Source organism: Neovison vison, chromosome 3 (genome assembly GCF_020171115.1).
Source record: "Neovison vison isolate M4711 chromosome 3, ASM_NN_V1, whole genome shotgun sequence".
NCBI classification, from domain to species: Eukaryota; Metazoa; Chordata; class Mammalia; order Carnivora; family Mustelidae; genus Neogale; species Neogale vison.
The window spans coordinates 18,416,102-18,488,190 of NC_058093.1; the positions used below are offsets into that span (position 1 = coordinate 18,416,102).

A 72,089-nucleotide genomic window follows, 5' to 3' on the forward strand; every position below is an offset into this window, starting at 1 on the left:
TGAAATAGGTGATGGGGATTAAAGAGCACACTTACCATGATGAGCGCTGAGTAATGTGTAGAATTGCTGAATCTCTATATTGCACACCTGAAACTCATGTAACACTGTATGTTAACTATACTGGAAGTAAAATTTAAAAGTTCATAAAAAATGATGACTATCATGCTGTTTTCTTTTTTAAAAAATATTTTCTCCCATTTTATTGTTTATATTCTTAATATTTTCAGTGTTCCAAGATTCATTGTTTATGCACCACACCCAGTGCTCCATGTAGTACATGCTCTCCTTGATACCTAACTTTTGTATCATATGTTTCTCCCCCTTTGTGTTTTCTTTAATTTCTCTCAGCAATCTTTTGTAATTTACTATGTGTAGTCTTGCCTATATTTCACTAGCTTAATTTTCAGATACTTGATTTTTTAGATAATATTACAAATAACATTTTAAATTTAATGTAATTTTCCAATTGTTTATGGCTAGAATGTAGAAATATGATGGGTTTGCAAATTGTGTATCATGCTAACTCTAGTTCTAGCAGTTTTTGGAAAATTTCAAAGAGTGTTGTAGCATAAGTCATGCTTATAAATAGTGACAATTTTATTTTTTCCTCTTCAATATTTATGCTTTTTATTTCTTTTGTTTTCTTATTGCTCTAGACTAGACTTCAATACAATGTTTAATAGAAGTGGTAACAGTATACACCCTTGCCTTGTTCTGGATCAGAGGAAAAAAAGGTGTTTGTGGTTTCATGATATATGATATTACCTATAGGTTTTCCATATATAACCTTTGTCACATTGAAAAAGTTCACTTTATTCCTTTGTTGAGAATTTCTATTTTAAATAGGCATTGGATTTTGTCAAATGCTTTTTGTATATATTAAGATAATTGTGTTTTTTATTCTTTTTTCTGTTAGTATCAATCGTTGATTTTTCAAATAATAAACTAACTTTATATTCCTGGAATAAAATCCACTTTGGCATGTTTTTATGTATTGATAGATTGAATCTGCTAATATTTTCTTAAGTTTATCCAAATCTATATTCATGCAAGATATTGGTCTGTAACTTTAAAAAACATTTTTATCAAATATTGTTGGGGTAATGTTAGCATCATAAAAATGGTAAGTGCTCACTTCTATTTTCTGAAAGAGTTTCCCTCTTAAAATCTTCAATAGAAAAACTGATAAAACTTGGAATTTCTTTGTGGAAACATTTCGATTGTAACTTCTATTTATTAGATATAGAGTTATTTAATATTGTATGTCTTTTTGTATCAGTTTTTGCAAGTTGTAATTTTCAAGGAATTTTTCCAAGTTCATCTAGTGTTGGGAGATAATTCTCCATGGATTTGTCAAATTTCTGTATGTTTTGTGAGCTGAAGCACTGACAGCATTTGTCCCAGACTGTCTTTTTGAAGTTATTTGTATGGCAAGTCACCTTGGAAAATAGAAATGATTTCTCTGTCTGGAATAGAGGGCGGGTTTGTTGGTTGTCTGGTATTATAAAGATAATGTCTTTCTCTGGGGCAAATGTCAGGCGGGTTTGCTTGCAGTTCCTTTTCAAAGACTGGAGTTTTTCAACCTCAGGGTTCCTCAGCCATGACACAAAACAACTGTGTGTGCAGCATCCTCGAGAATTACTGTGTCTCCTGATGGAACTTAGGATTGAGGGAGAATCTGCTCAAACATGAAGCTCATGAGACTTGCTGTGAGTAATAAAATCCTTTGTCTCTGATCCAGGAGTCTTGTGTCTTCTGCTGGCACACACAAAACTGGCAGGCTAGTTTAGCTTGCAAATATACTGATATCTTTACAGTTCTTGACAATTCAGCATATTTTGTATTTCTTGAAAATTGGCATAAATTACGTATAGTACCCCTTCATTATCATTTGGGTGTAGATTAGTAAAAAGAAAAAACAACAACAACAAAAAACCCCTGCCTTTTTCACTTAATTTATTGTTCTTTCTCTCTGTTTCTCTCTGTGTGTGTGTTTGTGTGTGTTTGTGGTGTTTATTTTGCTAGGGGTTTATCAATGTTATTAATTTTTTTTTTACCATTTTAGGTACAAAATCTTTTACAATGTTATTAATTTTTAATGATAACTTCTGACTTCATTTATTTGCTCAATTTTGTCTTTTTTATATCATTAATTTCTGCTTTAATATATTACCTTTATTGTACTTATTTTGGGTTTAATTTTCTCTTCTTTTGTTAGTTCCTTATGAGGAAACTTAGATAATCAATTCTTATATCATTTTTATTTTCTAATAAAGGCATTTAATGTAACAAATTGCCTTCTAAGATTGCTTTAATGTACCTCACAAATTTTAATATGTGGTATTTTCATTACCATGCATTTTCAAGTACTTTCTAATTTCTCTTGTGATTTCTTCTTTGACCCATGGGTTATTTAGATGTGTGTAGCTAACTTTCCAAATATTTGAAGATTTTCTAGATGTCTTATAATGATCAATTTCTAATTTAATATTATAGTGGTCAGAGAGCATACTCTGTATGTCTACCTTGGTGAATGCTCCATGTGCATTTGAAAAGAATATTGGGTATTATTGGGTATTGTTCTAAAATATCAACTAGTTTTGGGATTGATGGCAGTTTTCACACTTTCTATATCATTACTGATTTTGTCTATTTGTTTTATCAATTGGATTTTAAAATTTCCAATTTCTACCTTTTCATTTTTCATTATGTATTTTTTAAAGATTTTTAACTTTTATTTATTTGACAGAGATCACAAGTAGGCAGAGAGGCAGGCAGGAGGTGGGGGAGGGAGCAGGCTCCCTGCTGAGTAGAAAACCCAATGCGAGACTTGATCCCAGGACCCTGAGATCATGACCTGAGCTGAAGGCAGAGGCTTAACCCACTGAGCCACCCAGGCTCCCCTTTTCTACCTTTTTAAAAAAAGGTAAATTTACATATTTTGCCTTTCCTTCTCTTGGATTTTTGTCCGTGCATTTTGAGATGTTTTTATTAGGAGCACGAATATTTAGATGATTACCATGTTTCCTTGATGACTCAACTTTTTAAAATCACTAAGTATTGTCTCTTTTAAACCCTGGTAATACCCTTGATTTTTTTTTTTTTAAGATTTTATTTATTTATTTGCCATAGAGAGAGAGATCACAAGTAGGCAGAGAGACAGGGAGAAGCAGGCTCCCCGCTGAGCAGAGAACCCCATGTGGGGCTTGATCCCAGGACCCTGGGACCATGACCTGAGCCGAAGACAGAGGCTTAACCCACTGAGCCACCCAGGTGCCCCAATACCCTTGATTTTGACATTGACTTTGTATTATTATAGCGGTACAACCCATCTTAGAAATGGTGCTTGCATATTTTGTCTTACAGCACACATTTACTTTTCACCTATCTGTGTCTTTGTATTTAAAGTAGGTTTCTTGCATGGCTTCTTTGCCATGGCTGGCTCAGTTGGTAAAGTATGCAACTGTTGATCTCTGGGTTGTGAGTTTGAGCCCCATGTTGGGTGTAGAGATTACTTAAGGAAATTTTTTAAAAAAGTTATTAAAGTGGGTTTCTTGCAAACAGCATAGTTATGTCTTGTATTTTTAATCTGTTTTTTAGTGGGAGTTTTAGTTAATTTAAAATTAATATAATATTTGGTATGGTTGGATCTGAGTCTATCATACTGCTATTTGTTCTGATAGTTCCATTTACTCTTTGTTTTTCTGTCATTTTTTGATGACTTCTCTTGGGTAAATTGAATATGATTTTTTACTTATACATACCCCCTCGACTGACTTTTTAGCTGTACTTTTTTAAGTGTTTGCTCTAGATACTAACACATGCATCTTTAACGAAACATAGTGTATCTTCAAAAAATATGTAATCATATCACACAGTGGAAAGAATCCTACGATGGTATAAAGAAGCTTACCCCCTCCCTCAATCCTTTGTGTTCTTGTGGTTATAAGTTTTACTTATACAAATGCTATGAAATCAAAGTATACATTGCTCTTATTTTTGTTTTAGACAATAAATAATTATCTCAACGTACCATTTCTGCTGTTCCTCATTCCTCCCTGCAGATACTCAGAGGTGAATTCTCTCAATTCTCCTGCCATGCCTCTAGTCTTCTGAGTACTAGCCCCATGAACTTAGTGAAGGACTGTGGGAAAGAGCTGTTGAATACACACTTGCTCTGTGACTGGGGAACCGTGGGGTACAAATCTGCTGTGCCAGTATACATGTATGAAACCTCCACAAACACCCGAAAGGACAGTGTTCGGAGAACTTCTGGGTTGGTAACCATGTGACGATGTGGAAAGGTGGCACATCTGGAGAGGGCATGTAAGCTCTGTGCCTTTTTCCCACACCTTGCCCTAGGCATTGCTTCCATCTGGTTGTTCCTGAGCTACATCCTTTTGTATCCTTATGGTAATCTAGTAATTAAAATGTTCCCCTGAGTTCCATGAGCTGCTCTAGCAAATTAGCTGAACCCGAGGAGGGAGTTATTGAGACAGGAGCACAACATCTTGACACTGCAGCTTCCAAGACTTTGAGGATGACACATCAAGAGTCACAAGGGCAGGTGCAGAGCATGCACTCTCCTCTTCCCTCTCTGCCCCAGGGTATGCACAGACTTATTATAATACATTTGCATTCTGGGTACAGACCCCATGGAGAAAGACTGCCAGGACTATTCAGGTACAAACCTTGAAGGGTCAAAATCTCCCCACCCAGCCTGTAGGAGGAGTCCCTGAAAGGATTGGAAGCTGCCTCCTTTAGAGACCACCGCGCTAGGAGTCACAGCACTTCCCAGCCCAGAGAACGGCCGCAAATATCCAATCCCAAAACAATCTAGGGCTTGTTCCATCTCATGAAACCTGCTTCTCCCCACCTTGAGCCCCTCCCCCACCATGAGAGTGTACTTCTGCTATAATAAACTGCTTTGGGCTTGCTACTTTTCTTCTGGCTATCTTTAGTCTGAGAGCGGATCCTCATGTAAATCTTCTCATGGGAATCCAAGGACCAGGACCTCCCACACAGCACAAATAGTCGTACTGATAACAAGGTCTCTAATCTATAGCCTATCAGTCAGAAGCACAGGTGGTCACCTAGGCTTGCAATTGGCATCTGTAGTGGCAGAGGAGGCAGTCTTTTAGGATTGAATACTTAACCCGTAGAATCTGATTCCATCTCCAGGTAGAGAGGATGAGAATTGAGTTGAATTGTAGGACACCCAGATAGTGTGCAGAAAATTGTTGGATATAAGGGGAAGAAGACCACTCATTAGAAATTGGTCTCAGAACATCCCTTGTAGGCCAATGAAAGTACATTTCAATTTTGTCTTTTTTTTTTCCTTCACCCTATCAGATACTGTATCAGATTTTCCACTCTGCCAGGGATAAAGGTGACCATTGTTCTTTTCCCCCCTAAGAACGTCTGGTCACTTTATGGAATGTAGTTCATTTAGATATCTTGGGTTTCTTATCTCTCTGACAGATGAAGACAAAAACGCCCACAGCTATGATTTAGTAACTTCTCTGGAGTGCTCTTGCTGCGGAATAAAAGCAACAGTTTCTCGTGACTTTTTACATCCTTATAGGAAGTGGCAGTCACCCGCTGTCACTTCAGATTTATTTGTGGAACTCAATCCCTCAGTGAAAATTGGTATAAACCTATGACTTTTGTGATCATTTTCAGTTAATAAAAATGTCTTACTTACAGTCAGCAATTCAAACATTTAGTCCAAATTAATAATAAATACTTAAAATTTCATTGAAATTTCCCCTTTCTCGGGTGCAGCTTACTGCAAGCTGGATACCAGTAGTGGAAGAGGGGACATCATTGGCTTTCTCTTACCTGCCCTGTGCTTCTGCCCTTCCTAATAAATGTAATTATTAATTCCTGTCTTTGTAACCTGCTTTCAGACCCCTGCCAGGTGGAGTCAGTGGGAAGAGGGAAGAGTGAGGAAGCAGAAATGCCTCACTTTACCAACACCAATTTCTGGCTGGGGGGGGATTTTTTTTTTTTTTTTTTTAACTCAGCTCTTTCTTGAGATCTTTCATGGATTCTTGGAGACCTGTGTCTGTCTCCCTCATTATCAGGGAATCTCCCACCTGACTTATCCTCCATGAAGTTAGATCCATCTCTATTGCAATGGGTCTTTAACACTTTCCTCTGCTTATCACTCTGGCTTCAGTTTGGCTGTGACTTTTGCTTCCAGGTGTTCCTGGTGAACAAAACTTGAGACTTTCCATGCTGTCCTTGCCCTGAGGAAACACATTCTTTGACCAGCTTTAGGAGAGCAGCTTCCCCTGTAGCTGTCTTTGTTTCCTAAGCAGCGAATCACACAACACTTACCTTTAGGTTTTCTAGATGGACTGAATGGCCATGTATCAAACTCTCTCGGCAACCATCTTGAAACATCTTTCTTTGTCACAATGTGTAGTAAGGATCCCCAGGACTCACCCCTTGGGGACTAGAATTCACAACCCAAGACTATAGTCTCCAAAATACTCGCTAATCTCCAAATCCCAATCTCTTTGTAACCTTTCTGTGGGTGAGAAGCCTAATAGTTACAAGCCTGATTTTTCACCTCCCTTAGAAATTATATGATCTTCTACTTCACTTTGGGATTGTGAAAAACTAGATAATAAGCCAACATAGACTTGCTTATGCTAAGCCCCTTGTTACTAAACCAAGACTTTACTTAATTACAGTCTTGGCTCTCCCACAAATGGAATCTTAAGCCAGCCAGTCAGGAATTGCCTGGTCAGCACTAGCGAGGTAATATGCCGGACAGACCCCAGTTATCCCCTAAAGGAAAGTAACCTTGTGATAACCAACCTACTTTTGTCTAGAATAACTTCCTTATTCCTGTTCCCTTCTGCCTATAAAAGTCTTTCATTTTGTACAGCTTTTTGGAGCTTCTTTCTGTCTGCTAGATTAGAAGCTGCATGATTCATAAATCATTAAATAAAGCCAATAAGATCTTCAAAATTTATTCCACTGAATTTTGTTTTTTAACAAAATATATCGTGGTGCCTCAGTGGAAACTTGCATTTTTTTAAAAAAAATCCTGTTCTACTTGAAGTCATGATAAATTGAAAACAACCACAGTCTAGCAATTAAAGGATACTAGGGTATAACTATTCAAAATAATATTCTGTAGCACCCTCCAAAAAAGAATGAGGACATTCTTTATTTGTTGATTTGAAATGATCCCTAAAATACAGTGTTAAGCAAAAAAAAAAAAAAAAAAAAAAAAAGAAAGAAAGAAAGGAAAAAAAAAGGAACAGTATGTAGATACAGGATGCGATTGCTATTTTTAAAAAAGTGGAAATAGATATGTTTTTGCTTGTGTTTAATAAAATATCTCTGATAGGATACACAGGAAACCGGTTGCCTCTAGAGAGGGATATTTGGTAGCCAGGGATAGCTTTTTTTGTTGTTTTTCTTTTTGAAATTTAAACCAAGTGAATATATAATTATGTTTAAAAAGAAGATAATGTTAAATTGGAAAAAAAAAGCATGTACAATGAGGAAGTGAAGATTACAACTGATTTCTTTCCAGAGCTTGGGTGTGAAGGAAAGGAAAGAGCATAAGCCAGAACTGGGTGCAGGGTTAAGGAGTGATGTTTTATTTTTTGTAGCAGAGTCATGGCTATTCCATGACTTGTGTAAGACTGTGACAAGATTTTGGAAACGGCACTCTAAATTATGGCTTCTAGGAATATTGAATATTTTAGGCTAAAAGAGTTTGAGAAAACAGTAGAAGCAGGAAGGTTGCTCTGACCTCCCCCCACACTGGTCTGCCCTGCTAGAGGTCATAAGATCCCATATGAGAGGTGCCCTCTCTATATCTGGAGGGAGGGAACATCCTTATCTGCAAAAACAGAGACTAGAATATTCTGCCAAGAAGAATCCTAACAAACAGGTCTTAGTAATTCTCCCCAGTTTATTGCACTTTCTTCAAACTCTCTGCCCTATCATAGTTCTACATGACTGCCTACTCTTCAACCCAAGCATAAAAATACTCAGATGCAACTGTTTCCTCAGGTCTTCATTCCTTACGAAGGCTCCATGTCACATAAAACTTGTATGCAAGAAATCTGGATGGTTTTCTTTTGTTAACCTTTCTTTTTGTCAGTTTCATATTCAGATTGAGCCAGGGACCCCAACAGGGTCAAGGAAAACTGGCTCATTCTCTACAGCAATTATATTGACCCATGACATCCTTCTCCCACCCAGGCATTTATTGACACCCACTGATTTATGAGAGACTTAGGGTTCTCCTGAGAAATCTTGAGCTGTATCCACCATGGGGATTCAGACGTATATTGTACGTCTCCCAAATGGTGTTTGATTGGAGAAGTGAGAGCAGAGACTAGAATATTTGATAGGACTAACGTCAAGAGAACTCTAAGAAGCCATGTTCTGAGTTTGTCATTCACGAAGAAAATAGTGTGCAAGGAGTTGTACAAAGTTGTGCAAAGCTTCAGGTCTGTTAGGGACATGCTTGCCATTAGGCTTCTTAAAAAACATTAAGGCAGAGGTTTGGGAGCCATAACCTTCTCTTCTGTCTGCACACACAGTTGTGCAGGCACCATGCAATGTACTGCTGCTAGTGTCCACATTGAAAACATTGGCTGGCAGAATGGTCAGCAGGACTCTGCACCCCAGCATGGAACCCTAGCTCAGCAGAGGTGAGGCCAGCAATTAGACATATTGCAGATTCAGCTGGAATCTTCAGAGGCTGCTGAGCTGGAGACAACTGTGCCAATACTCTCCAGCAGTGGATGATAGAACCTCAACACAGGGACAGGGAGAGGGCTAGGAGAGGTAGGTCTCTGGCAAGACAGCAGTCACAAACACAGCTTTCTCATGAATATATGTAAGATCTCCCTTCCTTTTGGGGATCTCACACATACTGGAGACAGAGGTAGGTGGAGGTTGCGGTTAGATTACTTGGCAAGGTGGAGGAAAACATTTGTAAACTACTTTCTTTTTTTAATCTGGTGCAATTTGAGTTCAATCTGGAAGCTGATGAAACCTGAGAGCATTTGGGTTACATAATATTTTTTATTTATAATTTACTTTTTGTGTAATAGAGACTTGTATATGTTCATTAGCTGTGCTTGAGTAATTAAGAGGAAGAGCTTGAACATAAAAGAATATAAGTGAGGGAGGAAATAAACCAATTTGTCAAGGTCCCTGGTCCTAGAATTGGGGCTAATGGTGGAGAGATAGGATCCAAAAAAAGACACCTTTTCTACAGAATCAAAAGGGGAACTGAGGAGGAGCTATTGTGGAAATAGATTTTTAAACATGGATTGGATTTCCTTAGTGTAGTCAAGGGCTGTCTCATCTGCTGAGAGATGAGTAAGAGAGATGAGTGGACTGGGGGTCTTGAGGAGAGCCATGAAGTTTTAGCTACTCCTTTTGGGGAATTCTGGCTGACTAGACAACTATAAAATAAGTGTTGAGTGGTGCCAAGGGCCCCACTGGAGTTGAAGACCATGAATTTTAAGTGAGATAGCTTTCCTGACCCCATAAGTCTCTAGGTTAGGTACATTCCTGTGGGCTTCCACAGGTGCATAATTTCCATATGATAATTACATATCACACTACCGTGTAGATGTTGAGCTTCCCCCCTCAAGAAGGAGGAGATGCTCTCTTATTCACTGTTTTATTCTTTTCTGAGTCTAGTATAATTTTTTCTACTGTTTTTAGTGCATAGCAGATGCTCAACAAATATTGGCTGAATAAACATCAACAATATGGCAGTTGTGAGATTGCTCCCATCACTCTCAGATGCCAGGGTAGAGAAGCAAAAGAGGTGGATGGTGTAAATGGTCCAGAGTAATTAGAAGATTTTCAGGTGGGTGTAGCAGGGGTTGAAGGAGCTGGCAAGAGCCTTGTTGACACATGCTCCATAAGGATTGGGTTGGACAGGATTTGAGAGGTGGTGCATGCCAAAACCAGGGAAAGGTCTGGGGCAAAACCATGGGAATGGTATGTTCATGGGAATCATTAGAGCTAGAGCAGGGCTGGGATGTGACCTTGGCAGGTCCAGACGTGCTCCTGGCCTTAACATTCTGCTTCTCAGTGCATTCCTCCCAACCTAGTAGGAACCTCCCACGACCAAGGATAAGGAGGGGAAAAAAGTTTAAACAACAAATAGATCCTACTTGAAAAACAGATTTGTGAGTGAGAAATGAAAACAGACATTGGAACTTGATTTTTAAATGACAATCTTGACATTAAATTCTTACAGAGAACTTTTCTTTCAAGTAGTTGACATGAGATTTACAAAATCATGTCATTATACTTTGAAATTCTCCTAGCCTTGGGTCAGTATTATTATATTGGCTTTGAAAGCAGGGACCATACCTGAGTCATCCTTGTAGGCCTTGGGCCTAGCATATGGGGATGTTGTCCAGTATGCTGGCATTGACCTAAAGTCTATCCCCGGGTCTTGCACCCAATTACTGTATTAATAATTATCATCTATTTCCACTGATATCCCAATCAGTTAAATTTACATGACTGTTTTTTGAGCTATCCAAGAGTATCCTCTAGCTTACAGATATTCTATTTAAGCAATACAAGTCAGAGCAACAAGACAAGCTTTGTACAGATTTCAGAATTGTAGGAGTAAGGAACCCTCACAGGTTCTCAAAGACTGCATTAAAAATAAATGTCTGCTGGATAAGAAATGTCACATCACTCTAACAAATAGGTTCTGGACATCCTCTTTTGGAAAACCCTCAATAAAGGGAAAATATGTACTCTTCCCAGTCTCAAGAAGTTTACAGTCAGGTGGAGAATGGTGAGAATGACACAAATAACTATAAAGGGAGCAGAATTGTGAAAGAGACAGAAGGAAGAAAAAAGACCATGGAAATTAACAAAGAGAAACAGCACTCTGCGGTACATAAAGGGCCTTCATTAATTGTACTATTATAAACAAACAACTTTTATAAGTTGCATATTACTAATATATTTTATATTGATGAATAGTAAAATTGTAATAAAATTATGATATTAAATTATAAAAAGAAAAGTTAGTTCATAGAATGCCATAGCAATTCCAAGGAATATAACTAATACATTATACGAAATTAATACTTGAAGATCAAGAAGCAATACAGAAGTTGAGAAAGGAGTTATTAAATGATAAAGGATGTCAAAATTGAATATTAATGTGGAGGAAAATAATTTAAATCCATGCCTCATCACTAAAATTTCATTAAGTTCCAAATGAGTTAGTGGGTTAAATTGTATCACAATCAGAAGAAAATAAAAGAGTCTATTTCTCCCACCTATGAAGAAGAGATATGTGTCTGTTAAGTTATAAATTTTATATCATTTAACAGAATAAATCTAGGAAATATGACACCTTTCTCTTAGAATGGGAAAATGATAAGACCAACATATAATACAAACTTACTATTAAAAGTAAAGAAATTTTACATATATATATATATATATCTCCAAAATGTAGCAGCTTAAAATGATAACCATTTATTTAGTGCCTGAGTCCATGGGTTGGTAACTTGGACTGACTCGCTGCTGCTCCTGCTGGTCTCTGCTGGCTTATTCAGGCATCTGGGGTCAGTTAGGTGGTCTGGCCTCTAAGGGTTGGCTAGCTGTCTGCTGACATGATGGGGCACCTGCTCTCATCATCTGAAAGTCTCATCAAGGTTTGTTCATGTGTGGCAGATGGGTTCCAAGTGCAGCCAGAGGGTAAATCCCAATGTACAAGTGCCTTACATGTCTCTGCCTGCATCACATTTGCTATTGTTCAATGAACTAAAACAATCACAAGGTCGGTTCCAGAGTCCATGTGGGAGGCCACTGCCATATGCAAAGGGGCATATTTGTGGCCATTTTGTCATCTACCCTACATCATAATTGGCAAAGGAGTCTGGCAGCTGTACCAGAGAGAACAGCAGATCATGGTATGGAAACTTCACTTACTAGTGATTAAAGAAATGCACGTTAATGTTGGCTTCTAGCTTTTTTTTGTAGAGCCGGAGACTGAGGCCCAAAGCTTTGTTAGGGTGGTGCAGAAGATGACTTCCCAGCCTGCCAGCCAAGCAAGGTCTTTGATGCCAAGTCCAGCAATAAAGGGTAAACCTGGGTTCCAACTCAGCTCGAGCATTTTCTAGTGGTATCACTTGTATAATATCACGAAGCCTCAGTTTCATTTCTATAAAATTGGAAAATAATACCTATTACATAGGTTATGAGGCTCAAATGAAATCATGTGATAATACTCTGCAAGTGTCCTGGTATCTGCTCAGTTCATGCCTCCTCCTTCCCTTTTCTATGATGTGATCTTATAAAACCAGCAACAAAGGAAAGTAAAACAAGAAAAACTCAAAGGAAATGCAGGAGCAAAATAAATAGATAAGCCTTAGGGACTAAAAAGAAACCAGTAACCCTTTATACTGGTTTTATATAATATATACCCTTTATTAATTCATTAATTATTGAGTGCCCTTTCTGGGCCTGGCCCCATGCTATGGAAATATGTCCCCTGCCCTCATGGATAGTCTAATGGCAGAGACGGACAATAAACAAATCAGTAAGTATGAAATTGTGACCTTAATTATGCTAGAAAGGACTCTTGATTAGTGCTAATAGGACAGCATATAATAGGAAGAGATAACCCAGTCAGAAGTGGGAGCTGGGCAGGGAAGACGTCCCTGAGAAATGAATGGGATGGAGTATGAAAGGGATGGGGAAGGTTATCTAAACTAGTGTAGGGCCATCAGAGTGGTCAAATCGCATGGCCCGAGCAAATGACAAGTAATTGTTTTACTCCTTAAAGCAATGTGAAGTCAGGGAAAGATATAGAGAAATTTGGGATTTGAAAAGCTTCTTCTGGAATCAGAGTAGAGAACAGATTAGAGGAGAGAATGAGTGACTGTAGGCAGGTGAATTAGGAAACTATAGACGGAGTCTTGTAATTTCTAATTTAGTTCAATTTTCCATAAAGCATTGCAAACCTATTCATTCTACTTTGATAAGTCCTAAGGAAATATACCCCAAATACTTGTACATTCATCAAAAATGATCAGTGATTAACATTAGATTAATAATGTCTAATGAATAAAGTTAACTAAATGGTTTAGGCAGTCAAGTCAGTATTAAAGTCTTTTATCGACCAACAGGTCATAATTCTTTTTTTGTCATTATCAGTTTAAAAAATTACCTTTCCTTCCTAGCTTGGCCAGCTTAATGATAACAACTTTCTAAGCAATATTGCAAGTTTGAATTCCTTATTCGTAGTAAAATTTGTACAGACATCTCAAAAGTCTGGGTTACTCCAGATAAAGTTTGGGTTTGGGCTTTACCTTGGCTGCAGTTTTATGAAGACACCATGAGTCGAATTAATCTCACACAAATTCCTCATTAAGTGAAGTTTTTCTTCCTGATCTTCAACTAACCTTTTTAACTGCCCCCAAAAGGAATAGACCTTAAAAATATGGAGCATTGTCAGGAAAAGTTGTTAAAAGCTATGTAATGGACCACAAAGATTATGGGGCATCTACAATGGTAAAATTAGACACTGTCTAGAGCACTATTTGTGATTATTGGTTTTTCATTGTTTTTGATGTATTTTATGATTCTGTACATCATAAAAAGTAAATAACAATCCAAATGATTCTTGTTTGTAGACATACCATTGAATAGTGTTCAGTGAAAAGAAGTGACAAACTTTGCATCTTTTGTAAATTTATTCCAGCATTCCTGCTGCTAATTTATATTTGTCAGACATTTCCTTTGAACAGGTTTAACTTCTTATTGACTCTCTCATTAATTCATGCAGTAAATAAAATCTTTGACTTGCATTCATTTTAAATGAAACTCTTGATTTTACGTTTTTTAAAAAATTATCCTTTTTCAGTGTCTAGTGTGTCCTCAGCATTAAGCTGGGGGCCTGCGAGACTCGCAATTTGACACACATGAAATAGTTGCAATCTACCCTGAACGGAGCGGGGCAAGCAAGTAGATTTTATAATAGAGACTTCAGGTTGCTACTGGATTTGAGAAAAGAGGGAGATTAGATCTTGCGCTCACCAAAAAAAGATTTGAGAGAAAAGGTATGATTTCAGGGCTAGGACTTCAGAAAGCCCAGAAGAGATAGAAGTTAGAACCTCTTATGATAAGGCAGGGAGGAAATCAAGCATGATCAGTTCAAAGAGATTTGCTCTTTGGCAAGGGGCTGGGTATAAGAAATGCCAAGATTAAGCATCCCACTCTTGATTTTGGCTCAGGTTGTCATTGGGGCTATGAGATCAAGCCCTGTGTCAGGATCTGTGCCTGGTTTGATTCTCTCTCTCCCTCTGCTCTTCCACACCTGCTCCCACTTTCTGTCTGTCTTTCAAAAAACAAAAAATAATCAAGGCTAAATTTTATTCAGCATATACTATGTACAAGGCAATTGGTGCCAGAAATTCTCAAGCCTGACTACCCATTAGAATCACCCATGGGAATGTAAAAATGCTGTTTCCCTGGGCCCCATTATCAGAAATCCGAATGTAATTGCTCTGGAAAGGGAAGTGCCAGGGAAAATACTCCAGGTGATTCTAAAATGAAACCAAGTTAATGAACTACTGTGCTATGCAATTTACAAGGGTCCTTTGATTTAATTTTAACGGCTCTAGTAACCCCTCAAGAGAGGTATTTTCATCCTGGTTTTCTAGAGGGGGGAATGAAGGCTCAGAGAGACTTAGTGATTTGCCTCAAGGGGCTGCTAAAAGAATGAGGGAAATCTTGATTACTAGTGGTTGGTTTGTGGAGAACACTCCAGGTGGAGAGAAAAGCAAGAACAGTAGTGACATAACATTCCTCTAGAGTATTAAGGAAATGTCAACAGAAGCAAATAGGTCCCACAATAAACAAATGAATACAAAGGGAACAAAATGTGACTCATTTGGGGAGTCTTACTAAAACGAAGAGTCTGGGATGGAGATTCTGCCTTTCTGATGATGCTGGTGATGCTGGTCCCCAGTGTGCATTCTGATTCTTTTTTAAAAGATTTATATATTTATTTTAGAGAGAGAGTGCACAAGTGTACGAGTGGGGGAAGGGGCAGAGATAGATAGTCTTCAAGCAGACTATCCACTGAGCTTGGTACTGCATGCAGGGCTCAATCTCACGATCCTGAGATCATGACTTGAGCTGAAACCAAGAGTCTGACGCTCAACGGACTAAGTCACCCAAGTGCCCCCCCCATTCTGCTTTTTAATTATAGGTTTTAGATAACATGGTCAATGCAGATTGACTCAGTTTCTTTTTCTGTAATTGGGGTCAATGGTTGATCCTACTGATGTAGATTTTGGGGTTCAGGGCAAATGATCAAGAAAGACATCTCCAGTCCAAAAAGTGGTTTTATTAAAGCATAAGAACAGGATCCACGAGCAGAAAAAAGCTGCATTGGGGTTGTGATAGGTGTCTGATTATATACTTTCAAGTTGGGAGGGGTTAGGGACAGCACAAGCCTACATGGAATCTAGAAACAAGATATCCAGGTCGCTGAAGGGGCTAGCTATTGTTAGGAAAAAGTCATTTATTACTGTTTAGTAAAAACTCAGTCATGAGACTCTGTTTATCTAAATGTTGGTGGGAGAGATAGAAATAAAGAATTTTCCAAAGGAATTTTTATATGTATAAAGTAGACTCACAGGATCCCAGGGAATGGGATAATGTTATGCTAAGATTGCCTTTTGCCTGTAACAATGTCAACACTGAGGCAACTGAGTTCCTAGAGGAAGGTCACTCTAACTGTTTCAAGGACTTGTGGATGGGCTTAAGCAGTAAGGAAATGTAAATTTTTCCTTTGCCTCTGTTTCCCACGTCACTACTACATGAAGGTTGTTTATGCATTAAAGCACAGTATCTGGGATGTAGTAATCACTCTATAAACTTTAGTGATAACTCTGTAATTTGCTTTAACTTTTCTAAGACTTCCCATCAGAACAACATGGCATCTTTCTGGGGGTTAAGGAAATACTAATAGAAACAAACAGTACTTCCTCATATCAGGGAGATCATATGATAGTTGTCTTTCTCTGCTTGACTTATTTCGCTAAGCATGATACGCTCTAGTTCCATCCACGTTGTCACAAATGGCAAGACTTCATTTCTTTTGATGGCTGCATAGTATTCCATTGTGTATATATACCACATCTTCTTTATCCATTCATCTGTTGATGGACATCTAGGTTCTTTCCATAGTTTGGCTATTGTGGACATTGCTGCTATAAACATTTGGGTGCACGTGCCCCTTCGGATCACTACGGTTGTATCTTTAGGGTAAATACCCAGTAGTGCAATTGCTGGGTCATAGGGCAGTTCTAGTTTCAACATTTTGAGGAACCTCCATGCTGTTTTCCAGAGTGGTTGCACCAGCTTGCATTCCCACCAACAGTGTAGGAGGGTTCCCCTTTCTCCACATCCTCACCAGCATCTGTCATTTCCTGACTTGTTAATTTTAGCCATTCTGACTGGTGTGAGGTGGTATCTCATTGTGGTTTTGATTTGTATTTCCCTGATGCCAAGTGATATGGAGCACTTTTTCATGTGTCTGTTGGCCATCTGGATATCTTCTTTGCAGAAATGTCTGTTCATGTTCTCTGCTCATTTCTTGATTGGATTATTTGTTCTTTGGGTGTTGAGTTTGCTAAGTTCTTTATAGATTTTGGACAGTAGTCCTTTATCTTATATGTCGTTTGCAAATATCTTCTCCCATTCTGTCAGTTGTCTTTTGGTTTTGTTAACTGTTTCCTTTGCTGTGCAAAAGCTTTTGATCTTGATAAAAAATAGTTCATTTTTGCCCTTGCTTCCCTTGCCTTTGGCGATGTTCCTAGGAAGATGTTGCTGTGGCTGAGGTTGAAGAGGTTGCTGCCTGTGTTCTCCTCAAGGATTTTGATGGATTCCTTTCTCACATTGAGGTCTTCCATCCATTTTGAGTCTATTTTCATGTGTGGTGTAAGGAAATGGTCCAATTTCATTTTTCTGCATGTGGCTGTCCAATTTTCCCAACACCATTTATTGAAGAGGCTGTCTTTTTTCCATTGGACATTCTTTCCTGCTTTGTTGAAGATTAGTTGACCATAGAGTTGAGGGTCTATTTCTGGGCCCTCTATTCTGTTCCATTGATCTATGTGTCTGTTTTTGTGCCAGTACCATGCTGTCTTGATGATGACAGCTTTGTAATAGAGCTTGAAGTCCGGAATTGTGATGCCACCAACTTTGGCTTTCTTTTTCAATATTCCTTTGCTATTCGAGGTCTTTTCTGGTTCCATATACATTTTAGGATTATTTGTTCCATTTCTTTGAAAAAGATGGATGGTACTTTGATAGGAATTGCATTAAATGTGTAGATTGCTTTAGGTAGCATAGACATCTTCACAATATTTATTCTTCCAATCCAGGAGCATGGAACATTTTTCCATTTCTTCCATTTTTTTCCTCAGTTTCTTTCATGAGTACTTTATAGTTTTCTGAGAATAGATTCTGTGCCTCTTTGATTAGGTTTATTCCTAGGTATCTTATGGTTTGGGTGCAATTGTAAATGGGATTGACTCCTTAATTTCTCTTTCTTCTGTCTTGTTGTTGGTGTAGAGAAATGCAACTGACACTTTACTGAATTCCTGTACAAGTTCTAGCAGTTTTGGAGTTGTGATGCAACATGGGGGCTTAAGGGGGTAGGAGAAAAATAAATGAAACAAGATGGGATTAGGAGGGAAACAAACCATAAATGACTCTTAATCTCACACAAAAAACTGAGGGTTGCTCGGGGGAGGGGTTTGGGAGAAGGGTGTAGGGTTATGGACATTGGGGAGGGTATGTGCTTTGGTGAGTGCTGTGAAGTATGTAAACCTGGCGATTCACAGACCTGTACCCCTGGGGATAAAAATATATTATATGTTTATAAAAAATTAAAAATTAAAAATTAAAAAAAAGAAACAAATAGGACATGGGAAAGTTAGGGTAAGGTATATGCAACCCCCCTTTGCTGGAAATAACAAGTACGAGTCTTGTGAAATTTGGTGCTCCCAGTATACAAGTAGGGAGCTGAACTTTTTAAATGTATTTAGGTTGATTAAACTCCACTGTAATTTTAGTAACTACTTTTCTGTATAAACTGAATCTCATATGAAATCCATTAGGAGTCTCGCTTCTATCTTTTTATTTTAGACTTATAGTGAAATTTATCGTAATATGAATATAGGAATTATATTGAATTAGGAATATTTTATATTGGAAGTTAACTATGCTGGAATATGTTCTTAGGTCATAATCAGCAAGCTAGGATTATATAGATTGTATAAGTTGATTTTGGTAGCTAAGATACAGCTCATTTTCAACAGATGCTCATTTTCAAAAATCTGTTTTTCTGAAGTATGTAAAGCAGAGAAGCCCCTCCATGCTTTGCTCCACCTTTAGAAAAATTCTCTGGAGAACTTTCTGTCAAGAAATTTCATGATAAAGGAGAAAACCTTCTACATTTTACTGTTCGGCAGTTTGGTTTTTCTCCTCTATATAGTATGGTCTAGTACTGGAAGACTCTTGTGCAGAACTGTAATCTGGTTATAGATCCTTGTTATTAGTGTCAATGATAATTACACAATATATTTTTGATAGTTTCTACAATCTGCACAGAGTTTTCACATACATTATTTCATTTAATATGTTCCAGAGCTCTGAGTAGGAGGGAAGATGGTTACAACTGCTTGTGAAGGAAAATAGGTGAGATTTGTCCCCAGTCACGTGGCTGACACATGAGGGAACAAAAATTAGAAACTCAGGCTTCCAATTTTTAACCCAGTGTTCTGTACATGGCCCATCAAGTATTGCACTGAGATTCAGACAATGAATGTAATAATCTTTAATAATGATTTTGCTAAATATAGTCAATAGAAATGAAAAGGTGTAAGACAATGAACCTTGGGAAAAACCAGAGAAGAGAGAAGAGAAGAAAGTCTGTTCTAATTGTGCCTCTCTTTTATATATACCTATATATAGGTATATTTCAATATATATGCACTTATATTTATAGTTTTATTGAGATAAGATGGACATATAACATTATTTAAGTTTGAGATGTACAACATGTTGACTTGATACACTTCCATATTGCAAACTGATGACCACCATAGCATTAGCTAACATTTTCATTATGTCACATAATTACCTTTTTTTTGGTGATGAGAGCATGTAAGATTTACTCTCAGCAACTTTCAAGTATATAATACAGTATTATTAACTGTAATGACCATGCTGTATATGAGAACCCCAGAATTTATTCATCTTCTGACTGAAATTTGTACCTTTTGACCAACATCTCCCCATTTATCCCACCTCCCTTCCTCTGATAACCATCCTTCTCTCTGTTTCTAGGGGTTTGGCTTTTGTTTATATTTTATATATAAGTGAAATCTTATAGTATTTATTTTTTCTGACTTATTTCACTTAGCATTATGCTCTCATCGTCCATCCATGTTGCCACAAGTGGCAGAACTTCCTTCTTTCTCACAGCTGAATAATACTATGGTATATATATATATATATATATATATATATATCTTTCTTTTATACATACCTACATATAGGTATATTTATATATGTGGTATACACACACACACACACACACACACACACATCTTCTTTATCCATTCGTCTGTTGATGGGTACTCATGTTGTTTCCATATCTTTTGCCTTTTCTTTATACCTGAGAAATCAATGGAAGTAGATTGAAAAATGATAATACTCCTTACCAAGATTTCCAGAATGAAGATCCAGGGTGATGAATCAAAAGCGTTTGTGTCTTTGTTTTTTAAACTAGTTGATAGTTAATGCTGAATGAGATACTATCCAATTGGGAAAGAGATGGAGAAGTATCTAAAGATCTAATTCCCAAGATAATTGTCCTTACCATACCTTGGTTCTATGTTCATCCCTCACCCAGGCAGATATTTGGGGTTTCTGAACAAAATCCAGGCTCTTCTCTGGGATATCTTCTCTCTCCTTGCTCTACCATCTCCACTGTTGGCATTTGAGAGCATAAATTTCTTCTGTTTTCCTCTTCCTTCCCATAATGATCTAAATAGAAGATACTTCAGCATTAGGGAAAGAGCAAAGTTTATCATCTCCACAAAAGGTTGAGGACCCTGCCATATAGTACTACAAACACATTAGACAGAGCAAGCAAGCAGTGAGATAGAAAATACTTTTTTTTCCAGGCCACTTAGTGTGGTGTGCTAAATAGTATGGTATGTGCTAATAGTATGGTATGATAAATAGCTAGCATGTGATTTTCTGTAGTTTCCTGGCTTTCTTTTGGGAGCCTGCTAAGGACTGGTTGTGTACGATTGCCCCTATTCTTCTGAACTGCAGTTTGGTTTCTGTATCTAATTATCCACCCAATCCAGAAAGATCCCTATGACTCAAGGACTATCATATTCATTTATTTTCATTTGTCCTGGAGTCTGATTAATGTGTTGGCTGGATCATCTGAGAAGCCGGTGCCAAGATGAACTTAGAAGTGGAAGAGATTTACAGGGAGTAATCCTTGAAAGATAAAAGGAAGAGGAAAAAAAGAGAGAAGGAAAGGAGAGCCTTCAGAGAATGATGCAGATCTGACACCTGTAAAAAGTGAAAGGGAAGAAAGGAGGATTGGGTACAGAGAGCCTCTGAGTGTGGCGCCACTCCAAGAAGATTGCTTCTAGAGGAATGTTGCACGGGTACCGTGGTGAGTCTTTGCACCACTTCTGTGCTCAGTCATTGGCTAGGGGATGTCTCTTAAATAGCATTTAGTCTCAGCTTGAATGCTGAGTCAGATTCTAAAAGTACTCACAGCCAGAGATTGGCAGCAGTTTTTCTCTTGAAAGTAGATTTCAACAAGGTGCAACCATAGCTTCCCTTCAGCTAGGTGAAGGGAAGCAGATGGTCACAGAAAACTCAGAGGCTTGCTGCATAGGTGAGAGACTAGGTCTAGACAATGGACTTATGCCATCTGTCAATAATATGCATTTAAATTCATGTTTCCATCCATCCACTCATGTGTGCACGCATCCATATATTCACCCATTCACCCATCCACTCATCCACTCCTTTGTTGTCTTAGAAGATAGCAGCAATCTCTTATGCTTCTGTCACAACAATAATGTACCCTTGGTGCTGTCATAGAAACCAAATCTAGATTTTGCCTTTTCTGCTACTAAGGCCATAATCTCTGAGTGACAATTGGCTTGTGTCTCCACCTAATCTGCCTGCATCTGCTTGTGACCATAATTCAAACTATTATCCTTCTGAGACCAATCCCTTAAACACACATGGATGTTTGCCCAGCAGACACACCTCTTTCTTGAGTCCTACTGATATTTTGTTCCAGTGGGTGGCCTATAATTTATGTTCTAGCCCTTTGACTCAGTCATAAAACTCATATCACCAGGCATAAAAGGTACATGGCAGGTGGGAGTTTCATTGTAGTGACCATAGGTTCAGGGTAAGTGAGAAAAAATTAGGAACAGTAGAAATGGTGAGCTGGCTTGGCTGTGTATATTTCAATTTTTAGGTCCCTGAAGTTGTTTACTTTCAAAATGACCCTAGCCTTTGTTAGTAATATTTTGTAGAGCTTCTTTCCAACTCAAATGGCAGCCAGCCATGAGAAATCAGGGGTTTCATTTTGAGAGCACATTATTTTGGAGGATGAAGATGGGGGAAATGTCCAGGGTTTGGCATGGAAGAAAAATGAAGTTGAACATTACTGCCAATTAGAGTGTAACCTTCCTCTAAATCAGTAGTCTCAAAGGTTCTTCCATTTCTTCTATTTTATTACTCATTCTATCAAAGATAGAATAGCAACCAATTCCCACATCTTTCTTAGAACAATGTTTATGTTTTAGCAGGTCTTCTCTCCTGTGGACTTAAAGAACTACATGTGTTTGTAGGCATGCTATCAAATACTTTAAAGGACATGAAGCTTGCAGTAATATTTTTGGGAGTAAATTTTATTGCTCTGGCTTTAAAACACAATCAAATAAAAACAAGAATTCCATTAGTAGTTGAATATTGTAATAATAGAGTTGAGGATAAATTTTACTGTTATAGGAACTATAAAACAGCAATAATAAAAAACACTATTATTGTGAATAAATTGTTTGAGATGACTAACTAGAAAGCTATAAAACACAACAATAAGGAAAAATGTGTTAATAATTCATCCTTGTTAGTGAGGAGTCCGTGGTTCCAGCTCATCGGCCTTCGGTGCTCTAGCTTACAGCTTTCATTACATAAGGTTGCAGAAAGATGATCTTTGGCCAGTGAGTTGGTAGGGAAACATATATTGCAGTGCAATTAGACATGGGGATTGAGGAAAATCTAATTATCAGTGACTTTAGGAAAACCCTGTGTAGCAATGCCAAATGTTCTCACAACATTAAGAAATTTTTTGCAGGTTTCTACTAACAATTTGTTTGCATTGTTTGTGCATTTTGGTGCATTTCTTATTTTTATTTATGTTCTTTTGCTTCAGAATAACAGCATGGAATTATATATTTGTCAGAGGGGGAAGACTATTCTAATCTTGCCTTTTATTTGGATTACCATGCATCTTTCTGCCCTGAGTCCATCTTGGTCCAATTCCAAAGAGTAGGAGAATGGAAAAAAAAATTAAAAAAACACCCATTGTCAGCTCCTTGGTTCCATTCTCCCTCTGTGGAACTCACAGCCCCATTAAAACCTTTGCTTCAGAGTTAGGACGAGGTGACTGCTTTGACCTGCACATGGATGAGGGAAAGAATGTCAAGGGGTTGCATTTTACCTCGCATTCTGAACTTCAACAAAACTCAAATTTAAGATTTCTGAATCAACAATATCCTAAAGGGATAACAGAAGATCATAATGATGAAGTTGCCGTTATGGTGAAAGCCATGTTCTATGCTAACGGAGTTTTCTATACTCACTGCCTCCACTTTCTCACTTGGCTTTCCTTCTTTAACCAACTCCAGTCAGGCTTTTGTTTCTACCACATGTTGACTGTAATTGCTCTTTTCAAGGTCTCTGGGAACCTCTATTCTGCTATATAAGATTGCTAGTTCTCAGTCCTCATCTGACTCCACTTCTGAACAACATTTGGCCCAGCTGGTAACTCCCACTTTCTTAAAATGCTTTTCTCACTTGGCTTCTAGGACACAACAGTCTCGCAGTTTTCCACCTACTTCGCTGGCTGTTCTTTCTCAATTTCCGTTGCTGGATTCCTCTCTTCTACCAAGACCTCTAAATGCTAGACCAGCCCAAGGCTCAGTCTTTGTTTTTGCCTTCTCACTCTGTATTCACACCCTACATGAACTCCTCATGCTGCTTTAAACACCATCTTTTACAAGCTGGAGTCACAAATTTGTGCACCTGACTCCAGCTTCCCTCAGCTCCAGCCTGCCATAGTTGCTACCCACTTGAAAATCCCCTGGATATCTGATAAGCATGTCAAATTTATCAAAGGCAAATACAATTCTTAAGTTTTTTTCTCTTCAAATCTTGTCTTCTCTCAATTTTCCTCATCTCATAAAAACTAACCACTATTCACTTCATTTTGTGACCTCGAAGTCTAGGAATTATTCTTGAGTTTTCTAATTTCTTCACACTTCACAATTATTCCATAAGTAAATTTGCTTCTAAAGTAAATTCCCAGTGTGACCATATTGTACAGTATCACTATGACTGACTGACCTGAGGCCCTATCATCTCTCCCTTGGAATGATATGGTATCCTTCCAGCTGGCTTTTCTGTTTCTATGCGGTCTGTCTCTTGCCTACACTCTATGCAGCAGCCAGACAAATTATTTAAAATACAAAACCAAAATCTTTTCAGTGATTTCTTAGAATAATATTCTAAGTCCTTACTATGGCCTATGGTCTCCATTAAGATCTGCCCTCTTACCTATCTCCTTGACTTCAACTTCCATCACTCTCTCAACACTACTTTACTCAAACCTTGGCTTTCTTCCAATTTCTTATTGGACCTTATTGGGACCAAGTTCATGTCTTCTCTGGGACCCCTACACATGCTGCTTCCTTTACCTAGCGCACTTTTCCTACAAGCTTTTTCAGGAACCACATCATTTAGAACTTACCTCAAAAATCATCTTAAATAAATCAGGACAGTCCTCTCCATCTCAGTATAGTCTTGGCCTATGATCACCCCTATCTCCTTAATTTGATTTCCTTTACTTGAAATTGTATTATTTGTTTGTACAGTTGTTAATTATTCTCAATTATGAGTTCCATAAAGCAGAGAGATGACCTCTTTCATCTTTGTCTGTTTTCATCTTAGTACTAATACCTGGCATAAAGTGGGTACTTGTTACATTTTTGGAACATTGTACATTATGTAGAATGAATGAGTGAATGAATAAATGAAAGAATGAATGAATATAGATCAAAGGATTCAGACTGGGCCCCCAAATGCCAAGGACTCCATTTAAATCCTCTACTTCTCTGCACTAAATCTTGCCTTGCTCAGTTAGACTTTTAGCAATGATCTTAAGTTAAGCTTTTACTTTTTAGTGGTCATGTTTGAGATTAAGGTATATCTGGGTTTGTCTGAAAACACGGTGGGGTATCTGACATAGACCTTTTTGTGAGAGGGCTGTGTGAGAAAATCCACTTGAGAAAGGATTTAAAATGTTTTCACTGTTCAGATTTGGAGAGACCTAGATTCGTTTGAGAAGCTGGCGCTGTGATCTTTCAGAACAGGAGAAGGTATATGATCCAAAATACAGCTTTAAGAGAGAAGTGGAAATCCAAATAATAACCACACCTACCAAACCCAGGGTGGAAAACATACAACCCATTAGGCCCAGAAACCTGTGGAAGGAAGAAACTTCTTTCTGGATCTAGAGCTTGTATCTGGATCTGGAGTCCAGAGCTTGTATAAATTTGGTTTTCAAGGAGAAATGAAAAGTCAAATGGTAGTGTTTTCCACTATATAAGAAAAAAGCTATTTGATGACATGATAGATTTAATAAAACAACTGCTCACTTAGAATTCTGCTGAGACATTCATTAACTGACTTACCTTATCTTGATTGTAAGAGCCTCTGTCTTTATGCCTTCTCAGAGATGTTTGATCCATTGACCGACAGGAGAAGTCCAGGATTTTCTAGTTCTCTGCAGAAGAATGAAGCCTCTGCTTGGGACCCTTTACCTCTTGGGGATCCTGGTTCCTGAGGGGCTGGGATATGATGGGTGAGTGTGAAGTGGGAAGAGGGGCCGATCATCTTGACTTAGATTGTCTAAATGGAAAGCTTTTTTCAAGATCAATGTAGCTGGATTCTCCCCTCTTCCTACCCATACACACCACCATGAGATGAGAATAATAAAGTTTTATTATTCAGCATTACTTTAAGTCTTTGAATAAATGAATAAATATCTAATATTTTCCAGCACAAAATATGATAAATACCAATAGATATGTCATGTTTTATGATTGAAAAAAGGAAATTATAGTGAAAATTAATGAAAAATAATTATTTATTACATTCATTATATTTTCATTATTATATCCATTATTGTAATTAATGAAAAATAATGAAAACTCTTCATTTATAGTTTCACAACTGATAAATCATATTATTCCAATTTTAAAAAAATGTTTAAAGTGTTTAAAATTTCACCAAGATATAGTTACTCTTAATATTTTTGGATAGATAGATAATTATGTATTCAGTACTAGTGCCAGAAATTTTCAGTTGAATTGTGCTATAGAAATTTTCTTATGACATTAATAATATATACTGCAACCACAAATAATATTCCATCATTGCTACATTCCATCATTGCTACCCTACAGTTGATTTCTACTTTGTCATTTTTTTTCCATTTTATTTTATTTTTAGTTTTCCAAAATTCATTGTTTATGCACCACACCCAGTGCTCCATGCAATACGTACCCTCCATAATTCCCACCATCAGGCTCACCCATCCTTCCATGCCCCTCCCCTCTGAAACCCTCAGTTTGTTTCTCAGAGCCACAGTCTCTCATGGTTTGTCTCCCCTTCTGATTTCCCCCGTCTCACTTCTCCCTCCAACTCCCAATGTCCTCCATATTATTTTTACAAAAATGCCATGGTGAGCATCCAGCCACATGAAATTTTTTGCAAATCTTTGATTTTTTTTTCTTAATATAAGTTACAGGAAGTAGAATTCCTGGGTCAGAAGCTGAGAAAAGTGTGAGAATCTTGCTATGCATTGCCAAATTGCCCTCTAGAAAAATTGCATGTTTACATGTGAAAATACCCAGTTGGTTTACTTTGCATTTTGTTGATTTCTAAAAAGTTTAATTATTTGTCTTGATCATTACTCATTTTATCAGTTTATAAATTGTTCATTCTTATTATTTGCTTTAAACTTACATATTGTTTAAATGAAACTTACATACTGATCCCTGCCTCTGGAAACTTATTTTGAGAAAATAAAGTATGGGAAAAGTTTTATACACTGAGATGTAGCTTTATTTATAACATAAATATTATAATACTTGGAAATAACTTAAATATCCCACATTAGGTTATGTAAATGTTGATATGTGATATATGACAATGGAATATTATTTATCTATTAGAATAAAGATTACAAAAAATTAATAGCATGAGAAAAGTCATGTTTTATGCTAAAAGCAAGACACAGAGTAGAAAATGTAATAAAATACTTATAATAATAAAAGAAAAAATATGTACCAAAGTGGTCATTGTTATCCTTGGTTGGGTGATTTTTTCCTTTTTTTTTTAAGGATTTTTAAGAGTGAGCACAAGCAAGGTGGTGCAGGCAGAGGGAGAAGCAAGCGCAGGGAGCCTGATGCGGGGCTCCATCCCAGAACTCTGGGATCACCATCTGAGCCAAAGGCAGACACTTAATGACTGAGCCACTGAGGCACCCTTCATTCTTCATTTTGTGAATATTCTTTAATGAAGATTTGAACAAATGTTTTTCAAACCCAGGTTAAATTATGGAAGTGATGTGGCACAGGCAGGGGGACTTAAGAGGACTTCCATTGGATAACTCAAGTGCAGCTTCTGACTGTACTTGAGGACAACATCTTACATCTTCTAGTCCTGGTCCTTAGTGACTGTTTGTATCATCATTATTATTTACTAATAGAAAATAATGTCCACTCTTGTATGCTCTTACCAATGCAAAACATAGTTTACCTGCCATTTTGATACTCTATTCATTACCTATGGTGTAATAATAGTCTAGAAATCCTATGATTAAGAAAGATTGCAAGCTTTGTAATATTTATTTTGAGCATTTAGAGAGGTGAACTCTTCTATATACTGCACACTCCCAATAAAAGTGTAAATCTGCAGAATCACTTGGGATTTAGCAATATGAACCAAATGCCTTGAAAATTCTCATATCTTTGACCTACTATTTCTTCTTCCTGGAATGTAGCTCAAGGAAAAAATGAGCACAAAGATTTATGCAAATCTTCGTTAATTCCAGAATTATTTACAAGAGCAAAAAACCAAAAGGGGAAATAGATTTAAGAGCCAGCATAGATGACAATATTTAAATAAGTGATGTTATGTAATATATACCTACTGTCAAATATTATGCAGTCATTGAAAATAATATTCATAAAAAGTTTTCATTGGTTAGAGGAAATGCTTCTGGTAGGATATCATGCAAAACAAAGGAGTAAAATACAAAACTATATATAGATATAATCTGCACTGTGTTCAAGAAAAAAATTCGCACAGATAAAAGATTGATGAGAAATATGCCAGAATATCAACAGGGGATTCAGGGAAGTGGGATTATTGAAGATTTTTCCTTCTTCTCTTTTTTGTTTTTCTCCTCTCCGTACTTTCTAAATTTTCCACGATAAGTGTATGCTAATTTTGTAAGAAGGAAAAAAAAAAGTTTGAAAATACATTACTGTCATGAAATATTCATATAACTGTATCCTTACGAAGTATTGAAAATACAAAATTTGCCTCAGTATTCATTAGATTCTTGCCTTTTTATACATTCCAATCAAAACTCCACTAGACAATCTTAGACCTACAATATTTATTAATAATGTACCCCAAAGGATCACTTTCTTTGTTAAACATTTTATGAATTCCTATTCAAAAAGAATACACAAAGTACAATAATCTTTTCATTTGATTGGTGAGATGAGACTGGTGATAATTTGGGGGATTAGCCAGCTTTTCCTCCCTCTCTACATGCATTATGCATTACCCAAGAAATTGCCTAGAAACAAGGAATTGCCTTTTCTAAGTATATGGTTTCAACATTGCTTGAACTAAGTATTTGGGTTTCTGAGGTTTAAGTACTGTGTTTAATCTCATGTAAAAATGATAAACTTTCTTAAGAACAGAAGTTTTCACTCAGATACCAAACAGTTCTTCTCCCTCTTCGCCCTCTCCTCCTCTTCCTCCCCCCCCTTCCTCCTTCTTGTTCTTTTTCCATTTATTGGCATATTACATTGTCCTAGTCTTTCAGTGCTGACTGGGCTTAGGCAACAAGGTACTCACACATTTGGCAGACATTAGCTGGGGGGAAACCAAATGTTGGTTCTTGATGGTATCCAGTTATCTTTAGTTTCTTCCATTCTATATTATGGAATTGCCAGGGAATACCAACCCTACTGAAATAGGAATTCACCGGGACCAGCCCGGCTTTGTGTGTACTCACTTTCCCCATTGAGTAGAAAACTATGATAAATATGATAAATAAAGACCCAAACATTTGCTGAACTGTGTGAAGGATGGAACAGGGTCACTCTGAAAGTCATCATCTCTGTCCCAAAAGTGTCGTGAAAGCCTCTCTGATGATCTCATTTCTGAACGGGACTGGACGGGCAGGATAGTCAGGGCGAGGACGGATTGAGTGAGGGCTGAAAAGATACCCTTCTCAGTTACTTCATTTCTTCTCCTCTCTCTCTTTTCATTCATTCATTCATTCTTTCTTTCTTTCTTTTTTAAGATTTTATTTATTATTTAACAGAGAGAGAGAGAGATCACAAGTAGGCAGAGAGACAGGCAGAGGGGAGTGGGGGAAGCAGGCTCCCTGCTGAGCAAGTCACTGGGATCATGACCTGAGCTGAAGGCAGAGGCTTGACCCACTGAGCCACCCAAGCACCCTGTCCTCTCTCCTTTCTGAAAAAGTACTGAAATTGTTTTCTAGTTTCTTTATAATGCTGAATTGTTTTCTAGTTTCTTTATAATGCTGATACTTATTTTGCTTTCTTCATAGTCTGAATCAAAACCAGACAGTTTTTTAAATGGGCTAATAAATATTTTATGCTGATTCTCTAGGGTATAATAAAAGCGTAATTTAGCCTATGTAACAAAATCTTCAGAACAAATCAACAACCTGGGATAGTTTACCATAAGGTTTTTTTGTCAGGGTTAAATAAGTGTATATATATCAAGTTCTTTGAACAGTGCTGGCATGCATAATTACTAGGACAACACTGGTTGTTATCACTGACTATGCTTGAGTTAGGAATTCTCCATCCCTTGTCGTCAATATACTTAGTGTACCATCTAATTAGTAGTCAGTCAGGCAATTTTCTTATCAGACTTCATGCCTTATTATGTAATGGCTGAATTATTTTGCTTTTCATGTATTTGTTTCTAGTCCATTAAGTGGATTTTAAGGTCTGTAAGAAAGAAATCTGCTTTTCTACTGCTATTATCTATTACTGATTTTTTATACAGTACCAAGAGTACCAACCTCTTGGGTTGCTGAATGGGTTAAATAAGATGATAATATAAATGCTTTTATCAGGGCCTAGTATATAGTGCTCAATAAAGGTTAACTGGTATCATAAAATACATATATTTTCTGATTATTTGATAAAGACATTAACTGTGCTTCTGAACATTTATGTGTAGATTGAATTTTTATTAATTGAAAGACACCAATGGTTGTACATATTTTCTTTATAAATGATAATGTGTTTTGTCAGTCAGCTTCAATGTATTGCTTCTACAAGTATATGTATTTTATATTAGAATTGCTCATTCTGAACGAAGCACTCTTGCTTATTTAATAAAAAAATCAAATGAATGATATGTATTAGAAACAAATCCCTGAATAACATGGAGAAGCATATTGCTCCTCAACTATTATAATTTTAATTACATTTGCTTCTTTTAATCTCCTTCTAAAATTCATTTTCATTATTTTAACTGATTATTTAGGCAATCTTATCTCATGAGATTTTCATTTGAACAAGGTAAATAAGGTAAAATTCATTCAGCAGTGTAATAAAACATTTACAGTTTTGAGGGTAAAGAACTCATTGAGAATAACAATTCTTATTAATATTAGCTATTCTTATATATATTAGTAACAATTAAAAATAATAAATACAGTTCCAAGTTTAAAGTCATAGAATTGTGTAGGGAAATTGATTATATTACAGTGGGTAATTGTGGTATATGGTGCTAAATGAACCAGTGAAAAAATTAAAATTTAGTCAATCCAGTTCCTGAAGTTATGTAACTATGAATGGAACTTGAGTTTTAATTAATTCTATCAAAATATTTTATGGTTTGGTATTGTTTAAAGACAATACCAGGTAGGTGGATAAATTATTCTCCATACAATTTTCATTTTTGAAACTATTGCACCTAAATAGCATTTTGCTTTGCTTTGTTTTGAACTACTAGTGTGTCTTAACACTTATTAAGCCTTAACTAGGTGTCAGAATTGTGCTCACTGTAACATGGATTACATTTAATTTATTAAATTTATTTATTAAATTGATCAAATTTATTTATTAATCTTTATAAGAAACTCTTGGGAAGGTATTCTTATTCCCATTTTACAGATAAAGAAATGAAGTTTTAGGGAAAGAGCAGATATAATACCACAAATGTTCAGGGAGAAAAATGAGAAAATAGATAAGTCATTGAAGGGAGTTGGGGGAAATTGGAGGGGGAGATGAACCACGAGGACTGTGGCCACTGAGAACAATCTGAAGGTTTTGGAGGGGTGGGGGGTGGGAGGTTGGGTGAGCCTGGTGGTGTGTACTAAGGAGGGCATGTATTGCATGGAGCACTGGGTGTGGTACATAAACAATGAATTCTGGAACACTGAAAAGAAATTTAAAAAAATAAAAATTAAAAAACAGTAAATACACACTCACACACACACACAAAAAGTCATTGAAGCATTAACTAATTCAATCTCTGACATATATCCTTGCAATGCGAGATCACAATCCAGAAGTTCACACTCCAGCTTCTCAAAGGCTCAGATCCTACTGCTATTAGCATGGTAATCACTCCATACATATTTGTTGGGTAAATGAATTATCAGCTGGTATGTGTTCATAATGAAAATATAATCCTGTTTCTTGCCTAAATAAAGACTTTTAGATAGGAGACTAAAACATTCATCAAATGTTCGTGTGGCTTACAGAGAGGGTCCTCGCTGTGTGACTTATTGATTCTGTGACTATTTGCAAGTTACTTAATTGCTCTTGGCCTCAGTTTTCTTATTTATAAAATATGGATGATGACACTTCACCCGTTGTAATGAGAATAAATTATATAATGTGCATTAAAATGTTCTCTTAAGTACTAGCACAATATCTGCTATAGAGGAGAGGAACTGAATAGTTTTTTTAAACTGTTTGTTGGGGCACCTGGGTGACATAACCAGTTGAATGTCCAACTCTTGGTTTGGGCTCAGGTCTATCTCAGGGTTGTGAGATCTCCACACTCAGTGGAGATTCTGCTTAAGTTTCTCTCTCCCTCTGCCTCTACCCCTTCCTTCCACTCTAAATAAATAAATAGATAAATAAAACAAACTGTCAAAAGATAAACAATAAGTAGACAATATGAATAGACCTATATCTATTAAAGAAACTGTATTAATAATTAATAACTTTCCAAAAAAGAAAGCATCAGGCCCAGATGGGGTCTTTGATTAATTCTATCAAACACTTAAAGAAGAAATTACACTAATTCTCTACAATATCTATCAGAAGATGGAAACAGAAGGAATATTTCCTGACTTACTTTATGAGGTTACCATTATCCTAATACCAAAATCAGAAAAAAATATGAAAAAAACAAAACAAAATTACAGACCAATATATCACATATGAACATAGATATAAAAACCCACAACAAAATGTTAGCAAATTGAATCCAACAATACATAAAAATAATTATACAGCACAACCACCAACTGAAATTTATCCCAGATGTGCAAAGCTGGTTTCATATTTGATAATCAACCCATGTAATCCACTACATCAATAGGGGAAAAATTAAAAAATCACACGATACAGAATCAATAGATACAGCAAAAGCATTTGACAAATACCAACATTCATTTGTGATAAAAACTCAGTATATTAGGTATAGAAGGGAACTTCCCCAATATCATAAAGAGCAGCTTAATGGTGAAAAATTAGATAGTTTTCTGCTAAGACCAGAAACAAGGGAAGGATGTCCATTCTTCAAACTGCTTTTGAACATTGCACGGGAGGTTTAACCTAATACCATCAGACAAGTAATGGAGATAGTAGGTATACAGATTGGAAAGGAAGGAATAAAACTGTCTATGTTCACTGATGACATGACCCTCTATGTAAAAAATCTGAAAAAATGACAAAAAAACCTCCTGGAATTAATAAGTAATTATAGCAAGGCTGTAGGATACAAGGTTAATGTACAAAAGTCAATTGCTTTTCTATATACCAGCAATGAGCAAGAGAAATTTTAAACTAAAAACATATTACATTTATATTATCAACCACCCTCCAAATAAAATACTTGGATATAAACCTAAGAAAATATGTACAAGATCTATATGAGAAAAGCTATAAAACTCTAATGAAAGACATCAAAGAACTAAACAAATGGAGAGATGTTCCATATAAATAGATAGGAAGACTCAATATTGTCAAAAAGTCAGTTCTTCCCAACTTGATCTATAGATTCAGTGCAATCCCAATCAGAATCCTAGCAAGTTATTTTGTGGATATTGACAAGCTGGTTCTGAAGTATATATGGAAAGGTAAATGACTCAGAATAGCCAACATAATATTGAAGAACAAAGTTGTAGGACTGACACTACCTGACTTCAGATTTATTATAAAGCTACAGTAATCAAGACAATGTGGTATTGATGAAAGAAGAGAGAAATAGATCAATGGAACAGAACATCCAGAAATAGACCCACATGAATATAATTAATTGATTTTGACAAAAGAACAAAGAACACAATAGAGCAAAATAGTCTTTTTAATAAATGATACAGGAACAACTGGACATCCACATGACAAAAAAAAAAAAAGTGAATCTAGACACAGACCTTATACCCTTCATAGAAATTAACTCAAATTGGGTTGTAGACCTAAATGTAAAATGCAAAACTAAAAGACTCCTAGAAGATAATATAGGAGAAAACCAAGCAATGTGATGCCCCAGTTTTGTTTTTCTTTTTCTTTTTCTTTTTAAAAGATTTTATTTATTTATTTGACTGACAGAGATCACAAGTAGGCAGAGAGGCAGGCAGAGAGAGAGGAAGGGAAGCAGGTTCCCTGCTGAGCAGAGAGCCCGATGTGGGGCTCGATCCCAGGACCCTGGGATCATGACCAGAGCCAAAGGCAGAGGCTTTAACCCACTGAGCCATCCAGGTGCCCCTTGTTTTTCTTTTCCAACATTTCCTTAGCAATTTGGGGTCTCTTCTGGTTCCATACACATTTTAAGATTATTTGTTCCAGCTCTTTGAAAAGTGCCGGTGGAATTTTGATCAGAATGGCATTGAAAGTATAGATTGCTCTAGGCAGTATAGACATTTTAACAATGTTTATTCTTCTAATCCATCAGCATGGAATGCTCTTCCATATTTTTGTATCTTCTTCAATTTCTTTCATGAGTATTCTGTAGTTCCTTGAGTACAGATACTTTTCCTCTTTGGTTAGGTTTATTCCAAGGTATCTTATGGTTCTTGGTGTTTTAGTAAATGGAATCGATTCTCTAATTTCCCTTTCTATATTTTCATTGTTAGTGTACAAGAAAGCAACTGATTTCTGTACATTGATTTTGTATCCTGCCATATTACTGAATTGCTGTATGGGTTCTAGTAGTTTGGAGGTGGAGTCTTTTGGGTTTTCCATGTAAAGTATCATGTCATCTGTGAAGAGAGTGAGTTTGACTTCTTTGTTACTAATTTGAATATATTTCATTTCTTTTTGTTGTCTGATTGCTGTTGCTAGGACTTCGAGTACTATATTGAATACCAGTGGTGAGAGTGGACATCCTTGTCGTGTCCCTGATCTCAAAGGGAAGGTGGTCAGCTTTCCCCCATTGAGGATGATATTCACTGTGGATTTTTCATAGATAGATTTTATGAAGTTGAGGAATGTTCCCTCTATCACTATACTTTGAAGAGTTTTAATCAGGAGCAGATGCTGTATCTTATTAAATGCTTTTTCTGCATCAATTGAGAGGACCATGTGATTCTTCTCTCTTCTCTTATTGATTTGTTCTATCACATTGATTGATTTGTGAATGTTGAACCTCTCTTTCATACCATGGTTAAATCCCACCTGGTCATGGTGGATAATCTTTTTAATGTACTGTTGGACCCTATTAGCTAGGATCTTGTTGAGAATCTTAGCATTCATATTCATCAGGGATATTGGTCTGAAATTCTCTTTTTTGGTGGGGTCTTTGCCTGGTTTGGGGATTAGGGTAATTCTGGCTTCATAAAAAGAGTCTGGAAGTTTTCCTTCTGTTTCTATTTTTTGAAGCAGCTTCAGGAGAATAGGTGTTATTTCTTTTTTGAGTGTTTGGTAGAATTTTCCAGGGAATCTGTCAGGTTCAAAGCTGTGATCACCAAGAAAGCATGGTACTGGCACAAAAACAGACACACAGACTAGTGGAACAGAGTAGAGAGCCCAGATATGGACCCTCAACTCTATGGTCAAATAATCTTTGACAAAGTAGGAAAAAATATATAGTGGAAAAAAAGACAGTGTCTTCAATTAATGGTGCTGGGAAAATTAGACAGCTATGTATAGAATGAAACTTGACCATTCTCTTACAACATACACAAAGATAAACTCCAAATGGATAAAAGACCTCAATGTGAGCCAGGAATCTATCAAAATCCTAGAGGAGAACATAAGCGGTAACCTCTTTGACATTGGCCACAGCAACTTCTTTTAAGATAATGTCTCCAAAGGCAAAGGAAACAAAAGCAAAAATGAACTTTTGGGACTTCATCAAGATCAAAAACTTCTGCACAGCAAAGGAAACAGTCAACAAAACAAAGAGGCAACCCACAGAATGGGAGACGATATTCACAAATGACACTACAGACAAAGGGCTGATATCCAAGATCTATAAAGAAGTCCTCAAACTCAACACATACAAAACAGATAATCACGTCAAAAAATGGGCAGAAGACATAAACAGACCCTTCTCCAAAGAAGACATACAAATGGCTAACAGACACATGAAAAAATGTTCATCATCATTAGCTATCAGGGAGATTCAAATCAAAACCACATTGAGATACCACCTTACGCCAGTTAGAATGGCCAAAATTAACAAGACAGGAAACAACATGTGTTGGGAGATGATGTGGAGAAAGGGGAACCCTCTTACACTGTTGGTGGGAATGCAAGTTGGTGCAGCCACTTTGGAAAACAGTGTGGAAATTCCTTAAGATACTAAAAATAGAGCTACCCTATTACTGTACAATTCCACTACTGGGTATTTACCCCAAAGGTACAGATGTAATGAAAAGAAGGGCCATCTGTACCGCAATGTTCATAGCGGCAATGGCTGCCATTGCCAAACTGTGGAAAGAACCAAGATGCCCTTCAACAGATGAATGGATCAAGAAGATATGGTCCATATGTACAATGGAGTACTATGCCTCCATCAGAAAGGATGAATACCCAACTTTTGTATCAACATGGACAGGACTGAAAGAGATAATGCTGAGGGAGATAAGTCAAACAGAGAGAGTCAATTATCATATGGTTTCATTTACTTGTGGAACATAAGGAATAACATGGAGGACTCTGTGAGTTGGAAAGGAGAAGTGAGTTGGGGAAATTGGAGAGGGAGACAAATCATGAGACACTGTGGACTCAGAAACAAACTGAGAGTTTTGGAGGGGAAGAGAGTAGGGGGATGGGTTAGCCTTGTGGTGTGGGTATTAAAGAGGCCACATATTGCATGGAGAACTGAGTGGGGTGCATAAACAATGAATTTTGGAACAATGAAAATAAAATGAAATAAAATGATAATATAGAAGAAAACCTAGATGATTTTGGATATGGCAATGATTTTTAAATATAACACCACAGATGCAATCCACAAAAGGAATAATTAATAGCTTGGATTTCATTAAAATTAAAAACTTCTGCTCTGGGGCGCCTGGGTGGCTCAGTGGGTTAAGCCACTGCCTTTGGCTCAGGTCATGATCTCAGGGTCCTGGGATCGAGTCCCGCATCGGGCTCTCTGCTCAGGGGGGAGCCTGCTTCCTCCTCTCTCTCTGCCTGCCTCTCTGCCTGCTTGTGATCTCTCTCTGTCAAATAAATAAATAAAATCTTTAAAAAAAAAAAAAACAAACTTCTGCTCTGCAAAAGATGATGTCAAGAGAATGAGAAGACAAGCCAAAAACTGGGAGAAAATACTTGTAAAAGATGCATCTGATGAAGGACTGTTGTTTCAAATAAACAAAGAACTCTTAAAATTCAATAATAAGAAAATAAACAACTTGAGTCAAAAATGGGAAAACTGCCAGAACGTATACCACACCAACAAAGATATGCCAATGGCAAGTATGCCTACAAAAAGATGTTCAACATCATATGTTATTAGGGAACTGCAAGTGAAAACAATGAGACACCACTATACCCTATTAAATGGCCCAAATCCAAAACAGTGACAACACCAAATTCTGGTAAGGAAGTGGAGCAACAGGAACTCTCATACATTGCTGGTGGGGATACAGAATGGTCCAGCCACTTAGGAAGACAGTTTCTTGGAAGGTAGTTTCTTATAAAACTAAACATACTTTTACCACATGATCCAGTAGTCAGGTTTCTTGGTCTTTACCCAAATGAACTGGCTGGCAACTTATACCCACACAAAGCCCTGCGCACAGATGTTTGTAGTATCTTTATTTATAATTGGCAATTAAGCAATTAAGAAAGATGCCCTTTAGTGAATTAAAGGATAAATAAACTGTGGTACTTCCAGATAATGAAATATACAACTCTAAAAAGAAATGAGCTATTAAGCCATGAAAAGGCACGGAGAGAAGTTAAATGCATGTTACTAAGAAAAGAAGCCAGTCTGAAAGGCTACATACTGTATGATTTCAGCTACTTGACATTCTGGAAAGGGCAAAAACAATGGAGAAAAAAAATTTTCATTGGTTGCCAGTGATTGGGAGGGGGCAAGGATAAATAGGAAGAGCATAGAGGATTTTTAGGACAGTGAGACTGTGCTCTATGATACTACGATGGTGGATAAATATCATTACACATTTGCTTAAATCCATAGAATGTGCAACACCAAGAGTGAGCCCTAATGTAAATTTTGGACCTTGGGAAATAAAGATGTGTCTGTCAATGTCAGCTCATTGAATCTAACAAATGTTTGACCATGGTGTGGGATAGTAACAGTAGAAGAATATTCTCTCTATATATATTTTCTCTATATATATATTCATATAGTATATTACTCAGCCACAATAAAGAATGGGATCTTGAGATTTGCAACAACATGAATGGACTTAGAGGATATAATGTAAAGTGAAATAGATCAGACAGAGAAAGATAAATACCATGAGATTTTACTCATGCAGAATTTAAGAAATAAACCAAATGAGCAAAGAAAAAAAGAGACAAACACAAAAACAGACTTAATTACAAAGAACAAAGTGATCCATTTGAATGGTGAAAGGGGAGATGTGTAAAATAGATAAAAGGAATTGAAAGTACACTTGTCATCATGAGCACTAAAAAATGCATAGCATTGTTGAATCTGTATTGTATATCTGTAACTGATATAACATTGTTTAACGTACAATGTTATATATATTCATACTTCAATAATGTTTTTAAATTAATTTTAAAAATATTGCAGACTCTTCAATCAGGTTGTCCATTATGGTCAGTTATTGTCAACCCCAATAACATATTCCCTGTGACTCGATTTCTTCATCTCTGTAATGGGGATAGTAGGAGTACCTATCTCAGAGTTTTCAAGAGAAGTAAATGAGATTTAATTTATGTGAGTGTCTTGTAACACATTTCAGTTCAATAAGTATTAGCTATTATTTCTTTTACAAATTTAAAAGTATGTTTATCTACAACATCTTACTGAATTACCCAGCTTCCCTGCAAGATTGGAATGGCTGTCCTCACCTCACTCTATTGATGAAGAAACTACCATTTGGAGCGATAGAATTATTGCCCCAGTTCTCACAGTCAGTAAGTCACAATGAGAAGACTCTTAACACTGACTTTTCTCCTCCAAAGCCTGTTCACAGTGCTTTCTACCACCTTTTCATCAGCTTTCCAATCCTCATTGTATTCTACTTACTTCACTGATTTGAGTCTGACTTTCTTCTGCAGATCCCTAGCACAAACCAGACGAGGGATTTTGGAAGAGACAGTGAGCCCATGGAGGAGCCTGGACACCTATTCCTATACCAAATATCACCCCATGGAAGAGGTAAGCAAGGACACATGGAGTTTGGTGGTGGCCACAGCCTACTTTAGGATGGGTGAGGGATGGTTCACTGTTAATATCCATAGGTTAGAGAATCTCAAAATATGAGGTAGAGATTTGCCTGTGCACTGAGTTCAAGGGATTGCAGAAAATCATCTTTTGGCTTAAGATATAAATCCTTTCATATGAAATAAAAAGGTAAATAAATAGAAATTAAAGGAAAAGAACCGCCTAGCCAGTTTTGCTCCTGTGAACATGGACTAAAATTAACCCTTATTCTTGTTTGTCAGATTGTTAGCCAGTTTAAGCAGGGCAAGGCCAACATGTATATGGCTGTGGGACATGGAATGGAGAAGCCTTGTGAGTCAATCACATTTACCTGAAAATGTGGTATTTCTTGTAGGGTACAAAGGAAGCAGGCAGTAGTTCTTAAAAGGGGAAAATTTCTCTTAAAGAAATACTCGTATTTTTACTAAGATGAATTTGGTTATTTTTGAAACTGGATATTGTAAAAAATTAGCTACTGTATATGTATCTTTGTGAAGTGTGCATGTGACTTCATGCAAAGCTTTTTTTGAAGTATAAATTTCTAAACATAGAATCTTTGGGTTAAAGGTTAAGCATGTCTAAATTTTTATATAAATGTTCAAGTTGCTTTCCATATAGGTTTACCGTTTATTCTCTCAGCATTTGGGAGTATATTATTATTTTCCATAATTTTTTTAAAGAATGAAAGAATAAATTGACACATTCTTTTGTAGCTATCACCCCCAAGTGCTAAAGATTCTAAAAATTTGAACAAGATCCAGGAAGGCCCATGGAAAGCTTAAGCTCCCATATGGAAGATAGATTACACCTGGCTTGACCACTTGCCCTGTGACCATGACCAAGACACTTAGCTCTTTGGTCTTTGGTTTCCTCACCTGTGAAACAGGAAGTCAGTACTGATCTTGCAGCTTTTCTGTGACTGTAAATAGAATACACTACACTACTTCTGATTAAACAACAGATAAATAATTGCTACTGTTGCCCTGCTGTTTGTAGCTTTCCTAGGGCTTTTTTTTTTCCCCCAATTTATTTATTTTCAGAAAAACAGTATTATTCACCACACCCAGTGCTCTAGGGCTTTTGACACCTTCATCTGAGTCAGCCCATCATGAAGCATGCACAACACCCATGTGAGAAGTTGTCGTTCTCCTCCTTTGACAGAACTGAATCAAAAATACTCCACTGACATATTACTACTGTTATATTAATGTGCTTAACCTGTTAAGATGAATGCCAATTGAGATACTATAATTTTTAAATAGAATATTTATTATCTCAAGTCAATTATGGTTATTTACCATAACTTACTGTATAGCTATTTCAACTATACAGAAACTGAGTGTGGGACTATCCTGTCATGTGTTGATGACTATCTTATATTTGGGAATTCCCTCAGTCTATTCGTCATTACAAAACCCCACATTATAGACTTCCAGGTGAAGGTATAAGACTTTTCCTTTCCAAGCATGGTGTAAGACTTTTAATTAATTCAACAACAACTCAGGTCTCCTCAAATGAATCAAAATGACTAGTTTGGGATTGATTTAGAAACTTCTATTGGCATGCTCTTCTCTAATCTTGGATCCATAGGCATTAGCAATGGATACTGTTGGGATCCAAAAAGATCCACCCAAATCAGTGTGATCTGAAACTGCTGGCATGATTGGGTACCCATTATTGGGTCCAAGTCCAGAGGTGTGTGGCCATTTGAAGGATATGATGTTTTTGAAGTGTTATCAGTGGATTATTGAAACTATTAATCCTCAATAACTTATTTGTAAAGTTCAACAGAAAATGGGAGGAGGTGAGCATAGTTCATTGGTTTAGTCCTGTACTTTGTTTAGCACACAGTCGCAATGCAGAGCAAATAGTCCAGAGTTCAGTATCTTAATGAGAGAAGCAGTTATCTTAATTAGAGGCAAGCAAACTATTTTCTTATCAATAGCCACAGTCCTTCCTGGTTCTTTCAGATCTATCAGTGGATGGTCCAGATAACTGAGAAGTACCCTGGAGTGGTGACACAACATTTCCTAGGAATGACCTATGAGACCCGGCCCATGTATTATTTAAAGGTGAGTGAGAAGGCTGCGAATTACCTTAATTCCTTAGTTCACTCCCCTCTTACCACTTATTGTGGACATGTTAATTTACAAAACATGTTCCCAAATTTGCGAGTTATCTAGAACTACAACTATTGGCTCTGAAATCGAATTTACCCAGGAGCTGAGTGAATGATTGCCTAATATGTTAAACATGGGGTGCCTACCTACCTAATTTTCAGTAGGCCATCAAACTCAGAGCTGAGCCAGCCAAAAGAGATATCTAAACATCCTCTGCCTACAGGCATATTTTAAAGAGTAGAATTGGTATATAATCAGGAAGGGTAGAACTGGTATATAATAAGGAAGCAATAAAGGTAGATATACAATCAAATACACATACTTATAAAAAGGGTAATCATAAGAGGGAATGAAGGTAAAAGGTAGATTAGGAAATATGCTTACTGGATTAGGAAAATGGATCAGACTCTAAGGAAAAATCTCCTTGAATATGACGGATCCAGTCTTGTCTTTATCCCAATTTGTAAATTTCTCACTGATAAATAAGGTAGAGCCTTCATCAGTCCAGCTTCCATTGGCTTTCAATGAATGGCTGGAGTCCAGGTCATTTACATTCAAAACAGATGTGACTGTGACAAACTTGGAAGTGTTCACGACCTTTTACCCATCAAAGAGAATCCATACTTGCCAGGTTGAAAGAGGAGTGGATCTTTCTCCCCGGAGAGAGGCTGAACTGCTGCACAAGAATGGCACAGGGAGAAAGGAAAGATTGGGCTGACCAGGAGTGGATAGTGAAGGGTATGTCTCCCACCATCCCTGCCTCATTCTTGGAATCACAGAGTGGAGGAAGAAAGGACCTGTAGGGGAATTAAAAAAAAACGGAAATCTTTAAACAGCAGTTTATGATTATAAGCAGTTATTTGGTAATAGAGCATGGATGTCTCCTCCAGATCAGCCAACCGTCCGCTAACCACAAGAAGATCATTTGGATGGACTGTGGAATTCATGCCAGGGAATGGATTGCCCCAGCTTTTTGCCAATGGTTTGTGAAAGAAGTAAGTGTCCTTAGCTTTCTTATAATGGTTAACTGCCCAACAAAATACCTGTCAAATCTTAGCTATTTAGAAAGCACGGTCTGTGTTTTTCAGAGAGTTTTGAGCGAATTTTCTAACTCCAGGACCCCTACTTTTTCACCTGCAGAAGGAGCTTGGAATGGCCTCTTTAGAGGGTCTGTAGTGTAGATGAAGAGACTTAGCATGTGGAAAATACCTAGCTCAGTGAATTGTTACGTATTAGCTATACCCTATAAGATACTTTTTGTGTTAGTCTTTCCAGAAGCCACAACAGAAAGAAACCCACAAAGAGCAGTTCTCAAAGTGTGGTTCCTAGAGCAATAGCATTGCCATAACAGGGAACTTGTTAGAAATGCAAATTCTGGGGCTTCACCTCACCCACCACATTAGACCCAGTGAATTGGGGCAGTGGGGGTTTGAGGGGAGGAGAACCGGAATTTGCATTTTGGACAGCTGAGGCAAGATTGGAGGGCAAGAAGGTAAATGCTCCGTGTGCAATCACCTCTTATAATTACCTTGAAATTATTAGAAAATTGAAAAAAGACCTCTCCCAGGAGCATTTCAAATGTTTCTCTCTTAAATTTTCAGATTCTACAAAACTATAAAGACAACCCACGGATAGGAAGACTCCTTAGAAACCTGGACTTTTATGTGCTTCCCGTTCTTAACATCGATGGTTATGTCTATACTTGGACGACTGTGAGTACATCAAGTGTGGTTGTGGGATGAGTCCATGAACTAGATCTTGACTCAGGTTCACTGTTCTGACCTTAGTCATTGTAGAAACAGAAATGTTTGTGGCCAAGAAAGAAACCCCATCTGGAATAAAAATTAACTCAGTATTGTTAAGCCAAAAATCTACATCAAGTTTAGGATGGAGAAAGTGGAGGCCCTGTTAGAGTTGAAATCCAGCACATGTTTTTATGTTTGTTTGTTTTTGACATATTCCCAGTTTTGCAGCCAGCCTTAACTTTTCTCCAAGTCCACTTCCTTCAAGTTTAGAGGCAAGCAAACTATTTTCTTAGTTCTTAACATCGATGGTTATATCGATCTGTCTGTCTGTAACTACCTGCCTCTCAGATTGGTATGAAATTCATATACTACCCTGTAACCACCAGTTTTGAAGCACGAGGGGCACAAATGGTGTATAAATTCCAACCCAACTTTCATTTTCCACTGTGATCCTTTCTACAGGGGGGAAAACATCTCTGAAGTTTTTTAGTTAATAGGAAACTGTCTCTTGGTTTACCTGGGTGGCTCAGTGATTTAAGTATCTACCTTTGGCTCAGGTCATAATCCCAAGGTCCTGGGATAGAGCCCTGTGCATCTGGCTCCCTGCTCAGAGGCTTGCCTGCTTCTCAGCTGTCCAATTTGTTATGGTAGTGGTTCTCAAGCTTTATTTTGCATCAGAATCACCTGGTGGGGGGGCTTGTTAAAATATGGACTGCCTGGTTCTCCCCCTCCCGCCCCGCCCCGTCCCTCCCCTACTAATGCTTGCTCTCTTTCTATCTCTCAAACAAACAAACAAAAAATCTTTAAAAAAAAAAAAAAAAAAAGGAAATTTCCTCTTTGAAAGTGTCTTGAAAACAGATTGCTTCACAAACAAGAACCCCTGTTTCTAGAGAGTATCCATTCCTCCCTTTTCCTTTTTGCTCTCGCAAAAGTGGTTCCTGGGAACCCTTCTCCTGCAGCAGCCTTTTGGCTCAGATGTGAATCAAATTCTTCCCTCCAAGCTTGTCTGGAGAAACTTGTCTTTATGCTCATCTCCACTCATCAGTCTTCTGCTTCCAGAAATGTGCAGAGACCATCACTGATACACCTGGAACGGCCTCTTTCCATCTGCCAAGCTATTTACCTTTCATCCTATATCACTTGGACATAAAAAATGACTCTCTGAAGCTTTCCCTGATTAAGCAGATCACGTCCACCATGCACTGCTAATCTGCTCATGAGGAAAAGGCCATACTCCCTCCAGTTTGATGGTGTACATGTAGGTACACTGGGGTTGGACAGATGTTCCTGTTTTGGGGTGTTGCTGGTCCATCTGTGAGACTAAAAAATATATGCACAAGCTTTGTTATGTTAAAGGCAAGTTTTCCCAGACAATCCTATGGACTATTATCTTATGTTCCAGGGCCATCCACTTATCACCAACACAGTGATTTATAAGACCCTAGAACAGCAGCATTTTTATGTTCCTCTGTTGCAGGATCGGCTTTGGAGGAAATCCCGTTCATCCCATAATAACGGCACATGTTTTGGGACAGATCTCAATCGAAATTTCAATGTGGCCTGGTGTAGTAAGTACACATTTAGTTGATGACTTGATGAGCAAAAAATGGAGAAGAGAAGCTAGGAGATGAATTACTAGAGATATAATTTTCAAAAGTAAACACCTAATTTTGCACAGTTCTCTGGACTTCTTGACCAGCGTTTTCACCCTAAGGGATGACATTATCTATGCAGTAAGAAACAGCAACACTCAAGTGCAGGACCCTTTTCAAGTGGAATTGGCTAAACAAGGGCAAAGAAGACCTAGGTCAAAGGGAATATGTTTGAAATCTATCACTTTATTTTTGAATATATGAATTTTCATAAAGAAAAGAAAAAATCAGAGAATTATCCTTGCAGATTATTTTTATAGGAGGGAGGCAGGAGTAAATAAGGCAAACATTTCCTTCTCCTTAAGGCATGTTCTTGTTTCTGAATCTTAACATGCCCTGTGAATCAGAAGCAAATAAGGAGGTAGAAATGGTTAAGAGCAATCTGATTAAAAACCAGATGGTAAGGGTAAAAATTCAGACTTGGCGACTGTGTGGTTTTGGAAAAATTGCTTCATCTTTCTGCTTTAGGTTTCTCTTATTTATTTAAAATGTGGGCCGTAGTCCTAGCATCCAATCAGTAGGTAGTTGTGGGAATTTGATGAGTTGCCACAGAGGAGGGGCTAACCACTGTGCCCAGGTGCCCAGGGAGTATACGGTGCTCAGCTGGTAGTCCTTATTATCATCACTTAGAACAGACTACTGTGTCCTTGCAAAATAGCTCGAATGACACAGAAGCCAGTAGGACAGTGAGAGAGACTTAGCCTGACCTCAGAACCCAAGAACTGATTTCCAAACATCTATTTCAGTAGTAAAAGATTACTGAAAACACCATTTCATTCTGCATCTTCCTTTGTGAGCCACGGAAGCATGGAGGCCGTCTCTAAATCTGAATGTCAGCCCTCCTGTCTGTCCGAGTTCGTCCTTGAATGTCTATCCCTGTTCACTGATTTAGCCAGAACTAACTTAGACAAGCCGGGGCAAGCCCCAGTTCCATGCACAGGTTGCTCTGAGCAAGGGTGACTCCTTGCCCTCAGTCCGTTCTAAACTAGGTATCATGTTCACTTCTTTCTGGTTCTCTGTGTATTCCAGGTATCGGTGCCTCGAAAGACTGCCACGAGTTAACATTCTGTGGGACAGGACCAGTATCGGAACCGGAGACTAAGGCTGTTTCCAGCTTTGTAGAGAGCCAGAAGGAGAGCATTGTGTGTTTCCTGACCATGCACTCTTACGGGCAGCTCATTCTCACACCTTACGGCTACACTAAAAATAAGTCCAGTAACCATGAAGAGCTGGTAAGACCATAGCACTAGAGGCTTTACAAAAGCCTCCTTGGGACCCTGGCTTTCCTTTCCCTGGTTTCCATTTTCAAGATTTTGGCTCCAGCCCTGCTTTTGTTCTCTCTGCTCTTCCTTATTTTCTTTCTTCTGCTTTTTGCACCTTGCCAGACACCTGCTGGGAAGGCTTCAGGTTAAATGCTGCTTTACCTACATTAATTAACTACCTGTTTCGAAAAGTGTCAAGTTGGGAGACATCTTAGGTATTCGTCTATAATATAAATGAGACGATTATGTTAATAATCTGCAGGAATGTGCTTTCATTTCTGTAAATTCTCTTGAAACTCCGTTCAGCAATTATAGCTTTTGAACCGTGCTTTAAAGAACTTGCCAGCTGTTAGTGGAATATGGCATATCTAAAATAACATGGCTAAATAATATCTGCTCTCTTCTCTGCTAAACACAATGCTTTATTTTCTTCTAAACTCTGCTTCTAGTATTTGCTTAGGGATATGTGTAAGGGGAAGTGCCAGCAAAGCCCAAGCCCGGGCCGGGAAAGTGCATTTTGTTACATCCGGGTCCTCTGAAGCTGTGCTTGCGCAAGCACCGGGCACAGTTGCTGAGAAGGACTGGTCTCTTTGCCCTTTCTTGCACTTATGGACAGCAGACACAAATCAAAGGAAGGGTAAATTTAGAATTGTTGGAGTATTTGTTATCTTTTTAAAAACAGTGTTTTTCCTATGTTTAATTACTGCAAAATTTGCATAACCTAAATTTTATCATCTTCGCCATTTTTAAGTGGACAGTTCAGTAGTGTTACCTATGTTCACGTTATTGCACAGCTAATCTCCAAAACTGTTTCATCTTGCACAGTGGACACTCAATACCCACTAAACGCAACTCTCGGTCTCTGTTGCTTCTGTAGACCATCTTTCTACTTTCGCTTTCTGTGAGTTTTATGCCTCGTACAAATGGAAACATACAGTATCTATCTTTTTGTGACTGGATTCTTTCATTTAGCATAATGTCCTCAAGGTTCATTCATGTTGTATTATATATCAGAATTCCCTTCCTTTTTATGTCTTAATAATATTTCATCATATGTATGTCTCACATTTTCTTTATCCATTCGTCTGTCCATGTGTATTTGAATTGTTTCCACCTGAGAGCTACTGCAGATACTGCTTCTAAGAACACAGGTATACAAAGATCTCTTTGAGGGGCGCCTGGGTGGCTCAGTTGGTTAAGCGACTGCCTTAAGCTCAGGTCATGATCCTGGAGTCCCGGAATCGAGTCCCACATTGGGCTCCCTGCTCGGCAGGGAGTCTGCTTCTCCCACCGACCTCTCTCTCCTCATGCTCTCTCTCATTCTCTCTCTCTCTCAAATAAATAAATAAAATCTTTAAAAAAAAAAAAAAGATCTCTTTGAGATCCCACTTTCAAATTTGGGAGGATATAACCAGAAGTAGAATTGATGGATCATATGACAGTTCTGTTTTTAATTTTTGGAGGAAGAATCATAATGTTTTCTATAGTGGCTTCACCATTATTTTTTCCAATTTATTTATTTTCAGAAAAACAGGATTCATTATTTTTTCACCACACCCAGTGCTCCATGCAAGCCGTGCCCTCTATAATACCCACCACCTGGTACCCCAACCTCCCACCCCCCCGCCACTTCAAACGCCTCAGATTGTTTTTCAGAGTCCATAGTCTCTCATGGTTCACCTCCCCTTCCAATTTACCCAAAAGCACATACCCTCCCCAATGTCCATAACCCTACCCCCCTTCTCCCAACCCCCCTCCCCCCAGCAACCCACAGTTTGTTGCGTGAGATTAAGAGTCACTTATGGTTTGGCTTCACCATTTTTTATTCCGACTAACAACGCACAAGCATTCCAATTTCCCCCACTTGCTCATCAACACTTGTTATTCTCTGCTCATCTTTTTTATTATTTAGAACAAGCCCCTCATTATCAACAAATGTTGGGATGGATGGAGGCTAAGCTCACTCTGTTCTTGAGGAAGTAGAGGCTTGTGGACCTTCCGATTCTCTAACCTGTCCTGTCCTTCTCCTGCTGGAACATGACCTGGAGAACACATGTCTGGGCACAAAAAGAAAAACCGGTATCTGTCTTTGCTGAAGGGACCCCATCCCCCAACAATCAAGTACCTCCGGTAGTACCCCAAAATCTTTCTTGCAGTGTTTTCAGACACTTGTACTATGTGACCTTTTTGCAAGGTGTGGCAAGAACTAACATTTGCTTAGCACTTTGCAATTTATAAAGGGATTTTAGGACCATTATCTCATCTGACCCGATGACAATACAATAAGCTCACTTTGGAGATGTGAACATTGAGACCTTGAGTTAACAATAGAGAGTGATTGTTAGAGCCCAGGTTGGAACTCATGTCTTCAACTCCAGAGGCTACATTCATTCAGTCTCCTCATACTGCCTCTCTGCTCAGAAAGGGCATACTACTTCTTGGAGCACCTATCAACTTTGATGACCAGATCACTATGTTCTATTTCCTCCTATTCCTGAGCTCTAGAAATTTCCTCATTAAAGGAAACTGCAGAAACAGAAATTTCAGTTGAAAAGCCCAGAACCTGTTTTATTTCCCTGTTCCTATGGTATTGTAGATGTCCTACCTTCTGGTCAAAGGGATCTGTGACAAATACAAATGTACCACCATAGACAAGCCATTGTAGATCTTTAATGGGCCAGGCCTTCCACCAACAGGAAAAAGCAGCCTGTAACCCCTGGTATTTTTTTTTTTTAATTCTGTTCTTTTCTTGGCTCAGGAAAACAGATACTATATGACCATTTTGCAAAGTTTGTATTCAAATGTGAGAGGGTCTTTTGCCATTGGTTTTCTGCTTACAGCCCTCTGACCACAACTAAAGGAGGCAAAAGGGCAGGAGAGACCTGTGGTACTAACATTGCCATGACTGGAAGGTAACTCAAAAGGTGGAAATTAATGAGAAACCTTTAGAATCGTATGCAGAAACGGGCACATTGAATTGAGAAAGGGTACTTCAGTTCTGTATTTCTTATAGTCTGAGGTGCTGAAGAGTTAGCATAAACATTCATCTCCAAGACTTTTCAATAAAAAAGACAGTGTGAAAATTTTGCCACCTTGTGTCAATCTCACTGAAGCTAGCTAACAGTGGCTTTAGGTTCTTATGAGTAAGCTTTGATAGAGTGCACAAAAGACACAGAATCAAGCCAACTGTTGAAGGAGATCTCCATTTTTGGTATTATTTACAAGTACCAGAGACTAGTAATTAATCTTTATATATTTACAAAACCAAAAATTTGTAGAAATCATGATAAATATTATACCGCATGATAGACAACTTGGCAATCACTATGTAGGGGAAACATAACTATATATAGCCCTGTTCTAAATTGCTCTGGAAATTAGAATAGCTATAAAAATTCTAATGTTTTAAATGTTGACATTCTTTCCATTTGAATTCTTCCCCTATCAACTTCTAGATCCCATCCTAAGCTCCTTCCTCCTACACACATGCCAGGGTCCTCATCAACCTTTTTGTGTGCCTCCCTGTGAATATATGCCTATAGGAAACTCTCTGGGAGTTATTAAGGATGCTCAAAGTCTTTAGAAATGTAAATTATGTACTACTGGCAAAGGGATTTTTATTATTTTGACTAACATTCCTTTGGGCTGAGAAGAAGGACAGCAGAGAAATTGGCTTTCGATGGCCATATGGTATAGTGTCAAAGGAGAGGGAAGAATAATCAGGAGGTCCACCCTTAAGGATAGAAGTCAGAGTCTCTGGATTTTGTTTCATCTTCTTGGAAAGGACCGAGTCTACAAGCTATGGTCACAACTGTATACTTCTTATATACCTGATACTTCCTAGTCCTATCAACTTCCCTGTAGTAATTGCTAATGGAATCATTGAAAAAAATCAAAATTTCTTATAACAGTAAAGAAGAGGAAAGTAGAAAGAATGTTTCCCATCCAACAGGATGTGAAGGAAAGGAAATACATAGGATAAAATAAGTAAAGGCTGGCAATCAGAAGAAAGAAAGTTCAACCCAGTTCTGGGCTGAACTGCAGAAGAGAAAAAAAATGCAAGAGCCATTTGGAAGGAAATTGCAGGCTGGAGCTGCTGCATATAACCCAAGTAAAAGTTAAGGTCCCACATGGACCAGTTAGCATGGAGTTTCATTAAGAGAAATCGAGAAACATATGGGAATTAAAAATAATTAAAAGCAATTCATGTCTCTACCAGACTTTGAAAGAACTTCAAAAGGAAGTGTAGCTGGTAAATCCTAGCAACTCTTTGCCCCTCCCCGCCTCACGCTCTTCATTTTGCTCACGGATAGCAACTACCCCTGATCTTTTCTCTTCACTCTTCATTTTCATCTCCTTCGCAGAATTTCTCTCTCCAGATATCTTCTTTCTGATTCTCTTCTCCTTCTTACCATCATTTTCTCTTCTATCTACAAACAGCTCGTATACCTTTTTGCAGTGTAAAAGACTCAAATCAGCTTGATTTCATGCACTCCTCAAGCCCTTCCTACCCATGACGTCATTCTGGACAACATGAGCCCAGGAACTAAGCCAGACTTAGAACCCTTTTTTCAGGAGGAGAGAAGGAAGGTGAATGGCCCATGACAGAATTCTCAATAGTGAGTAAAGAGGAGGCAAAGCTCTTGAAAATATGTTCAGTTGAATGCTTTTTCTTTCATCTCTGCCAAACTCAGAAAGTCCCAAGTGCCCTAAGGATACTGCTCACAGCTACTGTATATGACCTACCACCACTTACACCCTTTTCTACTCTTCCTTTTGAACTTCATCATACCTATCCCTACTCTGCCTAAGCACCACTTACCCCAAGATTCAGCTGGACAATGCAGGGCGATGCAGGACAATGCAGGACCAAGAAGCTTTAAAGTTGGACTCATCACTAGTCAGAAGTCAGGGGAGCTGATGCACCTGTAAAAGCAGTCAGACTGCCCTAAGGGTGGAGAAAGCAAAGATGGATCACAGTCCAGGCAGGAAGTGGTCAAGGAGGCTTTGGTGGTGTTTGTGTAAAATTGAAGGGGAAGTAATAGAGAGTCTGGGTTGGGAATATTTAGAGGAGACTATTGAAAGACTGTTGAAAGGATATATGAAAAATTTATCAGAAGGTTAATAAACACAGCAATACACTTGGATCTCTCATTGTTAGTGGCTCTGATCTCAGGAAAAGGTTTTCAGAGAGCAAGGCTGAGACATTAGAAATCATTCAGTTCTGAGAAATTTCCAGTGTAGTCAGGTAACATGGTGGTAGGTTGGGGAAGGGTGTAGCTTCCGGCTCTGAAATTCTAGAAGCCTATAAGAGATAAGTATTAAATACCTATAAGAAAAAATAAGAAGGGAGTTAGAAGAATGAACAAAGGGCCGAGGTAGGAGGGGCAGGGAGAGAGGGGATTTAGTTGAGGTGATGAGGAAAGGCCCCATGGAAGAGTCTGCATTGGAAAAATTCTTTTGAGGTTGGATAGAATTTCAACATGCAGAGAAAAGAGGTAAGGTATGCCAGGTAGAGGAAATATCTGGAGAAAAGGTCAGAGTCTGAGGAAAGGGGCATGTCTGGGGAACAGGGAGAAAACTTGAGTGTGACTATCATCTAGGGTAGGATATAAAGAATATGGTGTTGGAAAGGCAGGTTAAGGCCATATCGTAAAGGGTCTGTGAATGTGAAACTGAGAGGCTTGGGATTAATTCAGTGGGCAATTAAGAATAAGGCTTTTCAGCAGGATCATGATCATAGTTCTACTCCATCCAAGTTCCCCTGGAATCCAGAGATCGATTGGGATAAGGATTGGTGAGAGGAAGGGAAACTTATCGAAGATGACAATAGTCCATTTCAGAGGTAATGAGACTAAAATAGGATAATGCAACTTGGTAACCATTTGAAAGAAGGAGATTCAAAGGTGACTGCAGGATTTTATGTGTGTTTGGAGGAGCACGATAAGTCAGAAATTGGACATCAGAATAGCTTTATTAGTGGGGAAATGATGAAATTGGGTGTGAGCGTGTTGAGTTTAAAGTACCAGAAGGCTATCTAGGTATAGAGGTCCAATGGGAAGTTAGAAAGATGGTCTGGAACTCCGGAGATGGATTTGGACAAAATACCCAACCCTCTGGATTGTTGGATTTATTTTTAACACCAGATATCTGTCTCTGCATTTCCCACCTACAGATCCAAGTTGGACAGAAGGCAGCAAATGCATTGAAAAAAAAGCATGGAACCAATTATAGAGTTGGATCGAGTGCAGATATTTTATGTAAGTAGGTTTTTTTTTTTTTTTTTTTTCCTCTTCAATAGTATCTAAGGCACAAAAGAAGCCAGTGGACTTTGGGGAGTGGAGTGGGCTGGAGAGGGACGGAAGAGTTCCTGGGGTCAACAGGAAGTTATACAAATCAAAATGACCAAGGATAAAAGGGAGTCTGTATAAATCCAGAATTATGCTCTCTAGGGATAAGGTGTGAGCTAAAAGAAAAAATTAATACCCTGGCTCAGACCAGAACTCCCTCTGGCTTCAGCTAAAAAGAGCTGGCAAGTGAGAAGGCACAGGAGTTAACAGGAAGGACGTTTTCCAGCGACCCTTGGTCAGTTGATTCAGTTCTCAGAGGACCCATCAGGCTGAGAAAGCAAAGCAGGTGGGGCCTGGAGAAAGGATCTAACACAGAAAAGACTTTAGTTAAAAGGATAGTGCACAGCCTTCCCCCATCCCCAGCCACCACCTCCTCCATCCACCTGAGGACCACCTGGATAATATTTGCATAATATTTTCCCTGTTGCTCATTTTCCTTCTGTTCCCTTATATGTCCGTTCACTTGCCTTGTAAAACTAGGTTGTCTAGTCTTTGATTCAGCAGGAAACTTTAACCAAACTTCTGCTATGTGCTAAGCATAACGCTAGATATTCAGGGAGGTGTTGAGGGGAGACAGAGAGTCTAAATGAGATATAATTCCTGCCCTGTGGGGCTTCAAATCAATGAGAGGGAGAAGACAGCTACCCATGAATCCTTAATATGAAAAAGTTTACTCATGGTCTTGCATTGGAACTTTATTCCCTGAAATAGCCAGAGAAACTTGTCCTTTCCCAGTATAATTTCTACCTCTACCTTCATGCTTTTGGTTGTAGATACCACATCAGGGTCTTCAAGAGACTGGGCTCGGGACATTGGGATCCCCTTCTCATACACGTTTGAGCTGAGGGACAATGGCACATACGGATTTATTCTGCCAGCATCTCAGATACAGGCCACCTGCGAGGAGACCATGGAGGCTGTGCTCTCGGTCCTGGATGATGTCTATGAGAAATATTGGGACTCAAACAGTGCTGTAAAGATGACATCGAGGGCTATGGTGCTGGGCCTGCTGGTCTCCTTCAGGTCTGTTTTCTGAGTGTATCCTACCCAGGCCTGCTCAGCCCCAGTCCTGAGAATGTAGGGAAGGTGTTTGTCTGAAGTTAGAGAGAAATCAGATAATTCAAGTATATTTTCCATTTCAATAAAGATGAATCATGTTTGCATTTTCAGGTGTGTTCTGCTGGTAATTATTATTATTATTATTATTATTATTATTTTTTACTTTCGAGGAGTGTACTATTAGTTATTGCTACAAAAATGCCACACCAATCCACTCTAAAGTTCAGTGACTTGTGAATCTACAGGTCAGCTGGGAAGTTCTGCTGATTTTGGCCCATCCATTTTCATGCATCTGTGGTCAGTTTCAGGGCAGCTACCCTAGGGTCTAGAGATGTTTTTTTCTTATCTAAATTTTTTAAAAATTTGCTCATTTTTTGGAACCAGGTTCACATTTAATTTTATATTACTGAATTAGTAGCAGCATTCAGAAGATGTTACATAATCTTTCTATATAGCCATTCCTGGCTTTATTTATTTAATGTTTAATTAATTAATTAATTTCAAAAATCCTTTTTGAGAATCTGCTAGGTACATTTCGCTAGGCTCTAGTGTTACTGTGGTGAATAAGATAGATATGGTCCCTATCCTCTTGGAATTCCTATTCCAGTAGGTGAGATTGGGGATAGCTATAAATAGTTGGAATGGACACACTGTTGCATAAGACAACTCTTGGCTCAGGGGAGCCATAATAATCAAGAACACAAATAAATAAACTGAATATTGAAGCTTGTAACAGGTACTATGAGAGAAATAAAGAGTAAGTAGAGATGTAAGCAAGGGCCAGATTGTATATATACAGGAATACAGGCATTTAATTGTGCTACCTTGTCTATTAAATTGCAAGTGCTCTTAAGGTAGTGTCTATGACTGTCATTTCCTATGTATCTCCGTGTGACACCTTGAAATGGTGCTAAGCACTTGTCAGGCTTTGAACAAATGTTGTAGCTGTAACCAGCTGACAGAGCATCCTTGGGTGTTCAGTCACCCATTTCTAAATTTCCTTGTTAGTCACAATACACTTCTTGGTTGTAACCCTGTTATTGCCTTTCTTTGTCCTCTTTATTTCTTCCTGTTTTGCCAGTGTGTGGCTGATAAGGGTCAGAAAGAAAAAAAAGGTCAGGGGCAATAGGGCTTAATGAATCAGAGAACAGCTATTTCCATAAAAATGCCAACCCCACAATTGTGGCATTGTCAGGAGGAAATGGTAAGGTCTCATCAGTAATCAGCCTAAGAGGGAAGAAAACTAGTGTGACCACCAGTGCCATATTCAAGAAGAAAGGGAGGGAGCTGTGCCTTGGAACCTGGGTTATCAGCTTTCATCTAGCTTGTGTTTTCGTTTCTATCACTGTCTTTTAACAATTTGGACCCGTAAGTAGTATAGGAACTCTGACCTACAAAGCTTAATTTATGTCGAAGGATTGATCCTATGGGCAATAAAATTGGAAGGGAACAGATGGAGATGCAAACTATCAGCTCGCCTGAAACCTCTTACATGGATTCTTCCAAGAGTCTAGGACACAATCATAGCTTCTTGGTGGGGGTCTTCACATGACTCTGAGGCCATGAAGGGGATCTGAGGTCCAGGACAAGTTTTTTACTTCTTCTGAAAGTTTCATACTTCCTGTGCCAGGATCCTAAGAGCAAGGGTGGAAAGGTGATAAACAACCACACATATCTTTCTTAAGGAAGTTTTAACTTCCTGGTCATAAGTGGCAATAGATTGGGAAAACTTCACAACCGATGCAATTAATGAAATCCTGAGAGTGTCTTGTCCTGTGACTGTTGGATCTGGGATTTGATATTATCCTACTTTAAAGCTAAGAAGTTACCTTGTTACTGTTTCATGGATGTTGAAAGACATGAGACTCCAGAGTCAGGGACACAGGACAGCAGTACTCACAGCACAGTAAGCAGCTTGATCATCAACATATTCACATTGATTCCTCTTGCTCTCAAGTTTCCAAAGATCCCAGATGACACCTGCTAATGCAGTGAGTTGTGTTATAGGAGAGAAACACTAAGCTGGAGGATTTCACTGCTTTTATAGCAAACAGTAAGCAAGCCTGCTCTTTATTGTAGTAGGAGACACTTCCTCAATACTCACAATTGCTTGCTTGCTTCAAACACAACTCCGAAATGGGGCAGAGCCTCACATCCTTAGCATAGTTAGCAGGATGTTGTAGGAGCAAGAGAAGCCCATTGATGACTGTCTTCCAATAGACTTGATGTATTAGATCAAATCATGTGAAATCGCTGTTTTCTGAGGTCAAAAATATCCAACTACTGGTGATTTTATATGATTTAACGTAATTTCTCAGTATTAATAAAGGGGCCTCCATGTGCCTTTTAAAAAATTTTTTTAGAAAGTTTGAATATTCTGCATTTTATGTTACTATTTCTTTCCTTCCACTAAACTGTGTTGGTGTTTTTTTTCCATAAATGTTCCTACAAAGGATCTAAATCTTCTTGACTTATAGGTAAATTTAGAGTTTAAAATGATGCAAAATGGTAAATTCAGATGGTATCCAAGCCTCTAACTCCTATTTTTTTCTACATCAGTGTCAAAATGAGTTATATTTTTGTTTCGGCTACTTATGACCAAGCTCCTGTTTCCCTTCCTTTTCTTATGCAGTTTAACCATCTTTTGATATGTTACTAAAAATATATTCTTCATATCACCCCAGTATTATTCTTATCTCATACATGTAATTTGAATCTGGCCTAAATGTATCATGGCACTAAGAGAAGCCCATTGCCCCAAAATTACAATACTAACTATAAAGGAGTTAAAAAATTAAAATGAATAATTGTTAATTTCTGTTATACTATGATGTGATTAAAATACTTTATGTATATCACCTTGTGTAATACTCATAAGAATCCTGAGTTAGGTACTATTATTTATTTGATGACGAAATCGAGACAAAGAGAAGTAGCATGCCAGTTTTCACACGGTTCTTAGTAATTGTTTACTGATCAAATAATTATTGAGAGTTTCATATTTATAAGAATTTCCTGGCTCTGGGATATCAGAAGCACTGTCCAGTGCTCACCATCAATACTTCATCCAGATACCTTTAGGCCCCTTCTCCTGTATCTCTCTCTGTCCTTGACATGTTTTTTGTCTTTAACAGCTTACACATATGTGACTCTTCTTCTGATGTCTGCCCTTGGGCTATTGCACATACTTTGCCTGCAGCCACTGAGCGTGAGACATGTATGGGGTTTTTACCCACCACCAGAAACATCAGCACCTGCCCAGATGGGGACTGACAAATTCACAAGTATAACACCCTATCCCTTTGCAGAGGGTTAGGGAAAACTCTGAAGCATAACTCATGTTGCAGAGATTTTGTGGGATGAGTTCGGAGTTACCCGCCAAAGAACTTTCTCTGAGGGCACAACTGTGCAAGGCTTCTTCCCTTCTCCTGTCCTGCTGCCCCCACTTCCTTCTCTTGGGAGCACCTCCTAAGTAAACCAATTGTATATGAATCTTCACTTTTGGGTCTACATCTGGGGAACCCAACATAGGACAATCCTGTTTGGAATTATTACCAAAACAAAATATGTTCTTAATTTCCTAGGATGACCTTTAATAAAAGTCATAGTAGGATTTGATAATCAGAATATGTCTGGGGATTATGAATGTCATATGGACAGAAATATTCTTATTTTGAAGACTTATCATTCTAGAATGTGAGGAATCTTGTTTCAGATAAGACTTTTATTTCAGGAAAACATGCATTTCCCATTTTGTCTTTATTGAAAGCAAAGTAAAAAAAGATCACCCTTTATGAACTTGTAAATTTTGAAGTATTTGGTGTTATGATAAAAGTTTATGAGAAAATAATGCCACTTACCACAGTTTCCCACTCTGCTGTAATCAAGACTGCACAGTCTTTTCTTAGCTATCCTGAAAAGGAATTTTATTTCTTTCTAAGGAGTCATTCATTTAACATAATAATAATAGAAAGCAAAGCTCCAAATAGCTTAAATGGTGAGTGTACTAACTCCTTCCCAAATTGCAAATACCTTTCTCACTGATCTCTTATTATGTTTTTTTTCCCCTGAGAACTTGTTCTTCTTTAAAAAAAAAAAACAAAAACAAACACACAAAAAAATTTGAGCAAGTGCAAATCATAGTGCAAAATCATAGTGCAAATCAAAGGTGAACACTGTCTTTTCTCTTCACACAGAGGATGTAAAAGCAGCCACCGAAACACAGAGGAAGCATAGAATAATATGTATTCATGGGTTTGAACTCCCTGAAAACCCAGTTAATTAGGTAGAGGATCCTGAGAATGTGAGGTAGAAAGTCTAAGTGGAATCAGGTGGTTGAAGATCCTGAATGCCAAACAGTTTGGATATTATCCCTATAGGCTGCCTGGAGTCCTAGTGTTTTTGCACAGGGAGGATAGGTAAACACATGTTGTGTAAAGATAGGTCTGGGAGGATGAATTAGAAAGAGACAGTTGGAGTGGAGAAGTCTGAGGCAAAGAGTTCAGAAAATATACTGTGCACATATAAACTGAGTAAGATTCAAGTCAAGTTGGAGACTGTAAAAATGGAAACTAGAGATAGAAATCAGAGATGTTGTTCAGAAAGATTCAATGTGGGGTCTCTTAGAACACAGAGATGTGGGAAAGGAAGGTGGAAATTATTGCCAGTGAGTAATTAGAAAAATTATGGCATGATAAGATCATGAGAACTTAAGTCAAATTTGTTTCCTCCCTACCTAGGAAGGTACAGCAGACCAATGCTGAAAGTGGACTTACAGATCCATGGAAGCCAGAAGGGAAGGGAAGCAGTATGAAAAAAGAGGAACTACTGAGTTTCAGACAGGAAGCAGGAAATGCAAAGTTGCCATGTTAAGGGTGTCAGTTGAAACTCAGGCTTACTTTCTAACTTGAAACCAGGTCTCTAGTCACAGACAACCTTCTTTTCAATCTCATGTTTCAAAAAATTTCCTTCAATATGGAAACTTGGTAAAAACTTTAAAAAAAAAGTTTAAAAACATAATATCCACCAGCTTCCTCCTGCACATACGCTAATGTACCCTATGACATTTATTTTATAATTAGGTTTGCAAGTCTATCACTTTAAAGGTTGACTATTTTCTCTAACGCAGTTGCTCCAAAGATTTGTTTTGCAGCAGAATTCCTATTTCAAATAAAAATGTACCTTAAAGTATGACATATCAATCAGGGAAAACCAGAATTGCTCTGCTGATCTGGAGAAAAGGGTGGTAGTGGGTCTAGAGATGCCCCTTGCCCCCTCTCCCACAAATTCCCCAAAGTCCTGAAGCACTTTCTGTTTTCTCTGTAGGCCCTTGCTTCTCAAATTGTGGTCCATGACCTGGTAGATCTAGTCTCACATGGAAGCTTGTTAGAAATTCAGATCCTTGGGTATCAGAATATGGATTTAACGAGATCCCTAGGTAATTTGATGACCTTGAAAATTTAGGAAGCAGTGCTCTACAGTACACAAGTCACTCAAAACCATATTAAAACACAGATTCTTGGGCCACACAAATAGATCTGTGGCAGAGCATAAAATTCCCATGTTTAGCAGGCTCCCCAGTGATGCTATTGGGTGGCAATGTTAGAGCAGTAGTTCTCCAACATTAGCGTGTATCAGAATCATCTAGAAGGCTTGTTAAACATGGACTGATGGGTCCCATCTCAGTTTCTGATTCAGCAAATGGGGCCTGAGAATTTGCAGTCTTCAAGATTCCCTGGTGCTGTTGATGCTGCTGGTGCAGGGAACACAGTTTGGGAAACACTAAATTAGAGAGCCCTTGGCTCATAATCAGGGTAAAGCTGTCACTAGGTAGACAGAGAGTTCCTTGATTTATTTTTTGAGTAAAAGGAGGTAAAATGTGAAAGACAAAATCTCTTCCCTCAAAGATCCTTGAGTCTAGTTCAAAATACAGAAAAGTAAATACTCACTTAAGGATATGTACTGAAACGGAGGCCAGGTATATGGAGCTAACCAAAAATAAAAGAGCCATTAACTCAGCTTCTGTGTGGGGCGGGGGTGGGGAGGCAAGGAAAACTTCACCTGGTTGTCTTCAATCTTGACACAACTTGTTTAAATGATCTATAGTCCATGCAAGACACATTCTTTAATTTGAGGTCCTGATAATAGCCATAGATTTTTCCATCCAATTATGCTTTTGTAATTAAAAGTACTCTCCAAGTCTTTTATTAGGCAGAATGCAGTAGGGTAGGATAGGATGGAGTAGTGGGGTTGGGAGTCAGGGGGCGTGCAGGGGAGCAATGGAGGTAGGGATAAGCCTGAACAAACCCTCTCTCAAGCAGGGAAGAAAAGACTGGAATTAAATCTCAGTGAAGAAACATCTGATTGTTTCTGGATCTTTGCCTCATAAAAAGTCAAGCATCTGATGTCAGCTGTTGTCTGCGATAACAGGAGGAAATTCCCAGGACCCCGCTTCTAAAGGAATGGAGTTCTTAAGCCCTAGGAACTAAGGGGTGCGCCTTCTTTCAACTGCCCGCAGGTGTCCTAGCCAGACTTTTTTTTCTTTTTTTTCTTTGAACACAAGGGATTGGAACCTCAAACAATCTGGCTTCAAACTTAAAAAGGGGAATTTATTGATTTGTATAACAGAAATGTTTAGAGGGAATTCAGGAACAGAAGGATCTGGGAATTCCAAATATGTTTTCAGGATTAGTAATTTTTCATATTTTAGTTTTGTATCAGCTTTTTTCCTGTTGATTTTCCTGAAGCAGATTCTTCCTGCTTGGGGCAAGTTACCCCTAACTGATCTAGGACAGTGTCCCAGCCTCTCTGCCACTAGGAAAATGCTTCTCTTTTCTAGTAGTTCCAGTAAGATGCCCAAATAAGGACTGAATGGGCCTCCTTGGGCCCAGAAGTAAGAATAAACTGACATCTAGGCCTCTCATAGATCAGCTGTCCTAAACCATGTAGACTGAGACAGAAAATGCAGTCAGGCACTGGTAGATGGAAGAACAGTGAGTGGCCACTGGTCAATCAAAAAGCAAAGTTGACAATTCTATCAGGGAGAGGGCAGAGCCTTGTACAATCTCAGAATTTATCCCAACAGATTCAGAGGATCATATTCTCAAGAAGCAAGTCAAACTTTTTCATCAACTGTGGGCTGGGCATACATCCAAAATTAGGTTTGAGGTTCCCCAGACCAAAGCCAAAGCCATTCTAATCATAAGGTCTACTTAATTGTAGCAGCATTGTCTCCGGGGCTCAAAGTCTGCATGTAACTATTTTCACAGACTATTCCCAGGTTTCACGTGTAGAAGACAATACAGGGCAGTGTTAAGGGCAGAAATTCTGAAGCCTGTTGCCCAGGTGAAAAGCTCAGTTCAGTCACTTCTTGTCTGTATATTTTGGAGGGGAGGGGGCTGCTGATCCTCTTTGTGCTTCAACAGTCTTATTGATAAAATGGGACTAGTCAGAGGATCCACATTACAGAGTTATTGAGACAATTCAATAAGGTAATGTTTAGTAAAACACTTTGAAGGGTTCTGATTTTCCCCAACAAAGTCACTTGTCCACCCTAGGTCACCTCACTGGTCACAGAGTGAAGTGCTCAATAAATGCAAGGAGTGAAGACTATTATCTCTATTACCCCCAAACTCCAGCTCTCATGGGAAATTCTAAGATACAGGAAGCGAACTCTTACCATAGAGTAACAATAAAAAAGAAAGCACTTTTGAGTCTATTGAGCTGCCGACTGTCCTCCCCCATGATGACTTGCCTAGCGTAGGGTATGTCTGATGTGATTGTCAATGACTACATACTTCCCTCTTTTATATCCTGGTTTCTCAGCATTCGGTTATTCTGAGATCAGTAAGATGTCTCACAGTGGCATCACTGAAGAGTTTTCCTTTAAGAATGATATCTGGCATGGACGAGTGGGTTGGAGGAGGAAGGCAAAGTACAGATAAATGACTCCGTAAAGTACCACAGAGGCCCCCCACATTTGGCTACCTCCTGGGCATCAGCACCTACTCTGGGACTTAAATCTTTCTGGCCACCAGGAGGAGAGAGCTTGTCTTCCTTCTCTTGTAAGAACCTTCTATTGTTCCTCTCCTTCTTATTGCCTTTTCCCTTGGCTGACCCCAGAGTCACTTCTAGTCCTCTGTGGGCTCTCTCGGCTCTTTTCTCCATGCCTCTGTAAGACAGGTTTCTGTATCACAGCAATGAGGCATGCACATGTCCAGTGAGGAGAAAAGAACAATTATTAGTAGTTCCTTAAATATGATTTCAAGTTAGGGGAATAAGGAGATGGAGAGTAGAATCATTGTCTAAGGTAATCCAAATAGATCTCTTCCAAAAAGGAGAGGAAAGGGGAATGTCATAAACCCAGGGGGAAAGTGCTAGGTGGCTGAGGGGTCAGTCAGCTCTTTTTGCAATGACCTCTTTCCAGCCTTCACCAGTTTCCTGTTGGGGAGTGGCATTTGGATGCCTGGACCTGACGAAGGTTGATCTCCTGTGAGATTATCTGTAGTTGACACGAGCAATCTAGCTCAAGTTGAGGTTAGAAAGTTAAAGAAACTAGGTCATCCATTCCCTGGCAGGCAGAGGTTTTTTTTAACTCTCTATCCATACTTTTATTTTGTTCCAACCTCCTAAGTCTTCATAGGTCATTTTAAGCCATTGTCCTATTCCTTCCTATTTGTCTTCATCTGGTTCATCAATGTTGCTTTGCTTTCCTGCTGCTCCTCTTGAGGTCAGACCCTGATGTTTCTGGCCCTTGCAGCCTTTCCAGGAGAGCACAGTGTTCCTGACTTATCTAAAGTTAAGGGCACATGATACTACAGGGCACAGCTCTCAAATCACTACTTCCAAGTGACTTTGAGTCTCAAAACTTTTAACCTAAGCCAGGATAGACACTTGGAAGACAAAAATGAGACAGTCTCTTCATTTGCTCTGAAATGATGATTTAAAATAGGAGCAAAGTATCCTGTAAATAGTGAACACTGGGTAATGGATTATTGTTACAGATTTCTTCTCGGTCCCATTTCTTATTCTTCTATCATTGCTTCTTACTAATAGCTTTTCTTTCTCATTTGTTTGTTTATAGTAATTCACTCAATCTATACAGGGGACAAATTGAGTTTTAAAGATAACAACAGTGACCCTTTGTTAAGTCCATGCGATGCAAATATTGGTTAAGAACTTGGGTTTAAAGCCTTGTTCAAATTCCAACCCTGCCCCATAGCTAGCATGGGTTCCAGTTCTTCCTTTCCCTACATCTACTTTTGCCATAGTTTCATCTTGGGCAGAGTGTGCTTTCCCATTCTTTGAGTTTGGGCTGACCCATGTGACTTGCTTTGGCTAATTTTATGTTAAGAGGAATTAGCCCCGTATAGTTCTCAGCCTACAACTTAAGTGGCCTCATGTATTTCCATTTGGTTGCTTTCATCTCTACCAGCACCATTGGAAGAATATGCCCCAGCTAGTCCACTGGCCCAAGAGCATGAAAGACACAGGAAACAGAACCACCCCTGAATTCAGCTTAGCACAGCCAACATCCTGAAAACCCAGAAATGCATGATATCAGTAGCTACTTCCTGTCCCATGCCACTGAGAAGATACAGGTGTTTGTTATGCAACATTATTGCAGCAACAGCTAACAGAATCTTCTCTCAGTTTCCTAACTTGAAAAAAACAAAAAAAAAGAAGGATCATCATTGTACCTTTGTTTAGGGTTGTTGGAGAAGGTAAATGAGACAGTGCATGTGAAATGCTAAACAAACTGCCCCATACCCAAAACCAATTAGTGCTTCCTTGTTATTATCATTACTAGGTGCCAGGAGGTGACGTTCCTTACGTTCGTCTAAGTGCGTTTCTGTTTTCCCACCTGTAACTGGGAAGAAAATAGGTTTAAATGGGAGAAATTTCAAAACAGTTGAAAGTACCATGTAAATATCAAATTCCACCATATCAAACTTCAGAAGGAGAAGCAGCAGTGAGTTCCCAGCAACCTGCTGAAGTGGCCGAGGAAGAACAAACTGGAGAGTGAAAACTTCTTTGAAGGCTCAGTCAAGAGCCTGCTCATGTGGTCACACAGCTTCTGCCAACAGATCAGGAAGGGAAGACACAAGGCTTCCTTCTAGAAATTGATGATAAAGATGAAAACAAGGAGCCAGAGACACAAGTCTTTGGTTAGAAGCCCGAAGCCTGGCATAAATCCTGAATGTCAGGATAAAATAGTGCTAAAAAGCGCTATTTTAATGTTGCTTTTACAATCCCTCTCACCCTTCTTGTCATGAGATCTGCTCCTTTCTTCATACATGAGAGTCCCCTGGAAAGGTTGTGGGGTTACTACCATGAGTTTTTTGGGCGAGCTGATATGTGATCTTCCCATCACATAGAAAGCTGTGTTCCCAGACTGTTCTCATTAGGGTTTCTCTCTGGGAATTGAGGCAGAGGAGGGGCCCATCCAGGTGCCATGGCAGATGCTTGCTTTCTCTTTGTTCCCGGAGACCGGCTGAAGCAAGGAGTTTTCAGAGCTTTTCACATGGGTGGCTTTGCAAGTCCAGGATTTTCAAAAGAGGAACATTTAAACCTACTTTCAATATGAGGCCAGGGAATGGAAAGGAAAGAGAAATATCCCCGGCCATTCCTTGTAGGTGCCAACCCAGAGGTCAGCTAGTCTGCAAATATTCCTGTAGCCCCTCCTTTTCTCCTTTAAATAACCACGAGACCCAAAACTTAAAACCAGGCTTGCAAAGGAGGTCTAGCTGCAAAAGGCATTTTAATTGAGAGCTGTTAAAATCACTTTGGCTTTGATGATGTTGGTAAGGAGCTTTATTAAATCATATGCAGAAAGCGAGTATGAATTTTTCTGGGGGAAAAGACACATACATTTTCAGATTTTTCAAAGTGTCTTCAGAAAGATAAGAACTACTGATTCAGAGGGTTGCTAGTTAAATTTAAGCAATTCAGTTAATTAACTGAAATCAATTAATTCAGCTAATGAGAATATTTTTGTATTTGTCTTTTTACAGATAATCATTTATTTCAAAAGAAAGCTGTAAGTGGAGAAATCCATTACCCTATCTTGTTCATGATGAAGAGGCTGATATCTTCTCAAATGCATTTTGTTCTATCCAAAATCTGACAACTAACCAGCTCTAATCATGAAAGCTGTGTCTTAGAAAAATCTACTGTTGTCTCTAAGATACTATTATGTGCTGGTCTTCATAGGCTGGGAATATCAGTGGAAACTCATAGGTGCTTTTCTGTGTCTTTGGTGCTTTCTGAAAATACCTCATTAGTTATCCCAGTATGTCTGTAAGGTGGAATCTCAATAGGCAACTGACACAGAACACAGGGCTGACGCACTCAGGGCTTTCTTGTCTCTGATGCTCTGCCTGAGCAGGTGACTTCTGCCCCTAGTCCTCAGTACTGTCCTTAATGGTGTAAATAAGGTTGCTGCTTTTTCCTCAAGATCCCGAGGGCAGGATTGTACTGGTGCCAGGCACTCATTTACAGGAAGCAGCGTCTGTTACCAGCCTCGGGAGCAGAAGGCAGGCGGTGGTAATCACAGTCTGGGCACCAGTGGCCTCCCCAACCTAGTTACTTGTTTTTAATTAAAATGACAATACAACACCTTTTCATTTCCTTCAGGAATTGGTGTGTTCCAATTTGAAGGGACAGAGGAAGAAGACTCAGTGCACCCAGATCTTTGGTGCTAAAGAGAGAGGGCCACGACCGAGGTCTTGGTTTCTGATTCGTGGCATTGGAGGAGAGAGGACAGCAGGCCTCCCGTATAGAGGGTTTTCCAGGAGATGGCAGTGCACTCTAAGGCTGGATCCTGGCTCATGCCTTCTGCATCAACCACAGAATATTCTAATTGAGACATAGCATTATAATGCATTCCAGACCACACAGCTGCTGGAGTGTCACCTCAAAATGCTTCTTACTGGTCTCAAAGTCACTGTAAACAGGGGAGGGAGCTGGAAGTGACACGGAGATGGAGCAGAAATGGGAGGGGCTCTTGGAGGCACCAGACAGCAACAACCGGCATGGTTGTCAGTGGAGTTTCAATACCTCCAGGCCAGGAGCCCCTCGATCCATATTTACAACACTTCCTGGGTTCACCTCCGAAGACCCATAAAAGGAAATTGAAGGACATGTATTGTCTGCATTTTCATTTCCAGGTTTACAAGAAATATTTCATTATTCTAATTCAGGAGGAAATAAAACATCTTTCCTTTTTAAATGAAAGGTCTCCTTGTCCCGGGTGAAGAGCACAGCCAATCAGTCTCTCCCCTGAGAGGCAGAGCTGTTCTCAAGGCTGGCCCCAGATTCCACACAGCTAAGGAAATGCCAGTGTGGGGGCGAGGGGGAGGAGAAGGAAGGAAGGAAAACACTGGCCATTGACCAAAGCTCCACGTGTGATGCGCACATAAGAAATGTATTCACGCTGACTGCATTACTGGGATGGCGGGCAGATACTATAATTCCCGAGACCTGACAATGACATCTCGGGACAGACCTGGGGATGGAGAATGAAGCGGAGCAGAGGCAATATCTACCCCCTGGAAGAGCCTGTTGGCTGAGGTGCTGGTTTACACAGGCACATCTATAGGAATGAATGAGCCTGCTAGGTCAGGGCCAGGAGGACTGCAATGACTCTTCAGTAATGTCACGAAACTTAACTACCTCTGTCCATAGCTTGAGAGCTGAATCTCTATTTCCAGGGTTCCTATTTGTATTTTCTGTTGTTGTTGTTGTTTATAGCTCGTGGCCAGAGACCTCCACATGGATGATAAGAGTAAGGTCATGGGGCGCCTGGGTGGCTCTGTGGGTTAAAGCCTCTGCCTTCGGCCCAGGTCAGATCCCAGGGTCCTGGGATCGAGCCCCACATTGGGCTCTCTGCTCGGTGGGGCCCTCTCTCTGCCTGCCTCTCTGCCTACTTGTGATCTCTGTATGTCAAATAAATAAAATCTAAACAACAACAACAACAACAAAGCCCAGTAAGGTCAGCCAGGTGGTTTGCTTGGGAAATCTGTGCAAAGGAAAATGATACTTAAAGAATCAGCATCCCAATCTTTAAATGCCTTTGAACTCCTCTGGAGTCTGTATGTGATTTCCTTTTAATTTTTGTCGAAAACCAGTTGCTGTCTGTCTTCCTCAACCCTCTTCCCGTAGAACTCTGTTCTCTACTCCCCACAAATCCTTTTCTTCCATTGAAACTTTTTCTTTATTCCACCCTCTCGCTTAATTCTAAGAATAATCCTCACTTAGAGCCTGTAAAGTGTAGACAATAAATGCAGGGAAGTAGTGTTCCCATGCTCTGCCGATTGCACTTGAAATATGCCTGCCTGTGCCACAGCCAAGTGATACTTCAAAAGTTAGAAAACAAAGCAAACAAACAAATGAAAATTCACAGAGAAAAGTCAATTTTGAGGGCTGGGTTGGTGTCATTTCAAGGGGCCAGCTCTTCCTAGGAGAAACCAAGCTGCTTTCTGGGCAAGTAGGAAAAAGTGCGCATTTTGCAGAGAGGGAGAAAAAATTCACAGAGTGCAGAACTGAGCTATTCAGAATGGGTGGTGGCCGTTCAAAGGACACGTGTGAATTCTCAAGGGAGAGAGGTTGGGGGGACTACAAAATGGGCAGATATTCAGGGCGGAGACTCAGCCGAGAACAGGAGTAAAATGAAGACTCCACGGGGCAGTGCAGGTCAGAATGAATGTTCAGGACACCACAAAAGAATACTTTATGAGAGAAATACAGTGGAGACCGTGAAGGTGATGAAAAAGATCAGGGAAATCTATGCACATTTATAATGAGGCTGCAAGGTCTTCTAACCAAAATAAGTGAACACTGGGCAGATCACAGAGGAAGCACGAGAACTCTCTGCAACCTGTGTGATAACAGAAAGAATGGGCACGTAGTCCTAAGACATGGGCCAGCCCCAATGAGATACCAATGACCAATCCTGCTGAGAAGAATGAGTGGTCTATGCTAAGCTCATTCTTGTTTCACTTACCTGAACTGGTTACTTTTGTTTACTTCTTACCGTGTTTATGAATCCTCAGAATTGAATTATTTTCCAAAAATGGCTTTATGATTGAGTCTTAGTCAAAGGAATCAAGCTTTTGCCTGATGCTCAAATATCTGAATCCATGTAGCCCCTATTGACCATCTGGCAGGATTGTTATATCAGAAGCCATATTTAAACTCGTAAATATCAGCCAGGAAGATTGAGGAGGTAGTGCCAGGATTATACAAATTATTCACCAAAAATGGTGTCTCTATTGTACAGAAATTGTGCAACCCTAAAAAAGCACTTCATTCGTGTATGGGACAATGGTCTCTCTCCTCCATTACAGAGAGAAGTATGGGGTGAGGTTCACAAAGGAAACTCAGATCACACAGCTCCAGAATGTGCAAGCCTGCAGGTTTTGAATGTTTGGACACTGGAAGAGCTAAATTTCACAGTGCCAGTGCAGGAAGATTGGTGGGAAAGATACTGAGGCACCATATATGCAAGAATATTTTTGACCTAGGTTTCTTTGTGGTTCCCGTTGGTGGTAATGTTTGTATTGAGTCAGCTGCCTGATCCGCAATAATCATTATTTTTCTCTGGTGTTGTTTTTTAAACTTAAACGCATAGGACTAGGAACCACATCTAAAATTATCTGGCCCAAATTCTAATATTTTAGCAGTGGAACGCTTATGTAAAAAACAAACACACAAAAGCAAAACTCAATCTTAGTGGAACTTTATCCACTTAGGTTTATTTTGTTGTAGAGCTGACTAAAGCATAAGGGAGTCTACTGGAAATATATTAGTGCTTTCATATGACTGAAGGAAGGATGGAAGCATAAGACTGGGTATATACATAGTAGCAGGAACTAAAGTGGTCTTAAATGAACTCTGACCATTTCCTTTGCCCTTGTAGTCACTGGTCTAAGGGTCAAAATCTAAGGAGCATCTGATTAAGCTTTAGTCACATACTTGGCTGTCTTTGGATGATGAGAACTGTAAGTACTGTAAGTAAAAGGAGTCAGTAGTCTCTGGCTCGTGGCTAGGACATCTTAAGGCTGTACGCAATATGGAGGAAGTAACTCTCCAAATGGAAATTAAGGTGTTGGTAGAAAGAAAGAATGCACGCTGAGAAGCAAAATGAATGAAACATACACATACCTCAAATAAAACAGATGAAAATAGTTGAGGAGAGAAAAGGAGGGGAATCCAGAATCTTATCCCTAATCTTTTATAGAGGTTTCTGAGGCATAGAATGAAAACGACCAGTTTGGTTCATTTTAGCGGTTTGGTATGATGAGAAAATTTATGGTTTCCCAAATTTTCAGAATGAATTTCATACTATATTTTCATAATTTCCTCTAGGAATTCTTGATTATCACGATTACCTAATGTCAGTTCTTAATATTTGTTGTTATCAAAACCCCAATGTGGAACTCATTAGCACAATCCTAAATCTATGTCTTTCTATCACCAGTCCCTGTGATGCAATTACATTTTCTCACCTCTTTTGAAGTTAGCTGTGACCAGGTGTTGGCCAAAGAAATGTCAGTGGAAGGAATGCCTGTCACTTCTAGGCAGAAGTTTCAAGAACCAATGCACAATTCACCATGGTTTTTGCCTGCTGCTGCACTGTTGCAAGAATCAGCCTGGGTCCCTGACTGGCATAGGAAGAGTTCCCTGACCCACTCCTGCTGGAGTTACTGGGATAAGTCACTGAGATTTTGGAATTGTTCAGTATTGCAGCCAGTTTATACCGATAGAGCAATTATCTTTTATTCTGACCTCAATGAAGTAGAATATTTGTTCTCTTCTCACAGAAGGTCCTACTTAGAATCATGGTACACTTTCTTTGGTAAAGGCTTCAGAGATCATAGACTTTACTGGGCAGAAACTGAGCTCCAGTAAATTCATAAAATTAGTCTGCTAATCCTTCATAGTTGTTTAATCTAACCTTCCTCTGAGGGAGGAATCCACTCGGCAACATCTCTGCTTTGGAATTGAACAGACATGGGTTCAAATCCAGACTCTCCTACTTAAAAGACACAATCTTCAACAAATCATTTAACCCTCTAGCCCTCAAACCATCCACTTCTAAAATGGACTGCTTTTCTGCCTTGCAAGATTATTGTGAGGATTTGAGACAGTGAGTATAAAACACACTGACATGTGGTGGGTATTTAATAAATGGCAGCTAGTATTATCATTGTTAACCTTCAGTCTTTTCCTGGACATTTGCAGGGACTTGTAGACTCTTGGCAATAAAACCTATTCCCTCACGTAGGACATCCCTAATCTCTAGCAAGCTCCTTTTTTATTCTGCACAAATCTGCCTCTGCCTTTCTCTACTTACCACTTCATATACATCTTTTACCCTCTTGAACAACAGAAACCAGCCTTACTTCTTTTTCTACATGACAACTTATTGAGTATCTGAATACAGCTATCATGCTATTTCTATTGGGCTTGTCTCCTCTGATGAAATCTTTCTTGGTTCCATTTCTCATGAGATTGTATTTCCAGATAAACCTTTTTTTTTTTTAAAGATTTTATTTATTTATTTGACAGTGAGAGACACAGCGAGAGAGGGAACATGAGCAAGGGGAGTAGGAAAGGGAGAAGCAGGCTTCCTACTGAGCAGAGACCCCAATGGAGGGCTCCATCCCAGGACCCTGGGATCATGACCTGAGCTGAAGGCAAACACTGAATGGCTGAGCCACCCAGGCACCCTTCCAGATAAACCTTCTAACCTGGGAACTGAGTTTTTGAATCTCTTTGTCTGTAGTGTCTATTAAGTAGTCATTGCTAAATAACTTTGCTCCCTCACTACACTTGATTGGTTCAGGGTTTCCTTGGTACAAGTCAGGCAATGTTCCTTCTCTTGGAAACAAACACTGGAATAATGGAGTCCAGTCCAGTCTCCTCGGTGTAAGAGAAATATTCACAGCTCTGGTATGACTCTATTTCCCATCTCCACCCTCCTAAGACCTGGGTGTAGAGAAGAAAGCAAAGTGCAGGTACAGAGGTGAGAGAGGGGAGGAAAGAAGCAACAGCTGTTGCTGCCCATACTGAGAACAGCCTTCTACTGAGGCTTGCCGGCAGCCCTTAGGTCCTCTGAAGCACCTAGTTCTCTGTAATACTTCCTCCCTTTTACATTTAAGTTACTTTGAGGGTGAGGGCTCCAGCTCCTTGGAAACAGTAAGGAAATTTATACAAGTACCTTATGATTCTTGAACCGCATTAGCTCATGGAAGCTCTCTTGAACGAGGCTCCTGGCTCCCATTTGCTTGTTAGTTTGTATTTTGATTTTCCTCCTCTATACCAAGTGGCCTCTGTTTTAAGTCAGGTTCTCTAGAACCACAGTCTGAGGCAGAGATTCAGGGGTTGTATTTACTGAGAGGCTGCTCTTCAGGAAGAAGTTGTAAGGAAATCAAAAGGAGGGAGAAAGAGCTGACCCAGGAGGCTAGATCTAGTGTTGGCCTAAGACATAGGGAACTCAGGAAATGAACTGGCCACAGAGGTGTCTCAGCTTGAGGAAAGGGAGTGGGACTTTTGTATCTCATCAGTCGGTGTTTGACTGGGAGTCAAGGAGGGAGACAGTGGTTAACGTTCATCAGCCAATCACAGTTCATCTCTAGAGAACCCAATGACTTTAAGGGGTCAGGGGCCCACACTCGTAACAGCTGGAGAAGGGTGCCTGAAACCTGGTGAAAGGGATATAGGTAGGGCACCAATGATGTCAAAGACAGCCTTGTTTGATTCTAATTATTAAATCCACCTTCCTGTTTGGGCTTGCTCTTTCAAGGATAGTTTCTATGAGACCCTTCAGAACAAAAAGTACCTCACCTGATGAATAACAGCTCTCCTTTTCTGCCTTTTGTTTTTATACTAGTTCCTTCATTATTCTGCAAAATATACAGAAATTACCATAAGAGTAACAACTTTCAGTGAAAGGCGTCCACCTAGGGAAAGTTCCTGATGTGGTACTTGTCATGGCTCTGAACATTGTAGTGGGTAGCTGGGATTTTGCTGCCTGTATCCATTTCCCTCCTTTAATGATGATAGTAGCCCATATTTTCCTTGGTTTATTAAAAAAAAAAAAAAAGGCCCCACTTTCAATAGGAATGACCCCACTCTCTTCCAGAAATGAGCTCTGATAAACTTAAGCCAATCTATAAAGACGACTTACCCCTTCCCAGGCAAAAGCCTTAGTGTTGAGAACCAGTTTGAGCCAATAAGATGAAAGAAGACTTTCTCTTGGGGTGTCAGGTGAAAATGCTCCTTTGGTCTTATTAAAGACTAGCAAAGATGCTGTCTTATCTTCTGACTGGCGTGGGAAGAGGATGTGATGTTCTAAACTGTGAAACCATTTCTGGGACTTGAACCTGGGACCAACCTGAAGAAAGGATCTGACCTAAAAGGTGCACAAAAGGCTTTTGAATCAACAGAGCCCATGATTCATACCATGAATCTCTGTTTCCAACCACATGGGAAGACATATACCCCTAAAACTGTCCGTATGTGACTATTCCATTAGTTGCTTATGCCAGTTTCAAATGGATTTTTGTTGTTGGAAACATAAACTATCCTAAGTGATAGACTGCAGGGGGTAGGAGGAGAGATGGATCATAGTCGGGGAATGTCACCACCTACTCGTTTTTGGCAAACTTTCACGTGTAAACCCTCCCCTCCAGTCCTCTCATTTGTTTAGATTTAGAAGCAGAAACAGTTGATTCAGCATCTCTGATAACCTCTCCTACAGCATTCTAACCTGGAAGCTGAGTGCCTACCTGAGTGTCCACTGCAGGCATCCAATTTTAGAATTTGGCTTCTGATATGCTAAACCATTGACATAATATCAGTTTCATTTGGAACACCTCCAAGTGTTAGCAGTTTTGCAGAAGCATCCCCTGAAATGAGAAGAAAATGACCTCTCTCATGGAGTTCTGTTCTAAAATTTATTACTAATACATGTGATTAGAACTGTGTGTTAACGAACTGTTGAAACTACTTGGAAATAGTAAAAATGCTCAAGATAGTTTAGGAGTTACACGTGTCATGTCACACTGTGGCCCACATTGTCCTAGATCTAGTTTCAGGGGTGGGGTGGGTGTAA

The 72,089-nt window shown here is 38.8% G+C and overlaps 1 protein-coding gene across 2 annotated transcripts; it reads left to right on the plus strand.

The window, feature by feature from the left end:
- The first annotated feature begins 1,565 nt into the window (after positions 1-1,565).
- Positions 1,566-53,080, plus strand: CPO (carboxypeptidase O). Of its 2 annotated transcripts, XM_044240825.1 has the most exons (10): positions 1,566-1,709; positions 25,119-25,246; positions 38,640-38,739; positions 40,755-40,856; positions 41,795-41,899; positions 42,506-42,616; positions 44,127-44,217; positions 45,331-45,533; positions 51,739-51,823; positions 52,687-53,080. In XM_044240825.1, the coding sequence occupies exons 2-10, from the start codon at positions 25,179-25,181 to the stop codon at positions 52,947-52,949; spliced, it is 1,128 nt and encodes a 375-aa protein (XP_044096760.1). In that variant the 5' UTR covers positions 1,566-1,709; positions 25,119-25,178; the 3' UTR covers positions 52,950-53,080. The 2 variants fall into 2 exon arrangements, with proteins under 2 accessions (XP_044096760.1, XP_044096761.1); XM_044240826.1 differs by lacking the exon at positions 25,119-25,246.
- Positions 53,081-72,089: the final 19,009 nt, after the last annotated feature.

What these genes read in the sequence shown, in the direction of transcription:
- CPO (XM_044240825.1), top strand. Translation starts at nt 25,179, where the DNA reads ATGAAGCCTCTGCTTGGGACCCTTTACCTCTTGGGGATCCTGGTTCCT. An exon ending in GAGGGGCTGGGATATGATGG is followed by an intron (nt 25,247 to 38,639) that starts GTGAGTGTGAAG and finishes TTTCTTCTGCAG; the next exon opens with ATCCCTAGCACAAACCAGAC. An exon ending in TTTCAATGTGGCCTGGTGTA is followed by an intron (nt 44,218 to 45,330) that starts GTAAGTACACAT and finishes TGTGTATTCCAG; the next exon opens with GTATCGGTGCCTCGAAAGAC.